The sequence below is a fragment of the Aegilops tauschii genome, chromosome 6 (assembly GCF_002575655.3).
Source record: "Aegilops tauschii subsp. strangulata cultivar AL8/78 chromosome 6, Aet v6.0, whole genome shotgun sequence".
Taxonomy (NCBI): Eukaryota; Viridiplantae; Streptophyta; class Magnoliopsida; order Poales; family Poaceae; genus Aegilops; species Aegilops tauschii.
This window is the reverse complement of record NC_053040.3, coordinates 465,680,574-465,752,662: the sequence shown is the minus strand read 5'-3', so window position 1 is coordinate 465,752,662 and position 72,089 is coordinate 465,680,574. Positions and strand designations below refer to the sequence as shown.

General features: G+C 45.0%; 3 protein-coding genes across 4 annotated transcripts; 1 reads left to right on the top strand and 2 right to left on the bottom strand.

Moving 5' to 3' along the window:
- Nucleotides 1-28,209: 28,209 nt before the first annotated feature.
- Nucleotides 28,210-30,975, bottom strand: LOC109755970 (pentatricopeptide repeat-containing protein At5g27460). 2 transcript variants are annotated; one of them, XR_002231143.4, is made up of 3 exons: nucleotides 30,620-30,973; nucleotides 28,616-30,131; nucleotides 28,210-28,506 (listed from the first exon to the last, which is right to left on the bottom strand). XR_002231143.4 is itself a non-coding variant. In XM_020314846.4 (2 exons), the coding sequence occupies exons 1-2, from the start codon at nucleotides 30,926-30,928 to the stop codon at nucleotides 28,878-28,880; spliced, it is 1,563 nt and encodes a 520-aa protein (XP_020170435.1). In that variant the 5' UTR covers nucleotides 30,929-30,975; the 3' UTR covers nucleotides 28,210-28,877. The 2 variants fall into 2 exon arrangements, 1 of the variants encoding a protein (XP_020170435.1); XM_020314846.4 differs by having other exon boundaries at nucleotides 28,210-30,131; nucleotides 30,620-30,975.
- Nucleotides 30,976-40,332: 9,357 nt separating this feature from the next.
- Nucleotides 40,333-44,359, top strand: LOC109755969 (DEAD-box ATP-dependent RNA helicase 1). The gene is made up of 9 exons (XM_020314845.4): nucleotides 40,333-40,619; nucleotides 40,983-41,217; nucleotides 41,418-41,672; nucleotides 42,190-42,341; nucleotides 42,442-42,619; nucleotides 42,722-42,909; nucleotides 43,178-43,382; nucleotides 43,741-43,846; nucleotides 43,970-44,359. The coding sequence occupies exons 1-9, from the start codon at nucleotides 40,480-40,482 to the stop codon at nucleotides 44,089-44,091; spliced, it is 1,581 nt and encodes a 526-aa protein (XP_020170434.1). The 5' UTR covers nucleotides 40,333-40,479; the 3' UTR covers nucleotides 44,092-44,359.
- Nucleotides 44,360-44,781: 422 nt separating this feature from the next.
- Nucleotides 44,782-48,661, bottom strand: LOC109755972 (bHLH transcription factor RHL1). The gene is made up of 6 exons (XM_020314847.4): nucleotides 48,128-48,661; nucleotides 47,919-48,029; nucleotides 47,559-47,624; nucleotides 46,512-46,577; nucleotides 46,314-46,382; nucleotides 44,782-45,468 (listed from the first exon to the last, which is right to left on the bottom strand). Exons 1-6 carry the CDS (start codon nucleotides 48,542-48,544, stop codon nucleotides 45,121-45,123), a joined length of 1,077 nt encoding a protein of 358 aa, XP_020170436.1. The 5' UTR covers nucleotides 48,545-48,661; the 3' UTR covers nucleotides 44,782-45,120.
- Nucleotides 48,662-72,089: the final 23,428 nt, after the last annotated feature.

Genomic DNA, 72,089 nt, shown 5'->3' with positions numbered 1-72,089 from the left:
GGGGACTCCGGGCTGGCATGGCGGAACCGAGACGTGCAGTAGCAAAGTCGCCCCTGACGACCCGAGCGGCCGACGCGCGCGAGTCCCGGCTCAGCCTGGGCCACTTCAGGCGGGGGTGTGCTACGGGCTACGGCGACATCGGCAGCGTGTACCTCGTCGAGCTACGGGGTGGAGTCTGACCTCGCAGAGACGCGGACCCGTCCGGGATGGTGCTAGTAACCGACTGGACATGAACGCGCCTCAAAGCTGGCCAGGCGACGCCAATAGGAAAACCATGCGGGTTCATTAGTATCTAGACACCTTGGTGCTTCAAACTTCAAAGTTTCAAACTATATATTCAAACTCAAGAGATGTGCATTGGATTCTTTTTTTTTTTGGGTCAACAACTGAATAAGCAGGAGAGTTTGCATGTTACTTCCTAGCTTTGACACATTCTTCTGTTTTGAAACTTTTTTTTTTGCAAATTTTCTGCTTTGAAACCTACTAGTATAATACTATCTCTGTCCCGATTTAATTGACGTCATTTGTATACAAATTTGTACTAGCTCACCTCTCCCTCCGCGTCACTTAATTCGAGACGGAGGGAGCAGTAGACTGTTGATTGCTTTGGTGCTAACACGCTCTTCTCCTTCTGGGTTATCTCAGTTGTGTAGTTAAGGGGTGCAATTTGCCAGTGTTGCTGTTTGCATCCATTTCAAAGTAAAAAATGGAGACGGTATCTTGTGAGTTCTACACTTAGCAATTGAATCTCTAGTGTTGGCTTCAATGGTTGCTTCACGCCCTAACATGCAAGTTCCTTGTGATCAATCAACTTGCTTAGGTAGCCAGCTTCGTACGTGCTATAAGGAACAAGCTGAACTGACAAGTAGCCTCCCGCTCGGGCACCGTTGGGCTTCGCGCCCTCCAAGGCTCCAACATACCGGCACAATAGAGTCAAGATTGGAGGTGTTTTACGGCTAAACGCTAAAGATGTTGATTTGGATTTGAATGACACGCTTACTGCACTTGGATCTAGATGCCGATTTTTAAAAAACTAAGGGCTTACCTGACACCTCCAAAATAGTTTGGGGACATTTCGTGCATTTAACTCCTGCTAGCAATAAGGCCAACCATATGCAGCAACGAGCTAGGTTTTCAAACATCTAAAGCTTGTGAAGTTATAATATGTATGGTGTGAATGCTAAGGGCGACATTTATGTAGCGGAATTGTTGTGCATACAATGGTTGACGCCCGAAAATACGGTTGTGGACCACTGAACGAATGGGATGCATGCCTGTGTCGTATGGAAATCGACTGGAAAATATCGTACATGTAGCAGTGCTCCAAAATGCTGATTCGGCTAATGAAGGCCAACAAACAGTACAGTCACTGTTACGCTCATGATCTTATCATCTACCACCATAAATCATGGGTCGATGCAACGTTCCAAGCCACCGCGAAGTGCTATCTTGCAAGTTGGGCTAAAGGCAAGTACGCCTCTCTTGACATGTGAGTCAAGCCATCTCTCATCTTTGAGTACTTTCGAAGCTCGCGCTCATTGTTGTACTGTTGCTCTTCCAGGTCCATCGACAGACTCTGACGCCTACTTTCTCTAGCCATCCATCCCAGCCAAGCTTGGAGAATTTTTGCTTCCTCAAAATGGCAGGAGATGGTGGCTAATTGGATAGCTCGGACAGACGGGTGCGTCGGTAGGAAATGAAAGTTCTGATCCAGTAATGCATCGGTAGTTCCCGGTGCCTCCTATGCCCATACCTATCAATTTCATATCCATGTGTGTGTATAGACACAAATTACTAATGCACAACGGTAGAATTGTTTAATTCCAAGGCAAAGATGTAAAATTCTAAATAAGATATTCATCTTTCACTTACAGAAGCATTGCTCCTTATAAAAGAACTTGGATGGTGATGGTAGGGAGTGACATGAAGCGATTGGTCCTTCGGTCGGTCAATAATAGTTGGCCTAGTACTTCCCATCTTAAACTTCTACTCCTGTAGGTGGATAGCTGAAAAGAATTGGGGCTAAGAAACCCATGAGCTTGGTCCTTGGTAGGTTAGCAGGTGTGAGAGCTTTAACAATTCTATAAACAAACAATGAATTTCCTTACTAGGAAGAATGATACTCCCTCTGTAAACTAATACAAGAGCATTTAGATCACTACTTTAGTGATCTAAATGCTCTTATGTTAGTTTACGGAGGGAGTAGTATATATTCCATTCGGAACTCTGTACCAAGATCAAGATTTAAAGGTGACACCTAGCCAATGCAGTTCATTATTACAAACAAAAAAGGCAAGCCAAGTACAACCAATGTTGCCTAGTTTCACTAAACTCCAGGGATGATATTGAAGATCAATAACTACAGTACTCGGAGACAACAAGTCTTCAAAATAAAAGGAAAATATATCGCACAGAATTACAACACTACTCATCCGTATAAAGCTATAAGAAAAACCCTATCATGTTCTTAAAGAAGTATGAAGCACCCCAAACTTCTCAGGATTGTCTACATATATACAACAATGATCCTCCACAATAAAAGCATATAATCATCCTTCTTTACTCGTTCAATCTCGATACCTAGTTCAATCTCGTTACCGGCAAGTCTCTTTACTCGTTCCGTAATACATCATCCCGCAACTAACTCATTAGTCACAATGCTTGCAAGGCTTATAGTGATGTGCATTACCGAGTGGGCCCAGAGATACCTCTCCGACAATCGGAGTGACAAATCCTAATCTCAAAATACGCCAACCCAACAAGTACCTTTGGAGACACCTGTAGAGCACCTTTATAATCACCCAGTTACGTTGTGACGTTTGGTAGCACACAAAGTGTTCCTCTGGTAAACGGGAGTTGCATAATCTCATAGTCATAGGAACATGTATAAGTCATGAAGAAAGCAATAGCAATATACTAAACGATCGAGTGCTAAGCTAACGGAATGGGTCAAGTCAATCACATCATTCTCCTAATGAGGTGATCCCGTTAACCAAATGACAACTCATGTCTATGGCTAGGAAACATAACCATCTTTGATTAACGAGCTAGTCAAGTAGAGGCATACTAGTGACACTCTGTTTGTCTATATATTCACACATGTATTATGTTTCCGGTTAATACAATTCTAGCATGAATAATAAACATTTATCATGATATAAGGAAATAAATAATACTTTATTATTGCCTCTAGGGCATATTTCCTTCAGTCTCCCACTTGCACTAGAGTCAATAATCTAGTTCACATCGCCATGTGATTTAACATCAATAGTTCACATCACCATGTGATTAACACCCATAGTTCACATCGTCATGTGACCAACACCCAAAGGGTTTACTAGATTCAGTAATCTAGTTCACATCGCTATGTGATTAACACCCAAAAAGTACTACGGTGCGATCATGTTTTACTTGTGAGATAATTTTAGTCAACGGGTCTGTCACATTCAGATCCGTTAGTATTTTGCAAATTTCTATGTCTACAATGCTCTGCACGGAGCTACTCTAGCTAATTGCTCCCACTTTCAATATGTATCTAGACCGAGACTTAGAGTCATCTAGATTAGTGTCAAAACTTGCATCGACGTAACCCTTTACGACGAACCTTTTGTCACTTCCATAATCGAGAAACATATCCTTATTCCAGTAAGGATAATTTTGACCGATGTCTAGTGATCTACTCCTAGATCACTATTGTACTCCCTTGCCAAAATCAGTGTAGGGTATACAATAGATCTGGTACACAGCATGGCATACTTTATAGAACCTATGGCCGAGGCATAGGGAATGACTTTCATTCTTTTTCTATCTTCTGCCGTGGTGGGGCTTTGAGTCTTACTCAATTTCACACCTTGTAACACAGGCAAGAAACTCTTTCTTTGACTGTTCCATTTTGAACTACTTCAAAATCTTGTCAAGGTATGTACTTATTGAAAAAACTTATCAAGCGTTTTGATCTATCTCTATAGATCTTGATGCTCAATATGTAAGTAGCTTCACCGAGGTCTTTCTTTGAAAAACTCCTTTCAAACACTCCTTTATGCTTTGCAGAATAATTCTATATTATTTCCGATCAACAATATGTCATTCACATATACTTATCAGAAATGTTGTAGTGCTCCCACTCACTTTCTTGTAAATACAGGCTTCACCGCAAGTCTGTATAAAACTATATCCTTTGATCAACTTATCAAAGCGTATATTCCAACTCCGAGATACTTGCACCAGTCCATAGATGGATCGCTGGAGCTTGCATATTTTGTTAGCACCTTTAGGATTGACAAAACCTTCTGGTTGCATCATATACAACTCTTCTTTAATAAATCCATTAAGGAATGCAGTTTTGTTTGTCCATTTGCCAGATTTCATAAAATGCGGCAATTGCTAACATGATTCGGACAGACTTAAGCATAGATACGAGTGAGAAACTCTCATCGTAGTCAACACCTTAAACTTGTCGAAAACCTTTTGCGACAATTCTAGCTTTGTAGATAGTAACACTACTATCAGCGTCCGTATTCCTCTTGAAGATCCATTTAATCTCAATGGCTCGCCGATCATTGGGCAAGTCAATCAAAGTCCATACTTTGTTCTCATACATGGATCTCATCTCAGATTTCATGGCCTCAAGCCATTTTGCGGAATCTGGGCTCACCATCGCTTCTTCATAGTTCGTAGGTTCGTCATGGTCTAGTAACATAACCTCCAGAACAGGATTACCGTACCACTCTAGTGCGGATCTTACTCTGGTTGACCTACGAGGTTCAGTAATAACTTGATCTGAAGTTCCATGATCATCATCATTAACTTCCTCACTAATTGGTATAGGCGTCACAGAAACTGGTTTCTGCGATGAACTACTTTCCAATAAGGGAGCAGGTACAATTACCTCATCAAGTTCTACTTTCCTCCCACTCACTTCTTTCGAGAGAAACTCCTTCTCTAGAAAGGATCCATACTTAGCGACGAATGTCTTGCCTTCGGATCTGTGATAGAAGGTGTACCCAACTGTCTCCTTTGGGTATCCTATGAAGACACATTTCTCCGATTTGGGTTTGAGCTTATCAGGATGAAACTTTTTCACATAAGCATCGCAACCCCAAACTTTTAAGAAACGACAACTTTGGTTTCTTGCCAAACCACAGTTCATAAGATGTCGTCTCAACGGATTTAGATGGTACCCTATTTAACGTGAATGCAGCTGTCTCTAATGCATAACCCCAAAACGATAGTGGTAGATCGGTAAGAGACACCATATATTGTACCATATCTAATAAAGTACGATTACGATGTTCGGACACACCATTATACTGTGGTGTTCCAGGTGGCGTGAGTAGTGAAACTATTTCACATTGTTTTTACTGAAGGCCAAACTCGTAACTCAAATACTCTTCTCCACGATCAGATCGTAGAAACTTTATTTTCTTGTTACGATGATTTTCCACTTCTCTCTGAAATTATATGAACTTTTCAAATGTTTCAGACCTCTGTTTCATTAAGTAGATATACCCATATCTGCTCAAATCATCTGTGAAGGTCGGAAATTAATGATACCTGCTACGAGCCTCAACACTCATCGGATCGCATACATCAGTATGTATGATTTCCAACAAATCTGTTGCTCTCTCCATAGTTCCGGAGAACGGCGTTTTAGTCATCTTGCCCATGAGGCACGGTTCGCAAGCATCAAGTGATTCATAATCAAGTGATTCCAAAATCCCATCAGTATGGAGTTTCTTCATGCGCTTTACACCAATATGACCTAAACGGCAGTGCCACAAATAAGTTGCACTATCATTATTAACTTTGCATCTTTTGGCTTCATTATTATGTATATGTGTATCACTACGATCGAGATCCAACAAACCATTTTATTGGGTGTATGACCATAGAAGGTTTTATTCATGTAAACAGAACAACAATTATTCTCTAATTTAAATGAATAACCGTATTGCAACAAACATGATCATATCATATTCATGCTCAACGCAAACACCAAATAACACTTATTTAGTTTCAACACTAATCCCGAAAGTATAGGGAGTGTGCGATGATGATTATATCAATCTTGGAACCACTTCCAACACACATCGTCACTTCACCCTTAACTAGTCTCTGTTCATTCTGCAACTCCTGATTCGAGTTACTAATCTTAGCAACTGAACTAGTATCAAATACTGAGGGGTTGCTATAAACACTAGTAAAGTACACATAAATAACATGTATATCAAATATACCTGTGTTTACTTTGCCATCCTTCTTATCCGCCAAATACTTGGGGTAGTTCCGCTTCCAGCGACCAGTCCCTTTGCAGTAGAATCACTTAGTCTCAGGCTTAGGTACAGACTTGGGCTTCTTCACTTGATAGCAACTTGCTTGCCGTTCTTTTTGAAGTTCCCCTTCTATCCCTTTGCCCTTTTCTTGAAACTAGTGGTCTTGTTAACCATCAACACTTGATGCTCTTTCTTGATTTCTACCTTCGTCGATTTCAGCATCGCGAAGAGCTCGGGAATTACTTTCGTCATCCCTTACATACTATAGTTCATCACGAAGTTCTACTAACTTGGTGATGGTGACTAGAGAATTGTGTCAATCACTATTTTATCTGGAAGATTAACTCCCACTTGATTCAAGCGATTGTAGTACCCAGACAATCTGAGCACATGCTCACTGCTTGAGCTATTCTCCTCCATCTTTTAGCTATAGAACTTGTTGGAGCCTTCATATCTCTCAACTCGGGTATTTGCTTGAAATATTAACTTCAACTCCTGGAACATCTCATATGGTCCATGACGTTCAAAACGTCTTTGAAGTCCCGATTCTAAGCCGTTAAGCATGGTGCACTAAACTATCAAGTAGTCATCATATTGAGCTAGCCAAACGTTCATAACGTCTGCATCTGCTCCTGCAATAGGTCTGTCACCTAGCGGTGCATCAAGGACATAATTTTTTTGTGCAGCAATGAGGATAATCCTCAGATTACGGATCCAATCCGCATCTTTGCTACTAACATCTTTCAACATAATTTTTCTCTAGGAACATATCAAAAATAAACACGGGGAAGCAACAACGCGAGCTATTGTTCTACAACATAATATGCAAAATACTATCAGGACTAAGTTCATGATAAATTTAAGTTCAATTAATCATATTACTTAAGAACTCCCACTTAGATAGACATCCCTCTAATCCTCTAAGTGATCACGTGATCCATATCAACTAAACCATGTCCGATCATCACGTGAGATGGAGTAGTTTCAGTGGTGAACATCACTATGTTGATCATATCTACTATATGATTCACGCTCGACCTTTCGGTCTCCGTGTTCCGAGGCCATATCTGCATATGCTAGGCTCGTCAAGTTTAACCTGAGTATTCCGCGTGTGCAACTGTTTTGCACCCGTTGTATTTGAACGTAGAGCCTATCACACCCGATCATCACGTGGTGTCTCAGCACGAAGAACTTTCGCAACGGTGCATACTCAGGGAGAGCACTTTTATCTTGAAATTTTAGTGAGAGATCATCTTATAATGCTACCGTCAATCAAAGCAAGATAAGATGCATAAAAGATTAACATCACATGCAATCAATATAAGTGATATGATATGGCCATCATCATCTTGTGCTTGTGATCTCCATCTCCGAAGCACCATCATGATCACCATCGTCACCGGCGCGACACCTTGATCTCCATCGTAGTATCGTTGTCGTCTCGCCAACTTATTGCTTTTACGACTATCGCTGCCGCTTAGTGATAAAGTAAAACAATTACATGGCGATTGCATTGCATACAATAAAGCGACAACCATATGGCTCCTGCCAGTTGCCGATAACTCGGTTACAAAACATGATCATCTCATACAATAAAATATAGCATCATGTCTTGACCATATCACATCACAACATGCCCTGCAAAAACAAGTTAGACATCCTCTACTTTGTTGTTGCAAGTTTTACGTGGCTGCTACGGGCTTAGCAAGAACCGTTCTTACCTACGCATCAAAACCACAACGATAGTTTGTCAAGTTGGTGCTGTTTTAACCTTCGCAAGGACCGGGCGTAGCCACACTCGGTTCAACTAAAGTGAGAGAGATAGACACCCGTCAGTCACCTTTAAGCAACGAGTGCTCGCAACGGTGAAACCAGTCTCGCGTAAGCGTACGCGTAATGTCGGTCCGGGCCGCTTCATCTCACAATACCGCTGAACCAAAGTATAACATGCTGGTAAGCAGTATGACTTATATCGCCCACAACTCACTTGTGTTCTACTCGTGCATAGCATCAACGCATAAAACCAGGCTCTGATACCACTTTTGGGGAACGTAGTAATTTCAAAAAAAAATCTACGCACACGCAAGATCATGGTGATGCATAGCAACGAGAGGGGAGAGTGTTGTCCACGTACCCTCGTAGACCGAAAGCGGAAGCGTTATCACAACGCGGTTGATGTAGTCGTACGTCTTCACGATCCGACCGATCAAGTGCCGAACGCACGGCACCTCCGAGTTCAGCACACGTTCAGCTCGATGACGTCCCTCGAACTCCGATCCAGTCGAGTGTTGAGGGAAAGTTTCATCAGCACGATGGCGTGGTGACGATGATGATGTTCTACCGATGCAGGGCTTCGCCTAAGCTCCGCAACGATATTATCGAGGTGTAATCTGGTGGAGGGGGCACCGCACACGGCTAAAAGATCGTAGATCAATTGTGTGTCCAGAGGTGCCCCCTGCCCCCGTATATAAAGGAGCAAGGGGGAGGCCGGCTGGCCCTTGGGGCGCGCCAAAGAGGGGGGAGTCCTCCTCCTAGTAGGAGTAGGACTCCCCTTTCCTAGTCCAACTAGGAAGAGAGAAGGGGGAAGGAAAGAGAGGGAGAAGGAGAGGGAAAGAGGGGCTGCGCCCCCCTCCCCTAGTCCAATTCGGACTCCTCATGGGAGGGGGCGCGCCACCTCCTGGGCTGCTGCCCTCTCTCTCCCCTCAAGCCCACTAAGGCCCAATACTTCCCCGGGGGGTTCCGGTAACCCCTCCGGCACTCCGGTTTTATCCGAAACTTCTCCGGAACACTTCCGGTGTCCGAATATAGTCGTCCAATATATCAATCTTTATGTCTCGACCATTTCGAGACTCCTCGTCATGTCCGTGATCACATCCGGGAATCCGAACAACCTTCGATACATCAAAACATATAAACTCATAATATAACTGTCATCGTAACTTTAAGCGTGCGGACCCTACGGGTTCGAGAACTATGTAGACATGACCGAGACACCTCTCCGGTCAATAACCAATAGCGGAACCTGGATGCTCATATTGGTTCCTACATATTCTACGAAGATCTTTATCGGTCAGACCGCATAACAACATACGTTGTTCCCTTTGTCATCGGTATGTTACTTGCCCGAGATTCCATCGTCGGTATCTCGATACCTAGTTCAATCTCGTTACCGGCAAGTCTCTTTACTCGTTCTGTAATACATCATCCCGCAACTAACTCATTAGTCACAATGCTTGCAAGGCTTATAGTGATGTGCATTACCGAGTGGGCCCAGAGATACCTCTCCGACAATCGGAGTGACAAATCCTAATCTCGAAATACGCCAACCCAACAAGTACCTTTGGAGACACCTGTAGAGCACCTTTATAATCACCCAGTTACGTTGTGACGTTTGGTAGCACACAAAGTGTTCCTCCGGTAAACGGGAGTTGCATAATCTCATAGTCATAGGAACATGTATAAGTCATGAAGAAAGCAATAGCAATATACTAAACGATCGAGTGCTAAGCTAACGGAATGGGTCAAGTCAATCACGTCATTCTCCTAATGAGGTGATCCCGTTAACCAAATGACAACTCATGTCTATGGCTAGGAAACATAACCATCTTTGATTAACGAGCTAGTCAAGTAGAGGCATACTAGTGACACTCTGTTTGTCTATATATTCACACATGTATTATGTTTCCGGTTAATACAATTCTAGCATGAATAATAAACATTTATCATGATATAAGGAAATAAATAATACTTTATTATTGCCTCTAGGGCATATTTCCTTCACAGCCCGGGGACGTCTCCGCCTTCTTGATCCAGCAAGGGGAGAGGAGAAATTGAGGGAGAACTCCAGCAGCACGACGGCGTGGTGGCAATGGAGCTCGTGGTTCTCCGGCAGACCTTCGCTAAGCACTACGGAGGAGGAGGAGGAGGAGGAGGTGTATGAGGAGGGAGGGCTGCGCCAGGGAAGAGGTGCGGCTGCCCTCCCACCCCTCCACTATATATAGGGGCAAGGGGAGAGGGGGAGGCGCCCTAGGGTTTCCCCTAGGGGGCGGCGGCCAAGCAGATTGGATCTCCCTAGGGAAAATCCTAGGGAGACTTGCCCCCCAAGCCAAGCAGGTGGAGGCTTGCCTCCCAAGCCTGGTGGAGGCGCCCCACCTCCCCAAGTAACGTGGGAAAGGGTGTGGGGGGCGCACGACCCCTTAGTGGGCTGGTTTTCCCCTTCCCCTTTGGCCCATGAGGCCCTCCAACACTTGCCGGGGCTACCGAAACATCTTTCAGTCATGCTGGCCATAGCCTGGTACCCCCGGAACACTTCCGGACTCCAATACCCTTCGTCCAATATATCGATCTTTACCGCGGACCATTCCGGAACTCCTCGTGATGTCCGGGATCTCATCCGGGACTCCGAACAACCTTCGATAACCACATACTATTTCCCATAACAACTCTAGCGTAACCGAACCTTAAGTGTGTAGACCCTACGGGTTCGGGAACCATGCAGACATGACCGAGACACCTCTCCGGCCAATAACAAATAGCGGGATCTGGATACCCATATTGGCTCCCACATGTTCCACGATGATCTCATCGGATGAACCACGATGTCGGGGATTCAATCAATCCCGTATACAATTCCCTTTGTCAATCGGTATGTTACTTGCCTGAGATTCGATCGTCGGTATCCCAATACCTCGTTCAATCTCGTTACCGGCAAGTCACTTTACTCGTTCCGTAATGCATGATCCCGTGACTAACTACTTAGTCACATTGAGCTCATTATGATGATGCATTACCGAGTGGGCCCAGAGATACCTCTCCGTCATACGGAGTGACAAATCCCAGTCTCGATTCGTACCAACCCAACAGACACTTTCGGAGATACCTGTAGTGTACCTTTATAGCCACCCAGTTACGTTGTGACGTTTGGTACACCCAAAGCATTCCTACGGTATCCGGGAGTTGCACAATCTCATGGTCTAAGGAAATGATACTTGACATTAGAAAAGCTCTTAGCAAACGAACTACACGATCTTGTGCTATGCTTAGGATTGGGTCTTATCCATCACATCATTCTCCTAATGATGTGATCCCGTTATCAATGACATCCAATGTCCATGGTCAGGAAACCATAACCATCTATTGATCAACGAGCTAGTCAACTAGAGGCTTACTACGGACATGTTGTGGTCTATGTATTCACACATGTATTACGGTTTCCAGTTAATACAATTATAGCATGAACAATAGACAATTATCATGAACAAGGAAATACAATAATAACCATTTTATCATTGCCTCTAGGGCATATTTCCAACAGTCTCCCACTTGCACTAGAGTCAATAATCTAGTTCTCATCACTATGTGATTGTAATGAATCCAACACCCATGGGGTTTGTTCATATCTTGCTTGTGAGAGAGGTTATTAGTCAACGGGTCTGAACCTTTCAGATCCGTGTGTGCTTTACAAATCTCTATGTCATCTTGTAGATGCAGCTACCACGCGCTACTTGGAGCTATTCCAAATAACTTCTCTACTATACGAATCCGGTTTACTACTCAGAGTCATCCGGATTAGTGTCAAAGTTTGTATCGACGTAACCCTTTACGACGAACTCTTTTACCACCTCCATAATCGAGAAAATTCCTTAGTCCACTAGTTACTAAGGATAAGTTCGACCGCTGTCATGTGATCCATTCCTGGATCACTATTGTACCCCTTGACTAACTCATGGCAAGGCACACTTCAGGTGCGGTACACAGCATAGCATACTGTAGAGCCTACGTCTAAAGCATAGGGGACGACCTTCATCCTTTCTCTCTCTTCTGTTGTGGTCAGGTCTTGAGTCTTACTCAATACTCACACCTTGTAATACAGCCAAGAACTCCTTCTTTGCTGATCTATTTTGAACTCCTTCAAAATCTTGTCACGGTATGTATTCATTTGAAAGTACTATTAAGCGTTTTTGATCTATCCTTATAGATCTTGATGCTCAATGTTCAAGTAGCTTAATCCAGGTTTTCCATTGAAAAACACTTTTCAAATAACCCTGTATGCTTTCCAGAAATTCTACATCATTTCTAATCAACAATATGTCAACAACATATACTCATCAGAAATTCTATAGTGCTCCCACTCACTTCTTTGGAAATACAAGTTTCTCATAAACTTTGTAAAAACCCAAAATCTTCGATCATCTCATCAAAGCGTACATTCCAACTCCGAGATGCTTACTCCAATCCTTAGAAGGATTGCTAGAGCTTTGCATACTTGTTAGCATCTTTCAGGATTGACAAAACCTTCTGGTTGTATCACATACAACCTTTCCTCAAGAAAATCGTCGAGGAAACAATGTTTTGACATCCTATCTGCAAGATTTCATAAATAATGCAGTAACTGCTAATATAATTCCAACAGACTCTTAGCATCTCTACGAGTGAGAAAGTCTCATCGCAGTCAACTCCTTGAACTTGCCCAAAAACATCTTAACGACAAGTCGAGCTTTCTTAATGGTGACATTTACCATCATTGTCTGTCTTCCTTTTAAAATCCATCTGCACCCAATAGCCTTCGACCATCAGTAGTTCTTCCAAAGTCTATACTTTGTTTTTATACATGGATCCTCTCTCGGATTTTATGGCCTCGAGCCATTCGTTGGAATCCGGGCCCACCATCGCTTCTCCATAGCTCGTAGGTTCATTGTTGTCTAGCAACATGACTTCCAAGACATGATTATGTACCACTCTGAAGTAGTACGCATCCTTGCCGACCTACGAGGTTTGGTAGTGACTTGGTCCGAAGTTTCATGATCACTATCATAAGCTTCCACTTCAATTGGTGTAGGTGCCACAGGAACAACTTCCTGTGCCCTGCTACACACTAGTTGAAGTCATGGTTCAATAACCTCATCAAGTCTCCACCATCCTCCCACTCAATTCTTTCGAGAGAAACTTTTCCTCGAGAAAGGACCTGTTTCTAGAAACAATCACTTTGCTTCCGGATCTGAAATAGGAGGTATACCCAATTGTTTTGGGTATTCTATGAAGATGCATTTATCCGCTTTGGGTTCAAGCTTATTAGCCTGAAACTTTTCCACATAAGCGTCGCAGCCCCAAACTTTTAAGAAACGACAGCTTAGGTTTCTCTAACCCATTGTTCACACGGTGTCGTCTCAATGGAATTGCGTGGTGCCCTATTTAAAGTGAATGCGGTTGTCTCTAATGCCTAACCCATAAATGATAGTGTAATTCGATAAGAGACATCATGGTATGCACCATATCCAATAGGGTGCAGTTATGATGTTCGGACACATCATCACACTATGGTGTTCCAGGCGGTATTAGTCGTGAAACAATTTCCACAATTTCTTAATTGTGTGCCAAACTCGTAACTCAGATATTCATCTCTATGATCATATCACAGACATTTTATCCTCTTGTCACGACAATCTTCAACTTCACTCTGAAATTACTTGAACCTTTCAATAATTCAGACTTGTGTTTCATCAAGTAAATATTCTTAGCATCTACTCAAATCATCTGTGAAGTAAGTGTTGGAAATATGCCCTAGAGGCAATAATAAATGGTTATTATTATATTTCTTTGTTCATGGTAATTGTCTATTATTCATGCTATAATTGTATTGTCCGGAAATCGTAATACATGTGTGAATACATAGACCACAACCTGTCCCTAGTAAGCCTCTAGTTGACTAGCTCGTTGATCAACAGATAGTCATGGTTTCCTGACTATGGACATTGGATGTCATTGATAACGGGATCACATCATTAGGAGAATGATGTGATGGACAAGACCCAACTTAAGCATAGCATAAAAGATCGTGTAGTTTCGTTTGCTAAAGCTTTTCCAATGTCAAGTATCTTTTCCTTAGACCATGAGATCGTGCAACTCCCGGATACCGTAGGAGTGCTTTGGGTGTGCCAAACGTCACAACGTAACTGGGTGACTATAAAGGTGCATTACGGGTATCTCCGAAAGTGTCTGTTGGGTTGGCACGGATCGAGACTGAGATTTGTCACTCCGTGTGACGGAGAGGTATCTCTGGGCCCACTCGGTAATGCATCATCATAATGAGCTCAATGTGACTAAGGCTTTAGTCACGGGATCATGCATTGCGGTACGAGTAAAGAGACTTGCCGGTAACGAGATTGAACAAGGTATTGGGATACCGACGATCGAATCTCGGGCAAGTAACATACCGATTGACAAAGGGAATTGCATACGGATTGATTGAATCCTCGACACCGTGGTTCATCCGATGATATCATCGTGGAACATGTGGGAGCCAACATGGGTATCCAGATCCCGCTGTTGGTTATTGACCGGAGAGGCGTCTCGGTCATGTCTGCATGTCTCCCGAACCCGTAGGGTCTACACACTTAAGGTCCGGTGACGCTAGGGTTGTAGAGATATATGTATGCGGAAACCCGAAAGTTGTTCGGAGTCCCGGATGAGATCCCGGACGTCACGAGAGGTTCCGGAATGGTCCGCAGGTAAAGATTTATATATGGGAAGTCTTATTTTGGTCGCCGGAAAAGTTTCGTGCTTTATCGGTATTGTACCGGGAGTGCCGAAAGGGGTCGGGGGGTCCACCAGCCCCGGGGGGCCACATGGGCTGTAAGGGGTGCGCCTTGGCCTATATGGGCCAAGGGCACCAGCCCCAAGAGGCCCATGCGCAAGAGATAAGAAAGAAGGGAGAGTCCTAAAGGGGGAAGGCACCTCCGAGGTGCCTTGGGGGGGAAGGACTCCCCCCCTGGCCGCACCCTTCCTTGGAGGAAGGGGCAAGGCTGCGCCCCCCCCTCTCCCTTGGCCCTATATATAGTGGGGGGAGGGAGGGCAGCAAACAACAGCCTTGGGCGCCTCCCTCTCCCCCTGCAACACCTCTCTCTCTCTCGTAGAAGCTCGGCGAAGCCCTGCACGAGACCCGCTACATCCACCACCACGCCGTCGTGCTGCTGGATCTCCATCAACCTCTCCTTCCCCCTTGCTGGATCAAGAAGGAGGAGACGTCGCTGCACCGTACGTGTGTTGAACGCGGAGGTGCCGTCCATTCGGCACTCGGTCATCGGTGATTTGGATCACGGCGAGTACGACTCCGTCATCCACGTTCATTGGAACGCTTCCGCTCGCGATCTACAAGGGTATGTAGATGCACTCCCTTCCCCTCGTTGCTAGTACACTCCATAGATGCATCTTGGTGAACGTAGGAAATTTTTTTAAAATTATGCTACGATTCCCAACAGTGGCATCATGAGCCAGGCCTATGCGTAGTTACTATGCACGAGTAGAACACAAAGCAGTTGTGGGCGTTGAGTTTGCCAATTCTTCTTGCCGCTACTAGTCGTTTCTTATTTCGGTGGCATTGTAGGATGAAGCGGCCCGGACCGACCTTACACGTACGCTTACGTGAGACAGGTTCCACCGACTGACATGCACTAGTTGCATAAGGTGGCTAGCGGGTGTCTGTCTCTCCTACTTTAGTCGGAACGGATTCGATGAAAAGGGTCCTTATGAAGGGTAAATAGAAATTGGCAAATCACGTTGTGGTCATACGTAGGTAAGAAAATGTTCTTGCTAGAAACCTACAAACCACGTAAAAACTTGCAACAACAATTAGAGGTCGTCTAACTTGTTTTTGCAGCAAGTGCTATGTGATGTGATATGGCCAGAAGATGTGATGAATGATATATGTGATGTATGAGATTGATCATATTCTTGTAATAGGAATCACGACTTGCATGTCGATGAGCATGACAACCGGCAGGAGCCATAGGAGTTGTCTTTATTATTTTGTATGACCTGCGTGTCATTGAATAACGCCATGTAATTTACTTTACTTTGTTGCTAAAAGCGTTAGCCATAGAAGTAGAAGTAATCGTTGGCGTGACGACTTCATGAAGACACAATGATGGAGATCATGATGATGGAGATCATGGTGTCATGCCGGTGAAGAAGATGATCATGGTGCCCCGAAGATGGAGATCAAAGGAGCATAATGATATTGGCCATATCATCTCACTATTTGATTGCATGTGATGTTTATCATGTTTTGCATCTTATTTGCTTAGAATGACGGTAGCAAGTAGGATGATCCCTTATAATAATTTCAAGAAAGTGTTCACCCTAACTGTGCACCATTGCGAAGGTTCGTTGTTTCGAAGCACCACGTGATGATCGGGTGTGATAGATTCTAACGTTCGAATACAACAGGTGTTGACGAGCCTAGCATGTACAGACATGGCCTCGGAACACACGCAATACACTTAGGTTCACTTGACGAGCCTAGCATGTACAGACATGGCCTCGGAACACGGAGGACCGAAAGGTCGAGCATGAGTCGTATAGAAGATACGATCAACATGGAGATGTTCACCGATCTCGACTAGTCCGTCTCACGTGATGATCGGACACGGCCTAGTTGAACTCGGATCATGTTTCACTTAGATGACTAGAGGGATGTCTATCTGAGTGGGAGTTCATTAAATAATTTGATTATATGAACTTAATTATCATGAACTTAGTCTAAATCTTTACACTATGTATTGTAGATCAAATGGCCAACGTTGTCCTCAATTTCAACGCGTTCCTAGAGAAAACCAAGCTGAAAGATGATGGCAGCAACTATACGGACTGGGTCCGGAACCTGAGGATCATCCTCATAGTAGCCAGGAAAGATTATGTCTTAGAAGCACCGCTAGGTGAAGCACCAATCCCTGAGAACCAAGACGTTATGAACGCTTGGCAGCAGCGTGCTGATGATTACTCCCTCGTTCAGTGCGGCATGCTTTACAGCTTAGAACCGGGTCTCCAAAAGCGTTTTGAGAAACATGGAGCATATGAGATGTTCGAGGAGCTGAAACTGGTTTTTCAAGCTCATGCCCGGGTCGAGAGATATGATGTCTCCGACAAGTTCTTCAGCTGTAAAATGGAGGAGAATAGTTCTGTTAGTGAGCACATACTCAGAATGTCTGGGTTGCACAACCGCTTGCTCAGCTGGGAGTTAATCTCCCGGATGACGCGGTCGTTGACAGAATCCTCCAGTCGCTTCCACCAGGCTACAAGAGCTTTGTGATGAACTTCAATATGCAGGGGATGGAAAAGACCATTCCCGAGGTATATTCAATGCTGAAATCAGCTGAGGTAGAGATCAGAAAAGAACATCAAGTGTTGATGGTGAATAAAACCACTAAGTTCAAGAAGGGCAAGGGTAAGAAGAACTTCAAGAAGGACGGCAAGGGAGTTGCCGCGCCCGGTAAGCCAGTTGCCGGGAAGAAGTCAAAGAATGGACCCAAGCCCGAGACTGAGTGCTTTTATTGCAAGGGAAGTGGTCACTGGAAGCGGAACTGCCCCAAATACTTAGCGGACAAGAAGAAGGCCGGCAACACCAAAGGTATATGTGATATACAAGTAATTGATGTGTACCTTACCAGTACTCGTAGTAGCTCCTGGGTATTTGATACCGGTGCGGTTGCTCATATTTGTAACTCAAAACAGGAACTACGGAATAAACGGAGACTGGCGAAGGACGAGGTGACGATGCGCGTCGGGAATGGTTCCAAGGTCGATGTGATCGCCGTCGGCACGCTACCTCTGCATCTCCCTTCGGGATTAGTTTTAAACCTCAATAATTGTTATTTAGTGCCAGCTTTGAGCATGAACATTGTATCTGGATCTCGTATAATTCGAGATGGCTACTCATTTAAATCCGAGAATAATGGTTGTTCTATTTATTTGAGAGAAATGTTTTATGGTCATGCCCCGCTGGTCAATGGTTTATTTTTGATGAATCTCGAACGTGATGTTACACATGTTCATAGTGTGAATACCAAAAGAAGTAAAGTTGATAACGATAGTCCCACATACTTGTGGCACTGCCGCCTTGGTCACATTGGTGTCAAGCGCATGAAGAAGCTCCATGCAGATGGACTTTTGGAGTCTCTTGATTACGAATCATTTGACACGTGCGAACCATGCCTCATGGGTAAGATGACCAAGACTCCGTTCTCCGGAACAATGGAGCGAGCAACCAACTTATTGGAAATCATACATACCGATGTGTGTGGTCCAATGAGTGTTGAGGCTCGCGGAGGATATCGTTATGTTCTCACTCTCACTGATGATTTAAGTAGATATGGGTATGTCTACCTAATGAAACACAAGTCTGAAACCTTTGAAAAGTTCAAGGAATTTCAGAGTGAAGTTGAGAATCAACGTGACAGGAAAATAAAATTCTTACGATCAGATCGTGGTGGAGAATATTTAAGTCACGAATTTGGTACACACTTAAGGAAATGTGGAATAGTTTCACAACTCACGCCGCCTGGAACACCTCAGAGAAATGGTGTGTCCGAACGTCGTAATCGCACTCTATTGGATATGGTGCGATCTATGATGTCTCTTACCGATTTACCGCTCTCATTTTGGGGTTATGCTTTAGAGACTGCCGCATTCACTTTAAATAGGGCTCCGTCGAAATCCGTTGAGACGACACCGTATGAATTATGGTTTGGGAAGAAACCTAAGCTGTCGTTTCTAAAAGTTTGGGGATGCGATGCTTATGTCAAGAAACTTCAACCTGAAAAGCTCGAACCCAAATCGGAAAAATGCGTCTTCATAGGATACCCTAAGGAAACTATTGGGTATACCTTCTACCTCAGATCCGAAGGCAAGATCTTCGTTGCCAAGAACGGGTCCTTTCTAGAGAAGGAGTTTCTCTCGAAAGAATTGACTGGGAGGAAAGTGGAACTTCATGAGGTGATAGTCACCCCTTCCGAACCAGAAAGTAGCGCAGCGCGGGAAAATGTTCCTGTGGTGCCTATACCGACTGGGGAGGAAGTTAATGATGATGATCATGAAGCTTCAGATCAAGTTGCTGAACTTCGTAGGTCCACAAGGACACGTTCCGCACCAGAGTGGTACGGCAACCCTGTCCTGGAAATCATGTTGTTAGACAACGGTGAACCTTCGAACTATGAAGAAGCGATGGCGGGCCCGGATTCCGACAAATGGCTAGAAGCCATGAAATCCGAGATAGAATCCATGTATGAAAACAAAGTATGGACTTTGACTGACTTGCCCGATGAGCGGCGAGCCATAGAAAACAAATGGATCTTTAAGAAGAAGACGGACGCAAATGGTAATGTGACCATCTACAAAGCTCGACTTGTCGCTAAGGGTTATCGACAAGTTCAAGGGGTTGACTACGATGAGACTTTCTCACCCATAGCGAAGCTGAAGTCCGTCCGAATCATGTTAGCAATTGCCGCATACTATGATTATGAGATATGGCAGATGGACGTCAAAACGGCATTCCTTAACGGCTTCCTTAAGGAAGAGTTGTATATGATGCAGCCGGAAGGTTTTGTCGATCCTAAGAATGCTAACAAAGTATGCAAGCTCCAACGCTCAATTTATGGGCTGGTGCAAGCATCTCGGAGTTGGAACATTCGCTTTGATGAGATGATCAAAGCGTTTGGGTTTACACAGACTTATGGAGAAGCCTGTGTTTACAAGAAAGTGAGTGGGAGCTCTGTAGCATTTCTCATATTATATGTGGATGACATATTATTGATGGGAAATGATATAGAATTCTTGGAAAGTATAAAGGCCTATTTGAATAAGTGTTTTTCAATGAAGGACCTTGGAGAAGCTGCTTATATATTAGGCATCAAGATCTATAGAGATAGATCAAGACGCCTCATTGGTCTTTCACAGAGTACATACCTTGACAAGATATTGAAGAAGTTCAATATGGATCAGTCCAAGAAGGGGTTCTTGCCTGTATTGCAAGGTGTGCAATTGAGCACGGCTCAATGCCCGACCACGGCAGAAGATATAGAAGAGATGAGTGTCATCCCCTATGCCTCGGCCATAGGGTCTATTATGTATGCCATGCTGTGTACCAGACCCGATGTAAACCTTGCCGTAAGTTTGGTAGGAAGGTACCAAAGTAATCCCGGCAAGGAACACTGGACAGCGGTTAAGAATATCCTGAAGTACCTGAAGAGGACTAAGGATATGTTTCTCGTTTATGGAGGTGACGAAGAGCTCGTCGTAAAGGGTTACGTCGACGCTAGCTTCGACACAGATCTGGATGACTCGAAGTCACAAACCGGATACGTGTATATTTTGAATGGAGGAGCAGTAAGCTGGTGCAGTTGCAAGCAAAGCGTCGTGGCGGGATCTACATGTGAAGCGGAGTACATGGCAGCCTCGGAGGCAGCACAGGAAGCAGTCTGGATAAAGGAGTTCATTACCGACCTAGGGGTGATACCCAATGCGTCGGGCCCGATGACTCTCTTCTGTGACAACACTGGAGCTATTGCCCTTGCGAAGGAGCCCAGGTTTCACAGGAAGACCAGGCATATCAAGCGTCACTTCAACTCCATTCGTGAAAGTGTTCAAAATGGAGACATAGATATTTGTAAAGTTCATACGGACCTGAATGTAGCAGATCCGTTGACTAAACCTCTCCCTAGAGGAAAACATGATCAACACCAGGACGCAATGGGTGTTCGATTCATCACAATGTAACTAGATTATTGACTCTAGTGCAAGTGGGAGACTGTTGGAAATATGCCCTAGAGGCAATAATAAATGGTTATTATTATATTTCTTTGTTCATGGTAATTGTCTATTATTCATGCTATAATTGTATTGTCCGGAAATCGTAATACATGTGTGAATACATAGACCACAACCTGTCCCTAGTAAGCCTCTAGTTGACTAGCTCGTTGATCAACAGATAGTCATGGTTTCCTGACTATGGACATTGGATGTCATTGATAACGGGATCACATCATTAGGAGAATGATGTGATGGACAAGACCCAACTTAAGCATAGCATAAAAGATCGTGTAGTTTCGTTTGCTAGAGCTTTTCCAATGTCAAGTATCTTTTCCTTAGACCATGAGATCGTGCAACTCCCGGATACCGTAGGAGTGCTTTGGGTGTGCCAAACGTCACAACGTAATTGGGTGACTATAAAGGTGCATTACGGGTATCTCCGAAAGTGTCTGTTGGGTTGGCACGGATCGAGACTGGGATTTGTCACTCCGTGTGACGGAGAGGTATCTCTGGGCCCACTCGGTAATGCATCATCATAATGAGCTCAATGTGACTAAGGCGTTAGTCACGGGATCATGCATTGCGGTACGAGTAAAGAGACTTGCCGGTAACGAGATTGAACAAGGTATTGGGATACCGACGATCGAATCTCGGGCAAGTAACATACCGATTAACAAAGGGAATTGCATACGGATTGATTGAATCCTCGACACCGTGGTTCATCCGATGATATCATCGTGGAACATGTGGGAGCCAACATGGGTATCCAGATCCCGCTGTTGGTTATTGACCGGAGAGGCGTCTCGGTCATGTCTGCATGTCTCCCGAACCCGTAGGGTCTACACACTTAAGGTCCGGTGACGCTAGGGTTGTAGAGATATATGTATGCGGAAACCCGAAAGTTGTTCGGAGTCCCGGATGAGATCCCGGACGTCACGAGAGGTTCCGGAATGGTCCAGAGGTAAAGATTTATATATGGGAAGTCTTATTTTGGTCGCCGGAAAAGTTTCGTGCTTTATCGGTATTGTACCGGGAGTGCCGAAAGGGGTCCGGGGGTCCACCAAGGGGGTCCACCAGCCCCGGGGGGCCACATGGGCTGTAAGGGGTGCGCCTTGGCCTATATGGGCCAAGGGCACCAGCCCCAAGAGGCCCATGCGCAAGAGATAAGAAAGAAGGGAGAGTCCTAAAGGGGGAAGGCACCTCCGAGGTGCCTTGGGGGGGAAGGACTCCCCCCCTGGCCGCACCCTTCCTTGGAGGAAGGGGCACGGCTGCGCCCCCCCCCCCCTCTCCCTTGGCCCTATATATAGTGGGGGGAGGGAGGGCAGCAAACAACAGCCTTGGGTGCCTCCCTCTCCCCCTGCAACACCTCTCTCTCTCTCGTAGAAGCTCGGCGAAGCCCTGCACGAGACCCGCTACATCCACCACCACGCCGTCGTGCTGCTGGATCTCCATCAACCTCTCCTTCCCCCTTGCTGGATCAAGAAGGAGGAGACGTCGCTGCACCGTACGTGTGTTGAACGCGGAGGTGCCGTCCGTTCGGCACTCGGTCATCGGTGATTTGGATCACGGCGAGTACGACTCCGTCATCCACGTTCATTGGAACGCTTCCGCTCGCGATCTACAAGGGTATGTAGATGCACTCCCTTCCCCTCGTTGCTAGTACACTCCATAGATGCATCTTGGTGAACGTAGGAAATTTTTTTAAAATTATGCTACGATTCCCAACAGTAAGAACATAACGATATCCACTGCGTGCCTCAGCACTCATTGGACTGCACACATCAAATGTATTACTTCCAACAAGTTGCTCTCTTGTTCCATCTTACTGAAAACGAGGCCTTTCAGTCATCTTGCCCATGTGGTATGATTTGCATGTCTCAAGTGATTCAAAATCAAGTGAGTCCAAACGATCCATCTGTATGGACTTTCTTCATGCATATATACTAATAGACATGGTTCGCATGTCTCAATCTTTTCAAAAACGAGTGAGTCCAAAGATCCATCAACATGGAGCTTCTTCATGCGTTTTATACCAATATGACTCAAGTGGCAGTGCCACAAGTATGTGGTACTATCATTACTATCTTATATCTTTTGGCATGAACATGTGTATCACTACGATCGAGATTCAATAAACCATTCATTTTAGGTGCAAGACCATTGAAGGTATTATTCAAATAGGCAGAGTAACCATTATTCTCCTTAAATGAATAACCGTATTGCGATAAACATAATCCAATCATGTCTATGCTCAACGCAAACACCAAATAACAATTATTTAGGTTTAACACCAATCTCGATGGTAGAGGGAGCATGCGATGCTTGATCACATCAACCTTGGAAACACTTCCAACACATATCGTCATCTCACCTTTAGCTAGTCTCCGTTTATTCGGTAGCCTTTTATTTCGAGTTACCAACACTTAGCAACCGAACCGGTATCTAATACCCTGGTGCTACTAGGAGTACTAGTAAAGTACACATTAATATAATGTATATCCAATATACTTCTGTCGACCTTGCCTACCTTCTCATCTACCAAGTATCTAGGGTAGTTCTGCTTCAGTGACCGTTCCCCTCATTACAGAAGCACTTAGTCTCGGGTTTGGGTTCAACCTTGGGTTTCTTCGCTGGAGCAGCAACTGATTTGCCGTTTCATGAAGTATCCCTTATTGCCCTTGCCCTTCTTGAAACTAGTGGTTTTACTAACCATCAACAATTGATGCTCCTACTTGATTTCTACTTTCGCAGTGTCAAACATCGCGAGTTGCTCAAGGATCATCATGTCTATCCCTGATATGTTATAGTTTATCACGAAGCTCTAATAGCTTGGTGTCAGTGACTATGGAGAACCATCACTATCTCATCTGGAAGATTAACTCCCACTCGATTCAAGCGATTGTAGTACTCAGACAATCTGAGCACATGCTCAACGATTGAGCTTTTCTCCCTTAGTTTGCAGGCTTAAGAAACTTGTCAGAGGTCTCATACCTCTTGACGTGGGCACTAGTCTGAAATCCCAATTTCAGTCTTTGGAACATCTCACATGTTCTGCGATGTTTCAAAACCGTCTTGGTGCCACAATTTTAAACCGTTAGCATCACACACTGAACTATCACATAGTCATCAAAACGTGTATGTCAGATGTTTCGCAACATCTACAGACGACGCTCGAGGTTCAGCACACTGAGCGGTGCATTAAGGACATAAGCCTTCTATGCAGCAATGAGGACAATCCTCAGTTTACGGACCCAGTCCGCATAATTGCTACTATCAACTTTCAACTAAATTTTCTCTAGGAACATATCTTAGTAGAACTAAAGCGTAAGCTACGACATAATTTGCAAAGACCTTTTGACTATGTTCATGATAATTAAGTTCATCTAATCAAATTTTTAATGAACTCCCACTCAGATAGACATCCTTCTAGTCATCTAAGTGATACATGATCCGAGTCAACTAGGCCGTGTCCGATCATCACGTGAGACGGACTAGTCATCATCGGTGAACATCTTCATGTTGATCGTATCTACTATACGACTCATGTTCGACCTTTCGGTCTCTTGTGTTCCGAGGCCATGTCTGTACATGCTAGGCTCGTCAAGTCAACCTAAGTGTTTCGCATGTGTAAATCTGGCTTACACCCGTTGTATGCGAACGTTAGAATCTATCACACCCGATCATCACGTGGTGCTTCGAAACAACGAACCTTCGCAACGGTGCACAGTTAGGGGGAACACATCTCTTGAAATTTTAGTGAGGGATCATCTTATTTATGCTACCGTCGTTCTAAGCAAATAAGATGTAAACATGACAAACATCACATGCAAATCATAAAGTGACATGATATGGCCAATATCATCTTGCGCCTTTGATCTCCATCTTCGAGGCGCGGCATGATCACCTTCGTCACCGGCATGACACCATGATCTCCATCATCGTGTCTTCATGAAGTTGTCTCGCCAACTATTACTTCTACTACTATGGCTAACGGTTAGCAATAAAGTAAAGTAATTACATGGCGTTTTCATTGACACGCAGGTCATACAATAAATTAAGACAACTCCTATGGCTCCTGCCGGTTGTCATACTCATCGACATACAAGTCGTGATTCCTATTACAAGAACATGATCAATCTCATACATCACATATATAATTCATCACATCCTTTTGGCCATATCACATCACATAGCATACCCTGCAAAAACAAGTTAGACGTCCTCTAATTGTTGTTGCATGTTTTACGTGGCTGCTATGGGTTTCTAGCAAGAACGTTTCTTACCTACGCAAAAGCCACAACGGTGATATGCCAATTGCTATTACCCTTCATAAGGACCCTCTTCATCGAATCCGATCCGACTAAAGTGGGAGAGACAGACACCCCCTAGCCACCTTATGCATCAAGTGCATGTCAGTCGGTGGAACCTGTCTCACGTAAGTGTACGTGTAAGGTCGGTCCGGGCCGCTTCATCCCACAATGCCGCTGAATCAAGATAAGACTAGTAACGGTAAGCAAATTGAACAAATCATCGCCCACAACTACTTTGTGTTCTACTCGTGCATAGAATCTACGCATAGACCTAGCTCATGATGCCACTGTTGGGGAACGTAGCAATAATTCAAAATTTTCTTACGTGTCACCAAGATCAATCTAGGAGATGCTAGCAACGAGAGAGAGGGAGTGCATCTTCATACCCTTGAAGATCGCTAAGCGGAAGCGTTACAAGAACGCGGTTGATGGAGTCGTACTCGCAGCGATTCAAATCGCGGAAGATCCGATCTAGCGCCGAACGGACGGCGCCTCCGCGTTCAACACACGTACAGCCCGGGGACGTCTCCTCCTTCTTGATCCAGCAAGGGGAGAGAAGAAGTTGAGGGAGAACTCCAGCAGCACGACGGCGTGGTGGCAATGGAGCTCGTGGTTCTCCGGCAGAGCTTCGCTAAGCACTACGGAGGAGGAGGAGGAGGTGTATGAGGAGGGAGGGCTGCGCCAGGGAAGAGGTGCGGCTGCCCTCCCACCCCTCCACTATATATAGGGGCAAGGGGAGAGGGGGAGGCGCCCTAGGGTTTCCCCTAGGGGGCGGCGGCCAAGCAGAATGGATCTCCCTAGGGAAAATCCTAGGGAGACTTGCCCCCCAAGCCAAGCAGGTGGAGGCTTGCCTCCCAAGCCAGGTGGAGGTGCCCCACCTCCCCAAGTAACGTGGGAAAGGGTGTGGGGGGCGCACGACCCCTTAGTGGGCTGGTTTGCCCCTTCCCCTTTGGCCCATGAGGCCCTCCAACACTTGCCGGGGCTACCGAAACATCTTTCAGTCATGCTGGTCATAGCCTGGTACCCCCGGAACACTTCCGGACTCCAATACCCTTCGTCCAATATATCGATCTTCACCGCCGGACCATTCCGAAACTCCTCGTGATGTCCGGGATCTCATCCGGGACTCCTAACAACCTTCGGTAACCACATACTATTTCCCATAACAACTCTAGCGTAACCGAACCTTAAGTGTGTAGACCCTACGGGTTCGGGAACCATGCAGACATGACCGAGACACCTCTCCGGCCAATAACAAATAGCGGGATCTGGATACCCATATTGGCTCCCACATGTTCCACGATGATCTCATCGGATGAACCACGATGTCGGGGATTCAATCAATCCCGTATACAATTCCCTTTGTTAATCGGTATGTTACTTGCCTGAGATTCGATCGTCGGTATCCCAATACCTCGTTCAATCGCGTTACCAGCAAGTCACTTTACTCGTTCCGTAATGCATGATCCCGTGACTAACTACTTAGTCACATTGAGCTCATTATGATGATGCATTACCGAGTGGGCCCAGAGATACCTCTCCGTCATACGGAGTGACAAATCCCAGTCTCGATTCGTACCAACCCAACAGACACTTTCGGAGATACCTGTAGTGTACCTTTATAGCCACCCAGTTACGTTGTGACGTTTGGTACACCCAAAGCATTCCTATGGTATCCGGGAGTTGCACAATCTCATGGTCTAAGGAAATGATACTTGACATTAGAAAAGCTCTTAGCAAACGAACTACACGATCTTGTGCTATGCTTAGGATTGGGTCTTGTCCATCACATCATTCTCCTAATGATGTGATCCCGTTATCAATGACATCCAATGTCCATGGTCAGGAAACCATAACCATCTATTGATCAACGAGCTAGTCAACTAGAGGCTTACTAGGGACATGTTGTGGTCTATGTATTCACACATGTATTATGGTTTTCCAGTTAATACAATTATAGCATGAACAATAGACAATTATCATGAACAAGGAAATACAATAATAACCATTTTATCATTGCCTCTAGGGCATATTTCCAACAGGTAGATAGCTGAAAACAATTGGGGCTAAGAAACCCATGAGCTTGGTCCTTGGTAGGTTAGCGGGTGCCAGAGCTTTAACAATTCTTTAAACAAACAATGAATTTCCTTACTAGGACGAATGGTAGTATCTATTGACATTCGGAACTCTGTACCGAAATCAAGATTTAAAGGTGACACACACCCTAGCCAATGCAATTCATTATTACAAAGAAAAAAGGCAAGCCAAGTACAACCAATGTTGCCTAGTTTCACTAAACTCTGTGGATGATATTGAAGATGAATAACTACAGTACTCGGAGACAGCAAGTCCTGAAAAAAAAATGTATCGCATAGAATTACAACACTACTCATCCCTATAAAGCTATACGAGCCACCTTATCTCGTTCTTCCGGATCCATCTAGCGACTGTGACGCCTGCTTTCTCTAGCCATCCATCCCAGCCAAGCTTGGAGAACGGTTGCTTTCTCAAGATGGCAGGAGATGGCGGCATGTCGAATGATTCTGACAGACAGGCATGTCGGTAGGAAATGAATGTTGTGATCCAGTGATCCATCAGTAGTTCCTGGTGCCTCCTATGCCCATTGCTATTAATTTCCAATCCCTATGTGTGTAGAGACACGAATAACTTATGTGCAAAATTGGAATTGTGTAATTCCAAGGCAGAGAAGTAATATGGTTTTTTCAAAAAGGAGAAGTAATATGGTAAAAAGATATTCAGCTTTAGCTTAAAGAAGCATCGTTCCTTATAAGCTTAAAGAAGCATCGTTCCTTATAAAAGAACCTGGATGGTGATGGTAGGGAGTGACATGAAGCCATTGGTCCTCCGGTAGGTCAATAGCTGGACTGGTACTTCTCATCTTAAACTTCTACTCCAGTAAGAATTGTGGCTAAGAATGCCATGAGCTTGGTCCTTCGTAGGTTAGCAGGTGCGAGAGCTTTAACCATTCTTTATAAACAAATAATGAATTTTCTTAGTAGGAAGAATGGTATTGCCTTTCGGAACTCTGTACCAAGATCAAGAATTAAATGTGACACGCCTAGCCAATGCACTTCATTATTACAAAGAGAAAACACGAACCAAGTACAACCAATGTTGCCTAGTTTGACAAAACTCCAGGGATGATATTGAAGATGAATAACTACAGTATTCAGAGACAACAAATCTTTGAAAAAGGAAAATACACACACAAGTACATCACTAATCATCTCTATAAAGCTATAAGAACCACCTTATCCGGTTCTTACAGAAGTATGAAGGCCTCCAAATTTCTCAGGATCGTCTTTGTACAGGCAACAGAGATCCTACACAATAAAAGCATATAATCGTCATCTCTGTTAAGAAATAAGAATTCACTTTGCTCATGACTAATCATCCCAATAAAGCTATAAGAAACCATTATCCGGTTCTTACAAAAGTATGAAGCCCTCCAAATTTCTCAGGCTCGTCTCAAGTACATACAACGGAGATCCTCCACAATAAAAGCATATAATTGTCATCTCTGTGAGAAATCATCACTTCAGATGACAGACATGAATTCACTTTGCTTGCCTGCTAAGCAATGAAATGTCGTTTTGTCATGTGTTGTTCTCAGTCTAATCTGCAGTTCTATTTTGCGACGTCAGCAAAATGCTATATAGCATGTGACTGGATCACAGGTTGTTACATTTCATAGTTACACATCGCCTCTGATATCTATCTTGCTAGCACGTATGATCAAGTGGTCCATTTCTTCATCCATAACGATGTCATCTCTTGCTATCATCTCGGAAATGTTTGTTGGCACCACGGTATCAGCTTTAATATATGCTCGAAGCACAGACTTGTACAGGGGCAAGCTTGTCAGGTTAAACTTTTGAAGAAGCTTAATATATCTGCTTGCATCATCCGTGTTTCCTTGCTCCTCGAAGAATGCTGCGATGGCCTCAACCAGTTTTAGTGGAGGTCTCCAATGGCAGCTCTTCATTAGAGATAAAGCTTTCTTCATGGCATTGACAGCCTTGTCCATCTGCCTACTCTGAACAAATCCCTCCATCAATATCTCCCACGTCTTGTAGTTTGGCCGTGCACCTTTCTCGAGCATGTGCAGATGAAGCTTCTCAGCCTTTTCAATCCACCCGTTCCTCACATAAGCACCTAGAAGAACATTTGAAACCCGCACATCATGCCTCCTGCACTCCGCTTCCCAGCTTCCAAAAATCCACTCAGCCCGGTCAAAGTCGCCGACTTTTATCAAACACAAAATAGCAGTCATGTAGTTAGCAGCGGGGATTCTACCAGGGACACATTTACTAGCCTCCCACAATCTCATAACCCCATCGCTGTCACCCAGAGCCGCGTAACATGTCATTACAAAAGAATATCCTAAGCGCTGTGTTGTTGATAATTTTGTTTCGGCCGTCCTAAGGCAAGCCAGGGCTTTACTATTCAGTTCATGCTTCTTGAAGATGTTGGCCAATGTACAGTATGTGCTCCAACCAACCTCAATCGTAACATCATTAACCATCTCCTTGAAGACTGATTGTACAGACGAAACATCAGAGACAGAACATGCGTTCATCCAAAGGTTATATGAGAGAGCATTCCTGGGAATGTTGTTGCGTTTCATCAGATCGATGACACTGAACACCTTCTCATACTCACATGTGGCAACATAGAGTTTCATCATTTCATTGAAGGAGTGAGGATCGACAGGTAGCCCAATGCTCTGCAGACTAGCCATAAAGGACTCTGCTTTCTGGACATTTCTGTCAGCAACATAGCAATGGAGGAGAGGGAAGGAGGCAGCTTCCCTTGAAGCAGAGTTTAATTTGTTGTAATATTCCTCAGCTTGAGAAGTACCGTGCACTTTCGCAATCAAGTCCAGTCTAGCTGCATGATCCAATGGTAATAGTTTAAGTTCTTTGCGTGACTCCATCCATGATAAAATCTGCAGGACAACAGAAGTTTGTTTAGGCTGTGCCAGTTGTAATTTTCAACTCTAGCCTACATGGGATTAAAACAATCACGAATTGCCAATCGGCGGAAGTGCCAGATTCCCGTCTCGAGAGTTTCGATCAAACAATATGAAGAGTTTGAATTGACCAGTTCTTCCTGTGCAAGCAGAGATTTTAAAGGGTCTGAAATTTTTACAGAGTTGGTATTAATCAGTTCTTCCTTCGCAATTAACCTCTCAATACTTGTTGTCAGTCAATAAAAACAGGGGAACAAAGGTGAAGTTATTCCTAAGATGCAAAGCGATGACCCAAGAATGGCGTAATTGGGTTCCTCTCCATGTTATCAGATTTGTCAGTTCAAATGGCATATGAGTTAGTGTCACTGTACAACGCAAATAGCTGGATTTTCAGTCAATGAAGAGCCTGAAGTTTAAAACTAGAGTTCAGAGCATGGAGGGGACTACTGGTTGAAGCTGCTCACCTCGAGGGCGTGGCCGTAGCGGCGCGCGCGGCGGAGCTGGGAGACGGCACGCTGGAGGTCCGGCCGCGAGACGCGGCCGCGCTCCTGGGCCCACCCGTCGATGGCGGCGGCCGCCGCGCCCGGCGACCGGAGGCGGAGGAGGCGCCACGAGAGGGGGTCGCCCTCGCGCTCGCCGGCGGTGGCCGGAGTGTCGAAGGAGGGGGAAGGGGAGGAGCAGGAGGAGAGGGAGGCGGGTTTAGGGTTCGGGCGCGAGGAGAGCAGGCGGAGGAGGCGGCGCGAGCGGCGCGCGACAGCGGCGGCCATGGCCATGGGGCCGGCTCGGTACCTGTCGTGGACTGCCTTTGTGTGTGTCCGTAACCTGAATCCATTTGGACGGCGGTTTTACATGAAAAAGGTCAATTCCTCGAGCATGAAACACATTTTGGGTCACCTTATCATATTAAATTGCTAGTACCAATGTTCACTTTGTCACCAATGTTCACTTTGGTACCTAAACTTGAAAAATACATCGAACTAGTTCTAGAACTGGCACGAGTGTGCAAATATGGTGCTAATCCAATCCACAGATGTATAACGCGCTGATGTGGCATCGTATTTGATTAGCATTATGTGTGTCTCCATGAGCAATGGGCCTCATATGTCAGAATAAAAGTAAATAAATGATAAAAAATCCACGCCACCACTCAAGTTTCCTAGTTATAAATGAACACATTCGTGTGGTTTAAGAACATGCTTGTGTACTTTAAATGGCCCACGTTGCACTTGTCAGCTTTTTAAAAAAAATTGTATTTGTAAAATGTACGTATATTATAATGATAGTAATTAAAAAATGTTAAAATTACTAGCAAAAAAATGTTAAAACATTCATGTGTTATAAATATTATACATACAAAAAATAACATATTTAGCAAAACGTTCAAGTAATTTTAAAAAGTGTTGATGCTTATTTTTGAAAAAAAATCATATGAATGAAATAGTATTTCAGATTATAATTTTTTTGTATAACTTAGAATAATACAAATTACAATTAATAATTATTATTTTAACTATACAAACATTTGAATAATTATATATGCATATTTTTTATAATTCATACATTTGTAATTTAAGAATTTTTATGTAATTTTAAAATATTTATTATTATTTGATATTTTTTATGTTTTTATAAATATATATGTGTGACTCTATTTAAGTTATATAGAAATTAAGAATATATGCCACGTGTGAAAGTTATCACAAGTGAATATAAATAAAAATGTTTGTATCCATAATTTTGTACAATTTAAAGATAAGTCACGAGGTATATTTTTTGTACATTTACTATACAATTAATACTTTTGTATTTACAAAATGTTTTCAATATAATCCGCACGTAAGTAAGTGAATATTTTTAGAAACTACATTAATATTTTAAAAATAAGTTATCTTATTAGTACGTATAATAATATTTATAACACATAAATACTCGAAATTTATTTAGTGTGATATTAGTTTACCTACTTTTTACAAATTTCCAAAAATATATAATATGTGCGAAATGGGTTGCATTGATTTACAAGCCATGAACATGTTCCTACACAGGACATTAATCAAGTTATTGTTATTAGTCATTCAAAAGTATGTAGCATACTGGCTCGGGCATGCCTTTACTAACCCCCCATCGCAAGTTTGAGTCCCAGCGGTTGCAACTTTTGACCTTGATTTTCTCGTGCTGACATGTGGGGTCCACTAGTCATAGAGACATATATAGCAAGCCATTTGTCGAAAGGGAGTCCCATGCCACATGTGCATGCTAATTAATCAAAATACGGTGCAACGCCGGTCCATTATACGTCTGTGGATTGGATTAGCACCGTATTTGCGCTTGTGCCAAGTTCTAGAACCAGTTTAGCATAATACGGTGCCGCATCAGCCCATTATAGGTCCATGGATTGGATTAGCACAGTATTTGCATGCTCGTGCCAAGTTCTAGAACCAGTTTAGCGTATTTTTCAAGTTCAGACACTAAAGTGAACATTGGTGGCAAGTTTAAGCACCACTGGTGATCCTCTTTTCTTAACCCTAAGCTTTATGAGTTTTTGTGTGTGTCTAATTTTGACATGTGAAGGCGTCGTCCGAGATGACGACTCAAAAGGCCCTAATCCGGTTTTTTTCCGGCAGGCTTCGTCGTGCACGGTTCCCTTGCTGCCGCCACTTAGTGTCACTGGGCTTGCTCGCGCGGTTGACAGCAGCGGCGGGGCAACTGTAGCATTGAGTAATCTGGAGATCATGAGTCCATTTTGTGATTCCATCCAGATCTCAGTAACTGTTATATAAGATACTTTCGGATGCCTCTATTCAACTAACATGTTTTTTACCTATGATAGCAGCCTATTACTATCTTACTGGATTGAAAATTTTATTTATGGTTGAGGAATTTGTTTTTTTAAGTGTTCTATTATCTACCCAAAAGTAACACTGTGCATGGTGCTGACCAATCAATTTCATAAGCGAGTTCCTGTTAATTTTTCCTATAGTGAGTTTCAGTTATTCTTGATATCGCAAAAATATTTCAAATTCATAATGATATATGTCGAGTTGTATAAAGTACATATCATGAACCGAACGCAATTAGTTTTAATGTGTACATATTTTTTCCTTGATGCAGTCAGATATTGTTGATGATAATTAACTCATTCTCCTGCAAGACTTGAATTTGGTATCTACTTCTACAAACGATATTCAAGAGATTCACATTGAATCCATTTTTTTCTTTGATAAGAACTGAATAAGTTGGAGAGTTGTCATTGTAATTTACATGCTTTTGTGGAAATCTAAATAGTTTTATGACGAGGTTTTTGCTTATATATCATGCTAGTCATTTTGCTTTGCAACCTCGAATATTTGATTGTAGGTTGCTTAGGCTTTGGTGCGATTCTCCTATCATTGGGCTATAGATAGTTGCTAGAACCAAGATAGTTGCTTGAACGTATCTTTACGGATAAATGCCAGACCATTTACGACTTATGGCTTTTGCATAACTAACAAGGTTATTGAGGGGTGCAATTTGCCCATGTTGTTGCTTGCGTTTGGCCAAACAAATATTATCTTTTTTATTCTATCTTTATGCCTTTCCACCTGATTCATCTACACGTTCTAGCAAATGGTCCTGCCAAAGACTGGGCTTAGCTCAGATCATTTTGAATTCAAGATTTAGATACCGAGATTAGACCCTCTTTCCTGATTCACTTCAACTTATTATATTCATAGTTTGTTTAAGTTTTTTGGGTTTGCCCTTTGTTTGTTGTCTATCACGTCATTCTCAAAGCTAATGCAATCATGGTGTTCTACTCATGTGTGTCGACGTGTGCATGACTTGAAAAGTATGTAAACCAAGGTGAATCAACCATTCATGAACTCTGCAGTTTGACTAGTTCAACAGGACCAACAATGCACAAACTCTTTGACAGTTGCAAAGCCAATCGCAACAATGAGCTAGGTTTTCAACTGTGTAATGCTTGTGCAGTTGTAAGATGTGGAGCGTGGATGCTATGGATGACATTTATGTGACTAATATTTGTGGGGCATAAGTACTCACTATGTTTTATATAATATTTGATTATAAATTTTTATTCGACAAACTTCATCATACCATAATTGCCAGAACCATCTTCCCATCTACTACCATGAATTTGGTTGGATGCATAAAAGCCAGTGCTAAGTGTTGATTACTGGATTAATCAGTAATTTTGGTGATTAATCAATAATCCATGGTGTCTTCTATGCCTATGCCTGTCAAAATATTACCCCATGCAGAGACATAAGAAATAATGCAAAGAGTTGGATTAGACAATTCCAAGGCATATAAGTGCAATGGGAAATAAGTCGTTGATCCTTTGGGTGGAGAAGCCCAGCTCCTTATATGAGACTTTGGTGGTAGACACTAGCATGAAATCATTGGTTCTTTGGTAGGTGGATAGCTAATAACACGGTATCTATGAGGTTGGTCCTTGGGCAGGTCAACTGCTAAGAGAGATTTATCAATCCTTCAAATAAACCATGTATATCTTAGGCTTCTAAAAAGGAGTTGTATTGCCCCTCTGAACTTTGTACCGAGATCAACACGATGCACCTAGCCAACGTTGTTCATCATTACATAGTTTATGAAACAAAGTACAATAGTTGTCATTTCATCCTCGGATAGAATAAGCGTGCTATCTAGAGACAACGCCGCCAAGTTGTTGAACTCAAAGGTACCAAAGCATAATAACAAGCTAACGTTTTGACTTAAAAGAGAGAAAATATATTACACATAAATACATACACCGAGCACCCCTATGACGCTATAAGAACCATCCCATCTAGATCTTCCAAAAGTATGAAGCCCTCCAAACTTCTCAAACTCGTCTCCTTGCCAGCACAACAAACATCTGTACGAATATATGCACATAACCATCATCTTTGCTGAGAAAACAACCACTTCTCATAAAAACGCAATAATTCACTTCACTCAAAATCTTGTCTACTGAGTAATGAATCAAATGGGATAATCTCAGCCTAACATGCAATTTTATTTTAGCCATGTCAGCTGAAATGTTTTCTTATCATATGACTGGGCTACTAGTATTTATAGTTACACATTTTATGTGTCGGCTTTAACATATGCTGAAAGCACAAACTTGTACAAGGCACACCTACCAAAGTAAAAAAAATTGACAACTTTTTCTTCCACCTCTTCCTCGTATCGTAATCTAAGCAACCGACAATATAATCCCCAACATGTAGCCCCACGTGGAGCGGTGTCGATGTCCACCCCTCATACTATCGTCTTGCACGTGTTGGCTGCCTCCGCACGCTACCACGAGAACCATCCACTAGGGGACCCAAGCCGAGATGTCGCAAGCTATCACGAGACAAAGGCGGACACATGGGTTCTCCACTCTTCTAGGAGTTCGATGGAACGTGAGAGAGTTAAATACACCATGGGAGTCTCAACTTGTTCGGTGTGGTCACTTTGGTACCTAGACTTATAAAATACACGAAATCGAGCAATCGAATACGGTGCCTTCGTCCTTATGCACTGCCTATGTGGCGTGCCAACATATCATAGGCCCACATGTCAGCAGCTGTGAGTAGAGAGTGAGCCGTGCGTGATTTTTTTAAATCCTTATGATTTATTTAATCACACAGGAAAGCCCCTCTTTAGAAACATGGTCCCACATGTCAGTACGGCAAAGAGAAATAACCGTAAAATAAATTGCATGTGAAGGATTTCAAACCTTGGACCTCCTGGTTCACTACCACATGAGTTGGCCTTGGCTGAATTAAGCCTTGTGGCCAATTATTATCTATAAATCTATATGGGTCTACTCCATGTATCACTTTGCAACTCCCTACTACGTCTTTCACCTTTTTTCAGGTTCCTGTTTAATTTTCATGATACATAAAATTCCTGATATAAAAAATATAATAATTATCAAAATGCAATTATTGTATATTTTATATCTTTATTCTATTTTTATTATTGTGTACTTTGAAGAGGTAAACATGAAGTTTTTCTAACTTTATGTGAATTTAAACAGTTCAATGTATATTAAAAATTATTTTCTAAATTTATTTATCTTCATTCAGGACCAAAAGCACGCATAATTATTGTGTATCTTTATTGTATTTCCTAACTTCACATTACTGAAAAAATATATACCATTTTATTTTGAAAACTATTCAACTTGTATTTAATTACTGTAGTATTGTGTGACAATAATAAAATTAGAATTGTATTCCCGCAAGAAAATCTACAAATGTATTAAAACATTTTAAATGTGTTTGTATAAATGTAAGAATAATTTTACACAATAACTTTGTAATACACGTCGAACATTTTGACCATTATTTGAAATACATGTTGTCAATTTTTTTAGTGCATGACTAACATTTTCCAAAAACACATTTACAATTTTTTTAATACCCATGAAACCTTTTCCAAAATAAATGTTGACCTGTTTTTTGAATTGCACTAACACTTTATTTGAGTTTTATGGTAGTTGTATTTTTTCGTACATTTCATTTTCAAATGGTAAAAAATCAAAAACAAAAATAAACATGGACTGAACTTGGAAAAATTAAAAATAAAACTTGTGTGGTCCCATAGGAGCGCCATAAATAAAAATATCGCTTGAGCAGGTACATAGGACGTGATATATAAAGTTCTAGCCATTATTTACTACTAAGTACCGGAGCGATCAACACAAGCAATCCTTGCGTTAACTATGAACTATGTAAGGCCGTGAGGGCAACGAGAAAGGCACCAACCACGGCAAAACTGAACAAGTGGGTTGTCGCCCTAGCAGATCAGCAAGTGCTTAATGTAGATGCCTCTTTTTCGGATGGTGATAACTTGGGATCCTATGGCGTGATCATCCGAGATTATAGGGGAAGTTTTATAAGAGCATCCACAACAAGTACTGAACACGTTGCGAACGTAGTCTCGGCTGAGGCTGTTGCTCTTTATGAAGGGCTGAAACTTGCACTTGAGTATTGGTGTCATAACATCTTGGTGAGATTGGATAATAGCATGGTGGTTGACGCCCTGAAGCATAATGAAGGTCATTCCATGGTGGCAGCTCCTATTATTGATGCTTGTCGTTTTATTTTGGCTGAGTTCGGGAAGGTTACTATTGAGTATTGCAATAGGGAGTCTAATGTAGTTGCTCATGAGCTAGCAAATTGGGGGCGTGTTAATCCTCTTCTGTATGGGCAGATGAGCCCCCCAGCTTCATCGTTAAACTTTTAGCAGACAATGTATTTGTTATTTGAGTTTTAATAAAGCTAGCCTGAAGGCCTTCCCGTAAAAAAAGTAAGTTTGGCCCGGTGGACAGCTTGTGTTCTTTTTTTTGAGCCATGGACATCCTATTGAGACCCGTGTTTCTAAATAGAGGGGCTTTCCTACGTAATTAAATAATACATGGGGGTTTTCTACGTAACTAAAAGGCTTGGGGGTTTTCAACAAAAAGTCATCATGCGCGAGCCACCATAGTGTCTTTTTTTTGCAGGATTTAATTAAAGTTCAGGGAGTTTTCTAAAAAACATCGCGTATAGCAGACATCCGTTATTTGAGTTCTAATAAAGCTATAAGAGATGTGAACAGATTGTTTTCATAGCCTCTAAGAAATGTTCATAATAATAACAATTTCTCTTTCTATATAACTATTTATTTGTGAGAAAAATGTTCACATCTGGCCACAATATTGTTCGACTACTGAAAAAATGTCTCATTGCTCAAAATAAATGTTCACATTATTTATTTACATATTTCCATAATGAATATTAACCTTTTGTCGAGAAAAATTTCACTATACAAAATTAGAAAATCTTCACACAATTATTTTCTGTGGAAATAAATTGCCAATTGTTGTTTTTGTTAATTAAAAAAGGCACACATACATCTAAATTAACAAAGACAGACGAGTCATGATACACACGTTGAGTGATTAATTCCGTTATGCCACAACTCTTCTCTATGCCACTCTTCGCCTTTGCCTCACCCCCGCCATGGCCCTGCACTACCTCCCCTCCGGCCCTCACATGCTTGGCCTCCCTCCGGTATTTGAGCAACCTTCCATCTAGCTCGTCGCCTTCGGAAGTCCCTGCCATCCTCTCTTTTGTCGCATCAATTCTCTAATTCGTCCCGGGGGAGGTTTCCTACGTACCGCCCCCTCCCTATAGCCCAAAAGAAAATAACACGGTACAACCATCATTGCTGACTAGGCCGGTCACTACGGATGGGTCTCACTTCTGTCCCAGCAACGACGACTTCACCGTTTTGTAACCGTCACTATTGACAGGTGCCCTGCGGTGCGCTGATGGGTGGTGAACTACATCACTGACCGACAACCCTAGGTCTGTAAGTGATGACCTATAGTTTTTTGTACTAGTGTTGGTGGGCAACCGTCTCCGACAATGGTGACGCTTGCATGTGTCCTAATTCTCCTTGGAGATGTCGTTGATGTCTTCTTCCCACCTTGAACCAGGGCTAAAACCCATTGTCTGATTCATCGGTCTGGATGGTGGGACATCATACGTCATTTGTTTTACACAACCCTACTAGTGTTTTGTCACATGGCTAGCAGACTGGTAGCAGGTGTTGTTTCCGGGGATGACATTGAACGCAACTTGCCAGCTTGAAATTCTCCAACATAGGCTCATCTTGTGCAAAGCTTTGATAGTTGCAGCCTACGGATTTTGTTCATGATACATGTAACTTGTGGCTTTTCTTGGTGTATTTGGAGCAATTTTTATTTTATCTTTTTGGTTGGATGCATCCGCATAGGACCGGCATTATTTTATCTTTTTGGTTGGGTGCACCCGCAGGGGACCGGGGTGCGATAAAGCTTCCATTTTCTTAAAAGAAAATTATACTAATGTCAATCATGGGTGGATGCATACAAGCCATTGTTAAGTGCAGATATTTTCATCATGCAAGTTGGGGTAAAAGTAAGCATGCCATCTCTGGCCCGTACTCATCTAGCCAAGATAGCTCTTTCTTCAGATAGCAAGTGAGATATTGGCTCATAGACTCTCCTGAATTAGGCAACACACTAGTGAAGGTCCCTGAAATATTATGCCTTGCCATTTAGCATCTTTTTGTCTTGGAGCTCAGCGTCTGTGTTGCTCCTTGAGAACGACAGTGTGATCACCTGCCTGCTTTCTATCGCCTTTATTTGCGAACCATACTCGTGAGAATCAATCGCTTTGAATCCCCATTCCATCCTAGTCAAGGAAGTAACAAGCACACCATGCATCCTCAAGAGGGCACGTGGAGTGTGGTGCATGAGACTGCCGGAGCATGAAGGCACTATGCTCCATGAAGAGAGTATGCTGAGGGAAATTAGCTGATGCGGCGTAGGAGGTAGATGCATGGAGCTGATTTCAACTGTTCGTGCAAGTTGTAATTGTAGCGACCCATCCGTAATTCCTGATGTCTTCTATGCCTATGCAACTATGCCATCAAAATCATAACCCTAGTGTGCAGACTTCAGAGACATAACAAAACCGGATTGGACAATTTAAAGACATAGAAGTATAAATTATTGATCATTTGCTTAGATAAGTCTTGCTCCTTATATAAGACATGGGTGGTAGGCATTGCCGCATTGTCCTTTAGTAGGTGAATAGCTAAGAGCACCTTGGTTATGAGCTTGGTCCATGAAGTCATGAGAATCGATCCTGTTAAGGGAGCACCCAAGGAATTGGCTGAAAAGAAAAAATACCATTGACTTCTTCTAAACCATTGAATTGCCCCCGGCAAGATTTCTCGTAGTCCTCTTCTTGAACTCGGGCACTTTCCAATCTCAGACTCGCCTAGTGCTAATGTTTGTTTCTCTTTGCTCAAATAAATGTTTATGATTTTTTCATGGTGACTATTTTTGGTAAAAATTGCTGGCTGCTGGTTACAAAATTGTCCGACTACTACAAAAATGTTCCATTAATTTGTTTCAAACAAATTGTTTGCTCCTGTTTTTCTCAAAGGCGCACGCACACGTACAAAATCCGCATAAAAAAGAAGACCAACGTGCACGTTGAGCTGTTTGTATTTTTCACCTTCTCCCCTTGGCCTTTCCCCTTTTCACCGGCTCTTCAACCTCCACCTTTTTTAGGGATCTTCAACCTCCACCTGAAAGAAAAGGACAGAAGTTTCTGTACAGCTTTGGGCTGGACGGCCCATCTCCCGGCCCGTCAGAGGCAGAGCCCGCCATCATCAGCACTCTGTTCTGCACTTCTGCTCCGCGCCCTAACTCGCCGCCTCTCCCTTCCCTCCTCCCCTAGCTCCGCTCCTCCTCGCCGGCGGCGACTCCTCCCCCATCTCCCTGGTCCGGCGGCCGATGGTGAGCATGAAGACGAAGGGGCAGGAGGACGAGGCGCCCGAGGAGCGCGTGCCGCACCTGCCGTGGATGCGGCACCCCGTCGACATCGACTCCTTCTCCGGCTGCCCCGTCACGAGCCTCCCCCGCCTCGACCCCAGGTAGTACCATACAATACCCCATGCCTGTGCCGTGCAGTATTTTGTGCTCAGTTATGGCCTGCTGAATCTCTTATGCTGGGTTCTCCAATTTGATAGCATAGGTTGGCGCTGCTGCGCCTCACTGAATAGTTTCTTGTGCTCCGAGAGCTTAGGCAGGCTGCAACTGCACCCACCAGAAGTTCTCCCCTTAGCATTGACTGCATCAGTTTTGTTCGATGTCATTTGCACTAGTAGTTTCACTTGCTTTACATGTTCGAGTTGGTCTACTTTGTTTAACTGCTTATTAACTTTGTGCCCTTTTAACTCTGCAAACATCTTGGAAAATACTAGCATGAACTGAGGGCTATGTGCACTGTTACACAGATTGGCAGAAGTGTTGCAGCGGATGGGAATCGAATCTTTTTTCCCGGTTCAGGTTTCGACATGGCTGGAAACAATTGGTCCTGGTGCTTTTCAGAGGGATATCTGTATCAACTCCCCAACTGGGTCCGGCAAAACTCTTGCATATGCCTTGCCTATTGTGCAAATGCTCTCCACTCGGAAAGTAAGGTGCTTGCGTGCTTTGGTTGTGCTACCTACACGGGATTTAGCACTGCAGGTTTGTGATATTTATTTTACCTTCTAGAAACTTGTGTACACTAATCCATACTGTCAGTATCTTATTCCAGCAATTTATCCATAGAAAAACTGATGCATGCTATTCTACATCGTCAATAGCTATCCAGCTATTTATCCTTTAATATTATTCAGTTCATCATGACAAATGGAAGTGTCTTCTGTTTGTTTGTTCCACTTCAGGTTAAAGAGGTTTTTGATGCTATTGCTCCTGTGGTGGGCTTGACAGTAGCATCAGCAGTTGGTCAATCGTCCATCGCGGATGAAATCTCAGATCTGATCAAGAAGTCCAAACAAGAGCTTTACCCATCTCTTGATGATGAATATGTCGAAATGGAACCACAGACTAAAGTTGATATATTGGTGGCAACTCCTGGAAGATTGATGGATCATATCAACATGACAAAAGGTTTTAGTCTGGAGCATCTTCAATACCTGGTAGGCTTATTGGCAACCATTTCTGTCTCCTCACACCATCCTCTACAATGGACTGAGTTCATATATGATGTGTTGATATGTCCTGTTATACATAGTTGAGGTTACAATTGTTTGTGCGTGCATAGTATTGTTTGTGTGCCGCAGTACCGTGTAATGTCGAACAGTATGCTGGCAATGGGTTTGGACCAAAGTGCATATGATTTACTTTACCTGGCCTGTATCCAAATAGCAGCAATACATGATTATTTTGGCGCATTTTTGTATGACAAGCAATTTTCTAGATTCACCACACTTGCTATGGATGTCATTCAGAACCATGTGAGTGTTGCCTCTAGTTGCAACAAGTTTGGCATGCCCTGCTTGTGTTCTTTCCAAGGAATTATTCAGTCAACAGGGCCTGTTGTTTGTGCAATTTTTATAGCATATGATGATATAAAACTTAGTCATAGCACTATACTTTTGCATCTTATTAGTGTTGCGTACTTGCTGTTGATTTATTTTAAACTTGTGGTTTCAGGTTGTTGATGAGACAGACAGGATGTTAAGAGAGGCATATCAGTCCTGGTTGCCAACAGTTATCCAGTTTACTCGCCCAACAAATCAAAATCATTTCCGGCATGACACTCCTGGACGAACTCTACTGCATCCATTGACTACCATCAGAAGATCGTAAGTCTTGCTCTACGATATCAATATCTCATGTTATTCTTGTCCTCTTTTATCACTTTATGTTTCAATCGAGGAGTTAATTCTACGCTATGGCATCTAGGGGTGTCGAGCGTGGGTTTAAAGGTAAATGCTATCCAAGACTCGCAAAGATAGTCTGCTCTGCTACACTGACCCAAGATCCCAGCAAACTTTCTCAACTTGAGCTGCATCATCCTTTGCTGTTGAATAGTGGGAAGAAGCGTTACCGAATTCCTACAAAGCTGGAGTCCTACAAGCTGGTTTGTCAGCTTTACTGATTGTTACTTTTATCAATGCTTATGCCTGAAACACGAAGGGGTGAACTGTCCCATGCGTTCTTATTTTCCTTGCTGTTATTGCAGATCTGTACATCAAACATAAAACCACTGTGTCTCATTGTTCTTCTCCAAGAGCTGCGTGGGGAGAAGTGCTTGGTTTTTACCAAATCTGTAGATGATAGTCACAGACTAAGCACTTTACTGGGATTTTTCGAAGACTTACCCTTTAAGTTTAGTGAATTCTCAAGTTTGCAGCGTGAATCTACTCGAAGGTAATTACTCATGTTTGTTTACTATTGTAAATCAGAGTTCATTTTCTTGCGCTGGTTGCAGGCAGCCACAAAAATAAGTAACTACAAATAACCATCTCTGACTGAATATGCCTTATACAAGCTTCATGGATCATATTTGTTAGAGCGTGTGTGTGCAAACATAAGAAAGCGGCATTACTCGTTAAGTTTGGTTATGTTGATGGTGGAATTATATTCTGACATGTCGAACTTAATCTCACCTTGTGATGTTAATAAAACTCTGCTGCAGGAAGACGTTGGCAGCCTTCAAGGAAGGGAAAATAGATGTTCTCATTGGCTCAGATATAATGGCTCGAGGAATACATATCGATGGTTTGAGATATGTTATCAACTATGAGATGCCGCAGTATGTGAAAACATACATCCACCGAGCAGGCCGAACTGCCAGGGCAGGCGAATCTGGTTCTTGCTTCACGTTTTTAAGGAAAAATGAGGTAATGTGCTGTTTAACAATAATAGTAGTTAGTATGTGGTTGATTGATTAATACTCCATGATATTGTACTGACATGTCTATATGTGTAAATAATATGCTGATCTCATCCCTGTATTGCTGGCTAATTTGATTGCTGGGGAACAAACAAATTGAGTGTTTTGATGATATATAATTTGGTGTTAATAACTGTTACTATCGGAACTTCGTGATTTGGGTCAGGACTTACGAACGAACTAATGATGAATCACCTTGATATTTGTTTTGGAGTTAAAACAGACGTGTCTGCTACCAGATGTATAAATTAATCTCAGCATATTCTTCTCTAGTTACATGGGTTGCTGAGTCAAATGTCATGTAGGTTAAAAGATTTGACAAGATGCTGAAGAAGGCAGATGGTTCTAGCTGCATCCTTCGCTCGCTGCCCGAGGAATCAATAGATAGCCTTCGCCCAGTTTTTGAGACCGGTGAGATAACAGTCCTGTTTTAATCAGATTACTATGTTGATTTGCCATCACCCACGCCTTCGATGTTCTTCCTTGATTCTAATATTGTCTCTGTTTCCTTTTTCCTTGCTGGGCTGTTAAAAGCTCTGGAGAAACTGAAAGATAAATTGAAAGGGTCTGCAGAACCAGAAGCATCGAAGAAATCCAACAAGTCGGGAGATAAAGCGCCGGGAGCTTTGAAAAGAAAGAGGGGCAAGCAAACATGAAGTATCTCTGAATTGTTCAGTCGGTGTTCTGAATTGTTTTCTGTAAACGTCTTAAATCCCCGTCTGGTACATATATTTGGGGAACTCTACTATCCGAAGACGTCACGTGTTTTTTCCCCTGTTTGCTTTTCTATATGTAGCATCTCTGTTACCCCTACTGATCGACACAGCGCGATTTGACGATGGATCGTGTGGTTTAGTGGGTTTGGCAGATTTAGTCTGAACATTTGTGGGTAAACCTGAAAATTATAGGTGCATGTGACAGTAATTTTTTGTGCCTTTCCAACTGACCCCCAGTATTTGGTTCCCCTTGTTCAAATGCTACAAGTCAAAGCTGCTTCTCCTTGTTCATCAGAGTTGTCACTGGGATTAGTTTTTTGGTTAACAAGCACGGTCAAAGATGCCCTAATATATATCTTCAGCGGATCACGTAATTTACACGCTCAATATCTTGAGTTCTTGACGCTCTGAGGATCGTTTAATTAACCTTGTTACCACCTGCATCCTAGACGCACTATAACTAAGGTTATCTGACTGGCTGGTTATCCGGGAAGAAAAGCGCCTGAAACAACAGCATATGCTCTCCTGGCTACCACATGATAGGTAGATTATCTTCCAATTTGTTGACCAGCTTTGCATTTGTGCCTCCTATAAAATAAACTTTGCATTTGTACCTCCTATAAAATCAACTTATTTTGGGCTCAAAATAAATTTGATTCCTTTTTAGCTTTATCGAACAAGAGGAACGACAGCTCCGCAATAATTTTTTCATATAAACAAGACTAGAGACTAGAGCAGCTCGATCATATCCCAAAAGGGAGAAAGAGATATTAGAAGAAAAGCTATTGCACATATAAATAATAGGAACAGGAAAAAGGTAGGGCTAAAGGTTGCATGATTGCACATCATTTCTTCTTCTTATGAACCATAAAGGCCAAGAGAAAAGGGTGTAGAGCTGGCTGGCAATTCTACCCCCAGAACTCAAACCTTCTGAACAACTGTCCCTGGCTGAAAGAACAGCCGTCCACTTCACTGTCCACCGCCGTCCCCGATGGTCCGGGAGCCATCGGCGCCCACACCGCCGTTCACCAACCGAGGCGACGCAGGGCTACCGCCTTCGTGTAGTGGTCCTCCGGCATTACCAGCAGGGCGGGTGGCGGAGCGGAGCGACGAGGAGGTTGCGGAGGAGATGACGGAGGCAAGGGAGATCGGCATCAGGCAGAGCCCCTTGCCCTGCAGGTACTGCATGGCAGTGCCCATGTCCTCCTCCATCAGCCTCGCCACCTGTTGCTCCGTCGCCCGCAAGGTGCTGCCACCATTGTCGTCGTCGCCATTGCCGTCGCCGCTGCTGCTGGTCCCGTTTCCATTTCCGCTGCTCTGCAAGGTGGACTCAGATTTCAGTACAGTGGCAATTGAGCAGATGAATCTTATAGAAAAGCTGATGCTTTCTTCCAAAAACAAAGAGAGTTAATCGGGTATTTTGTCGAAATTCGAGATGGTGGTTGACCTTGTAGTAGCTGGGGTATGTTCAGGAGCTGCCAATTGTCCTTAGTGGGCAGTAGCTCCTACAGCCTAACTGCTTGATTGGTAGTTTGGTACATGGTGGTCACTTTTCAGGCGTGTTTTCCTTTTTCCCTCCAGTTCTTAAACCAGAAAGATTCTTCTGAACCTTTTCTTGTTGTGCTGGCATCCACTAATGCTTGATCTGTTCCTTAAGCAAGGATCCTTTCGATTTGAAAATGATGTGGTGCAATTTTTATAGGCGTACTATTAATTTAGTTGCAGTAGCTCTTTACAGTGCCTTTCAGTCCTCCGAATGCCGAATTTAGATTTTTTATAGGATTTTATTATATACCTAAATTCTACCGCGTGGACTTGAAGAGGGATCCACCCTAGACAAAAATAATCATCTTTTTCATATACAACCAAAAGTTAAGTGAGTCAGAATCAGCACACCAACTTGAAAATGACAGGATTATGAGTATCTATTCGTACCGGACCGATGGTCAAAAGGCTAACATTCCATATACGCTTTGTGATCTAACAAACGTAATTAGCGGATTTTAGGGATCAGAACAAGTTGGCCCATGCAAGCAAGCTAGTGTTTGGCTCTAGGCTAACACTTACTAACTATGTACAAGTCGTTGTCAGTGATGTAGGATCCCTCCAAAAAACAATCACATATAAGCTTGTCAAAATGGAAGATCATGTAACATAGGTACCTCTGATGACAAGCCAGCAACCAGAGGGCCAACTGCCGCAGCTCCGCCTAATCGGCTCATGCTGAGAACCTGCAAAAATGGGACATCTGATCAGGGACCATGAGTTCCATCAAGGAGCAAACTGACTAGCAACATTCAGAAACTTAGCGACTAGCTAGTAGTAACCCGGGATAGGTGCAGAAAAGCCGAATTATGTACCTTGACTTGAAGCTGGAGGAACTTGACATAATCAATGATCTCGTCAAGCATCGATGCCTTGTCGGTCTGCAACAAAATTCCATCTTGTTATTCCAGTTACAGTGACCTATGTCCGGTCTAGTTCGCATTGTGGCAGCTGCGTCATCTAAGATATGACAACTGATATAAGGTTTTATTCCAAAAAGCCAAGCGATCGACATTCGTTATCGCTCTAGATACCGTGAACAGTGAGTAAAAGTTGTGCAAAAAAAGATATCACATGTGCCATTGGAAGCTCCGGGAGTATCAACCGTGGCAAGAAGCTGGAGCACTAGACAACGCCCCTGTCTGTCTGGCTCTTGTGTTCTGTAACCATCACGGAGCCCACGAAAGCGGGATGTCTCAAAGTCTAAACATGTTCATGTTATATGGAACCCCCCATACATCTGTCATTCTCCTCATGATGCTCAATATTGTAGTTCCAGGAACCTAGTGTTTGGTGAAATGATCATGAAGCCCCTGATTTAACCTTCATCCCCCCTCAATTTGGTGTCGTCGTTTATCGACAATTGCACTAATTGGCACTAGCTGTGGCCTTGGCCCAGACTGCTGATGGCAACAACAACAATTCTCATCCCCCTTGGCACCATGTCTGACCTCTCTTTTCCCTGCTGCTGCCTGCTTAACTACTTACTACCACCAATCAGAAGTCACTAAATTACTAAGCCAGATCCTCCAACCGAGAACCGACATGTCAACCCTATCCCCTGGATTACTTAAGTCTAATTAACCATACAACTCCAACTACCATCCATGCTTTCCAATTCCATCACGCACTTGCTATTTTACAATCACTGATACTAGAAAGATAGCATGGCATCACACGTTATACTAGTATGATACACCAGCTTTACTCTGTCTGCAGCAACCAATAATGCAGGAAACACGGATGCATTTTTCACCAGAATTCAGGGAAGGAAAGCCTCCTTCCTGCTTTGCTTTGCTCAAAGCAGAGAGCGTGAGAAAAAGGCGAAAGCGGGAGGAGGAAAGGCGGGACGTTTCGCTCACCTTGTTGGCGCTCGGGACCAGCTCCTGCAACGCCTTCATCCTCTCCGCTATCCTCTCCCTTCTGAGCTGCACGCCAACACATGGAAATATGTGAGGAAAACCGCACGGTTTCATTTCAGGTCCCTCTTGCTGCTGGTGCCAACATTTTGAGCCAATAATTGCAGTGAAATTGTGAAGATTGTTACTGGAACAGTAAAATTGCAAAAATTTGTGCACTGGGATTGCGAGAATGTGACAGGTCGAAGTGAAGTAAATGGTCCGGTGAATGTGGAGCTCGAGGAGCAGGAGGTCAAGAACAGTAGAAGGTGTAAGACATAATGATTGGGGGAGAAGGGGAAGGTGGTGGCGAGGGTCGCGTACACGCTCGGCGATGCTGTGGGGGTCGGTGGCCTGCCCCCTCCTCGCCCGCTGCCGCTGCCGCGGCGGCGCCGCTGCTCCGCCCTGGGCCGCTGGCGGCGGCATTGATCCGGCCTAGGATGCACGGGGGAAAGAAGGCAGAGTTCTGTTAGTGCGACTGATGAAACACGGAACAAAGCCAAAGCTGGACGCGGCGGCGGTTCTTGGCTCACCTGCCCGAACGGTGGCTGAGCAGCGCCGGCGGCGTGCATTCCGGCGGCCCCGAACCCGTCGAACAGCGCCTGGTTGGCTCCCTGCAGGTCCTCCCGCGACCGGTCAGTGAACAGCGGCAGCGGCAGGAAGCCCCCGCCGTCGAGGCCGTGGCGGGGGAGCAAGGCCGGCGGCGGCTTGTCGTCCCCTCCGCCGCCGCTGATCTGGTTGTGGCGGAGGCGGGAGGCGAGGAGGGCGGACTCGTCGAACCCGGGGTCGCCGTCGTGCGGGGGCGCGCCGGCCGCCTGGAGCTCCCAGGGGGGCCTGACGGAGCCGAGCTCGGCCCAGGCCGTCGGCAGCGCGGACAGCATCTGCTCGAAGAAGTCGTCCTGCCCCTGCCCCTGCCCGCCGCCGTGCATTTCGCGGCCGGCGGGCTGCATGGGCTGGCTACTTGGTTCTCGGCCTGCGCGGAGGGAGGGGGGAGGGGAGGAGGAGGGCGCGACGGTAAAGCCGGCGAGGAAAGGTGGTGGTGGCCTCTGGCCTGGGCTGGGTTGACGATTGCAGAGAGCGAGGCGACAAAGTTTATAAGCTCTCAGAGAGAGGGACAGCTCCGACGACTGTCGTCACGGTTATGGCTACATGATATTTCTTTTTACTGTGAAACCACGTCATGCGTTTGTTGTAAATTCTGTAAGACTGTAACGCGAGTAATTCAGTCAGATTACAGTCGGTTTTGAAAGACGGTTTGTCTAATTCACATCTAGATGTTTTTTAAGAATGTCATATCTAAACTCCCACGAATATATAAATGCAGCAATAAGAAAAAAACTAGAAAAAAAATAGACCACAAACAGAGTGGACATCAGCTTAGATGTGACATAACTATGTTACATCTAGATGTGTCACAAACCCTTTGTACAATGATGATCCTATCCTTTATGACCAGTACAAAACTTCTGGGCTTCATAGCGACCACTACAGAGACTATTAACTGCTGGGCCGGCTCAGTTTACTGCTCGCCGCTGTGAAAGGCCACGTGTCAATGTAGGCGACATATTTGGCAAACCCTATTCGGCGTTGTGGGCGCCGGTTAAGGGCAATTTTTCTAACCGGCGCCCGCAGCCGTGTAACTGGGCTGGCCCATTTATCTGTTTTTTCTTTCTCAGTGAAAGGTTAAAAGGACTGTACATGGTGATGGTGAATCGAACTCAGGATATGTTTTTTTAGGGAAACAATCTAATTTATTTAAGCATGGTCTCGGATCTCATCCGCTATTACACTTAAGATACAATCAGGCGGCACATGCCGCCATTCCAAGCACACTTCATCTCCTACAGCTAGCTTGGCAAGAGTGTGAGCAGCTTTGTTCGCAGACCTCGGTCTCCAAGTGACCTTGCATCCTTGCCAATTCAGCATGAGCCCTTTGATATCCTCTACTATCGGCCCGCCACAGATAGATTTCTGCTTGCTCCATTGATCATACACACCGCCTCCCTGCAATCCATCTCAACGTGAATCTCTGTAAACCTAGTTCACGCCCCCCACGTCGTCTCCTCTGAGGCAACTCGGGGGCCAACCCTAGACGCCGCCTCCAACCTCCCCTCTTCCTCCTCCGCTGCCGCCTGAGGTGGCTCCGGCGCGGCCGCGCGGCACCGATGAAGGTGGCGGCGGGGTTCTGGCGGCTCCACCTCGCGTGGAGGCCTCGGCTCCCGGGGCGGCGGCCCCGGTAGGTGGCGCGCGGCGTGGCCGGAGCGGCGGGTACTCATGGGCCGTCCCTCGGCCGTGCGGGCGGCGTGGGGCGGCGGTCGTCCGCTGCGTGGGCGGTGGTTCCTCGCTGGTCTCTAGCCAATCCTGGTGCCGCTCTGCCGCGACCCGTGTTGGGGAACGTAGTATTTCAAAAAATTTCCTACGATCACGCAAGATCTATCTAGGATAAACATAGCAACGAGCGGGGAGAGTGTGTCCACGTACCCTCGTAGACCGAAAGCGGAAGCGTTTAGTAACGCGGTTGATGTAGTCGAACGTCTTCGCGATCCAATCGATCAAGTACCGAACGCACGGTATCTCCGCGATCTGCACACGTACAGCTCGATGACGTCCTCGAACTCTTGATTCAGCTGAGGCCGAGGGAGAGTTTCGTCAGCATGACGGTGTGATGATGGTGATGATGAAGTTACCAGCGCAAGGCTTTGCCTAAGCACTACGACGATATGACCGAGGTGTGTTTCTGTGGAGGGGGCACCGCACATGGCTAAGAGAAACTTTGGTGTGCCTTTGGGGTGCCCCCCTCCCACGTATATAAAGGGGGGAGGGAGGAGGAGGCCGGCCAAGGGGAGGAGGCGCGCCATGGGGGCAGTCCTACTCCAAGTAGGATTCGGCCCCCCCTTTCCTATTCAGACAAGGAGAAGGGGGAAGGAGAGGGAGGAGAGAAGGAAAGGGGGGCCGCCCCCTAGTCCAATTCGGTTTGGGCTAGGGGGGCGCGCGCCACCCTATGGCCTGCCTCCTCTCTTCCACTACTAGGCCCATGAGGCCCAATAACCCCCTGGGGGTTCCGGTAACCCCCCGGTACTCTGAAAAATACCCGATACACCTCGGAACTATTCCGGTGTCCGAATATAGCCTTCCAATATATCGATCTTCTTGTCTCGACCATTTTGAGACTGCTCGTCATGTCCGTGATCTCATCCGGGTCTCCGAACTACCTTCGGTACATCAAAACACATAAACTCATAATACCGGTCGTCATCGAACGTTAAGCGTGCGGACCCTATGGGTTCGAGAACTATGTAGACATGACCGAGACTCATCTCTGGTCAATAACCAATAGCGGAACCTGGATGCTCATATTGGCTCCCACATATTCTACGAAGATCTTTATCGGTCAAACCGCATAACGACATACGTTATTCCCTTTGTCATCGGTATGTTACTTGCCCGAGATTCGGTCGTCGGTATCACTATACCTAGTTCAATCTCGTTACCGGCAAGTCTCTTTATTCGTTCCGTAATGCATTATCCCGCAGCTAACTCATTAGTCACATTGCTTGCAAGGCTTATAGTGATGTGCATTACCGAGAGGGCCCAGAGATACCTCTCTGACAATCAGAGTGACAAGTCCTAATCTCGATCTATGCCAACTCAAAAAACACCATCGGAGACACCTGTAGAGCATCTTTATAATCACCCACTTACGTTGTGACGTTTGATAGCACACTAAGTGTTCCTCCGGTATTCGGGAGTTGCATAATCTCATAGTCATAGGAACATGTATAAGTCATGAAGAAAGCAATAACAACAAACTAAACGATCATAGTGCTAAGCTAACGATGGGTCTTGTCAATCACATCATTCTCTAATGATGTGATCTTGTTCATTAAATGACAACTCATGTTTATGGCTAGGAAACTTAACCATCTTTGATTAACGAGCTAGTCGAGTAGAGGCATACTGGTGACACTCTGTTTGTCTATGTATTCACACACGTACTAAGTTTCCGGTTAATACAATTCTAGCATGAATAATAAACATTTATCATGATATAAGGAAATATAAATAACAACTTTATTATTGCCTCTAGGGCATATTTCCTTCAATCTCCCACTTGCACTAGAGTCAATAATCTAGTTCACATCGCCATGTGATTTAACACCAATAGTTCACATCGTCATGTGATTTAACACTCTATAGTTCACATCGCCATGTGACCAATACCCAAAAGGGTTTACTAGAGTCAATAATCTATTTCACATCGCCATGTGATTAATACCCAAAGAGTACTAAGGTGTGATCATGTTTTGCTTGTGAGAGAGGTTTAGTCAATGGGTCTGCCACATTCAGACCCGTATGTATTTTACAAATTTCTATGTCTACAATGCTCTGCACGGAGCTACTCTACACTACAAAAAAAAAGACACATCCGTGACATTTTGGGCCGAACGAAATTTTTTCCTGTCATACTTATGACACTTCTATGATGATAATTGTGATAAAACCCGGTATCATCATAGATGTGGTGGGGTCCTACTTCTATGACAAAAAATCATGACAGAAAATGGGCTTTTCGTCCTGGGCGGGCCGGAGACGCAGCTGCATGACATTCTTTGGGCCGTCCATGATGGAGAAAACCGTGGTAGAAGCGAGGGCGAGGAAAATATCAGGGGAGTTCCCGGTTACGGTGGGTGGTCGGGGGCCGAGCGATGCGCGTTTCTCTCGTACGTATGCGCGTGTGTGCAAGGCGTTGCGCTCTAACTGAACCCGAGCGAGGCGTTGGGCTCTAAAACTGAACCGGAGCGATTGCACTACAGGCTACGTGTTACTGAACCCGAGCGATCGATCGATGGCTGTTAACTGAACCCGATCGAGCGATTCCTTCGCTACTGCTGCTAACTGAAGCCGATCGATGGTGCCTCTAGATGAACAGTGAGCGTTGTTGGGGGTTTGGATGAGCAGTTCCCGGTGGGGGGTTGGATGAACAGGAACCCGTGGTAGTAGAGGCCGTTGCCGCTGGATGAACAGTACCCCGATCGATCGAGCCGGTGGATGAACAGGACCCTGTGGAGGGCTGGATGAACAGGACCCCATGGAGGGCTGGTTGAACAGTAGCCGGTGGAGGGCTGGATGAACAATAGCCCGTGGAGGGGTGGTTGAACAAGACCCCCGTGGAGAGGGCTGGTTGAACAGTAGCCGATGGAGGAGCGCGCGGTGGAGCCTGGATGAACAGGAGCCCGTGGATGAACAGTCGCAGGTGGAGGCTGGAGGAGGTCGACGGTGGATGAACAGGAGCCCGTGGAGGCTGGAGGAGGTCGACGGTGGAGATGAACAATATCCCGTGGAGTCCCGTTTTGCAGTACGCCACACCCCTCCCGATGAACAGGACCCCCGTTTCGACCGTAGCGCTCCAACACAAGTCTGTTTCCTCCGTTTTGCGGTACGCCACACCCCTCCGAATCAACAGGACCCCGTTTCGACCGTAGGAGGTCCGTTTCCTCCTTTTTGCGGTATGCCAGACCCCTCCCGATGAATAGAATCCCGCTTCCATCGTGGCCGGTCGAACACAAGGCCGTTTCCTCCGTTCTGCGGTACGCCAAGCCTCGTTTCCATCGCCTGTTCCGTCCAAGCCGATTGGCTCCCGATGAACAACACGCGTTCCGTTGCCTCCCGATGAACACGACGCATTCCGTTGCCTCCCCATGAACACGACGACGACGCAGTTTCTCCATTCCGACCCAGCCACAGCCATGTACACGAGTCCTGGCCGTACGTATGCGCGAGTAGGCGTTCGAGACCCCGCCCGTATGTACGTACGTGGCCGTATTTACTTTCTTGCACCCTGGCAGCTGTACGTACGTGTACATGCTACGTGCGCGCCTCTCTACTACCACACGTGCACGCCTCTACATCGACCAGTATGTACATACACGTTCGCGACCAGAATGACAACGCTACGTACGCTTCGACAGGGTGGGTCTCGACTGTCAGACACTTTCTTGCGTGCGAAGATGTAGCTAGTGGGTCCCAACAGTCAGGGGGGCGAATCATTTTTTTTGCCCGTAATATGGACACACTTCCTTGCGTGCGAAAATGTAGCAGGTGGGTCCCAGCAGTCAGGGGGGAAACGTTTTTTTTGCGAAATACGGTGGCCCATCCGGTGGATCCCTGCTGTTAGGCGGAGGAATCATTATTTTCCGCAAAATAAGGAGGCACTTCCTTGCTGCGGCCATGGACCCAGCTGTCAGCCTCTACACGGACAATAATCTTCTGATGGAAGTTGTTCCTTGACCACGTTGACCACGCCGCGGCGAGAGCACCAGGGCGGTGGACGACGGCGAGGCCTAGGAAGGGGACGACGCGGAGCCGGGGAAGACGCGGCAGTGGATGCCCACGCAGAGAGGAGTACGAGGGTTCACTGGTTCGGCTGCGGTGTGTGGCTGCTGTCGCCGCAGGGCCTGGCCAGCGGTGGGAGTAGTAGGGGGTGGTGAGGCTTCCGCGGCATCACAGCCGGCCACGGGAAGCAGGAGCACGTGGCACGACCGACGCTGGTTTGGGCGGCTGGAGCAACAAGACCAGAGGTTGAAGAAGCACTACCACCGTTGGATGGACCGTACGGTCACTAGAGTTAGAATCGTTCATATTGACTAAGTTGACAAAGCCCTCCATCCCCATCAACTTAGTAGGCCCACAAGTCAGCCTCCCACTATGGTGGGTCCCAGCTAGCAGGGGGTATTATTATTTTTGTGCGTAATAAGGAGGCACTTTCTTGTGTGCGAAGATATAGCTGGTGGCTCTGACCTGTCAGCGGGGGGAACATTTTTTTCGTGAAATACAGAGGCCCTTCCGGTGGGTCCCAGCTGTCAGGTTGATGAATCATTATTTTGCGCGTAATAACGAGGCATTTCCTTGTGTGGACCCCTACTGTCAGCCTCTTCCGATGGCTGTTGTTTGTTGACCATGTTGACCTCGCCGCGCCGAGAGCACAAACGCGGTGGACGAGGGCGAGGCCCAGGAAGGGAACGACCCGGAGCCGGCGAAGCCACCACAGCGGATGCCCACGCTGAGGGGTGTACGGGCGCTGACTGGTCGGCTGCGGGGTGAGGCTGACGTCGCCGGAAAATAACAGGATGTGCGGATGTGTAGAGGGATGGCCTGGCGGCAGCACAACCATCCACGGGAGGAGGGAGCAGGCAGTCCCGCCGGCGCTGGTTTGGGCGGATGGAGCAGGAAGACCAGAGATTGAAGAAGCATGGCGGCCGTTGGATGGACATCCAACAGTCACTGCTCTGTGTTGACTAAGTTGACAAAGCCTTGCGTACGCGTAAAAAAAAAATTAGGACAGCGTCATCGTCAACCTAGTAGGCCCAGAAGTCAGCCTTCAAATCTGTGGAAAACAACATACAGCCCATAAGCCATTATTTTCAATAATTTACAGCCCATTTGCTAATTCTTAAGGATATTTGAAGCCCATATTCTTTTTATTAGCATTACAGACCATATATTTTGGGCACTGCTAAAAAATTCAACAAATTTTTTCATATTTCGGTGGGGTCCGAACTCTTTTAATCACGAAATTTTGAGTCGCGTTAAAAATAATTTTTAAAAAATTATATCAAAATAAAATTCAAAAAACAATTCTTCGCAAAAAAGAATGAAATTTAAAATCTTAACTAGCAAGATGCCCGTGCGTTGCACAGAACATGAAGATGCATTTGTATGAGTAGTTTATCTTGTGGGAGAAAAGACGATCTTTTAATGTAATTGCCAATTGGCTTTGGTTTTTATAAGAGTAGAGAAATCCAGAAAAAATGATATTTTAATGTAATTGCCGGTTGGCTTTGGTTTAAAAATTTACATCCCATTTCTTACAACTTATAGCCCATTTTCTGGGGAAGCCCATTTCTTACTACTTTACATCCCACCCTCCTCGTCTTGAAAGATTTGCTGCCCAGCAGGGCTGAGAAAAGCAAGTATGCCTCCGTTTTGGTGTTCTAAAAAAAAGAACTGGGCTAGCCATTTTCAGAAAGAAAAAATATATCAACTGGGCTCGTCATGTGCTTAAAGAGCGCAAGCGTGGGCTAGACGGGCCACAGCCCCCGCACAGCGCGCAGTTGAGCTCCATCTCTGAAACTAAAAAAACAACTGGGCAAGCTGGTGGGTCCCTGGTGTTATCCGCTCGTTGTGTAATTTTAACAAATCCGCCGCCGCGCCGGCCTATGCATCGCCGGTGTGAGATGAGACGTCAATGACTTGTCCTGGCGACATGCCGCCGTTGGTGGACTCCACGTCCCCCTTGCTGAAGTCGACCGCGTCCTCGTCCTCATCCTCGTCGTCGGCGCCGCCCTCAATGTTGTAGTACTCGTAGTAGTGGCTGCGCCAGAGCTTGTGTTGGTACTCCACCGCCGATTCCTCGACGGACAGACTCTTCTCTACCTCGACCTCGGCCACGCGCAACTCCTCCTCCCGGCGCTCCTCAATCTCCGCCGCCTCCTGCATCTCCAGCTCCCGCTCGGCGACCTCATGAGGAAGCAGGTGCTCCATGGCCACCGCCGCCTTTTCAGACGTGGGTTGCATGCTGGAGTCCAAGGTGGCCTGGAATATCTTGGCGTGTGCATCCTCGATCTTGGCGTGGATGGCCTCGACCCGGGCCAGGGCGACATCGGCGGCACGGACGGCAGCTCGAGCGCTCTCGGTGTTTGCAGCCGCTGTCGCAGCAGCAGCTGCAGCCATCTCGGCTGCCGCGGCTACCCTGTCGGCTGCCGCAGACGCCTTCTCGGCGGAAGCGGCCGCGCTCAATGCGGATGCGGCGGCACTCTCGGCGTAGGCGGCCGCGCTCTTGGTGCAGGCGGCGGCGCTCGGGGGGATGCGGCCATCATACGGGCCTTCACGAAGCGTTTCCACGGTGTCATCTTTGCAAGAAGGGGGTGCGGGAATGGGGATTGGGATTCGTGGATTCGGGGGTTGCCGGCATTAGAGCAGATGAGCCGGCGAAGCTTAAGGATGGAGACTTAATAGACCCAGATATTTTGATCGCAAATGGTTCCTAGAAAACAACTGTGTGTGATGTTGTACATATTTTTTATTAGCTGTGAAAGACGAATTTGGAGTAAAGTGGCAACGGATGGTGTTTTAAATGAATGAGAAATTTTGTAGTACTAATACAACTGTCATGTCAAATTTTGGAAAATTTCAGGGGTCATTTGACCTTTTAAGACATTTAAGTGATTTTCTAGCATTGTGGAATTAGGAGGAATTTTTTTTGGCTTGTAATAACGAGGAACCTGCTTGCGTAATGCAATGACCCTGGTGGGTCCCTACTGTCAGCCTCTCCACGTACACTCATCTCCTGATTCCTCTTGGTTGTTGACCATGTTGACAACGCCAGATGGAGGCGCGCACAGCGAGCGAACCAAGGCGGAGAACGATGGCGAGGCCTTGGACGGGAAGGAACAGCAGCCGTGGAAGACGTGGCAGTGTAGTGGCAGGTGGAGGGGAGTACGAGGGCAACAACATGCAACTCAAGCTTACAAACGGTACAAAAATCCCAAGGATTAATTGTTCATCAAATTTTTAGACAAAACCCATATTGAACATGGCAGTAACATCTAACCCAACCACTCTTTTTCGCAGTCATAAACAAATGGGTCGGTCTGATCCATAAAATCAACATCCTGTGCATAAAAATTTATTGCACGATGACTACAACTTGTTGTAAATAGAAGCCGAGCACGTTTAGAAGCCCATTTGTCCACCTGAAACTTCCTTTTTTGCTCTTCAACGTGTCCGTCCGTGAGAAATCTCTTGCAGTAAAACTTAAGCCTCAGGGACAATAGTAACCTCGCATTCAACAGGAAGAATGTGACAAAGCTTCTGTTTGCCTGGTTGGATGCATATCCTTCCATCGTTATTGTCCTCAAACAAATGTCATGAGAACTGAGAAAATCCTGGTGCTTATTATGCCATCGATTGGTTATACGTTTTTGTCCATGTACTTCCAGTACCTAAGTAGACATGAAGATTTGAAAACAGTTAAGGTCTGAAAAAAGAGTATGTCGAAAGAGCAACAACTGAACGGTTAATTCTAGTACAATATATACAGTCTTTGAATGTGCATGAAATCATCACCTCCATATATAAATTCTCCAGAGACCGAAAGCATCGCAGCAAGCCAATAATTATGTTCAGATCATAACTATACATTCCGATATATAAGATCTTGACAGAATCCAGCAGCATTGATAGGCTATCCATGGACGAACTCTTCATTGAGCATATAACATAATATTAGTACCCAAAGTGTACTCCAAGATGATATAAAACTTATGCGCACAAATGAAAAATGCAGCTTATGATTACAAATGTGTAGATGATAGTATACGGTACCTGAAAAAGTGAGGAGCCAAACACCAACTTCTTATGATCATTAAACGGATCACGAATTACACCCAAGGTCTCCAGTTTGGGCGTAGAGACGACAGTTATTTGTGAAGGTTTATAACAATTATCAAGGAGCAACCTTTCAAGTGAAGGGGCATCTTCGATGATGTGCTGCTGTCCTTCAAAACAAATTACAATGCTTTTAAGGTGAGGCGACTTTATTTGGAGACAACTGATAGGGATTTCTATTCCCAAAACAATCAGCAAGTGCTCCAGGGCAGGGAAACTGGAGTGGATGATGCTGTGCAGTGAGGCCTCCGACAGATAAACCACCACAAGCGAAAGTCTTTTTAGTAGTGGGAGTCGAAGCATTTGTACCAGATCGTCTGGTAGATGGCACCGGGCGAAGGTGGCAGTGTGGAGAGAGGAGGAAAACCGCGAGATGGAAAACGGTGGTGTGGGCACGAATTCTTGGTATGTTCGTGGTATGAAACTTTCGTGGTAATGGTAGAACTCAAACTGCTGGAGTTTTCCAAATTCAGGGGATGTCAGCCAAGCGTCCACCATGCCGGGTATGGATAGCAGGTAGCGTGTCGGGATGCAGAGGCATTGAACGGGGCCTTGCTAGTGAGAGGAGACGATGGCTCTGAGGAGATCAAATTCAGGAAGGACAGATATCTGACGACAGTCGAGATTGAGGGGCGCGGTGCGCCATAGAGGGCGCCACCGAGTTGAGAGGACTTGTGTGCGGCAGCAATCCTTGGTGGGGAGAAGCAAGATGATCTCCTCAAGGATGACGTCCAGGAGATCGCTGATGCTGTCCACCGGAGATTCTATCGGTTCCTCAGATCCGGGTGGGGGGGGGGGGCTCGCCGCTTCTCCCCGCGATGCCGGATGCGGGATCTACAACCGGCGTCGCCGCTGGCGGGAGCCTCATCTTCTTAGCGCTGGGGCCAGCCGACTCCATTTTCCTTGTGGGCGTCGCGCCGAGCTCACGGGTTTGAGCAGAGTAGACAGAGACGAGCCTAGTGGCAGTGCGAGTGGGGAAGAAGGAGGGCTGGGGTTTTCTGTAGGAGTGGAAGAAGAGGAGCAGGCGTTTTCTGTACGAGTGAGGAAGAAGGTGAGCATGGGTTTTTTGGAAGAGTGAGGAAGATGGGGAGCGGGGGGAATTGGGGCGAGACGGAAGCGTAAGTGGAAGCGAGGAGGAAGGAGGGTTTTCCTAGGATCGCCCCCTCTTCAAGAAATATGGGCTTCTCCTCGCAAAAAAAATGGGCTTTAAGATGGATAGGCTTTTGTATTGGCCCTGTCGGCTGCCCGTGTTTCGTACTGGAGGGCCTTGTGCTAGAGGCAGCCCGAGACACTCTCCAGCTTATTGTCCATTCCAAAGAAAAAAGAGACGCCTCCAGCTTATGGCTACTCATCGGTAACCTTTTTCAACTTGGCATCCACCAAATTAGAGGATGCGGTACTGGATGCAGAAACTCACACTGGTCGCGTAGCGCGGCAAAGTGAGGTGTCAAATAACAGGCCTACAATATAATTACTAGATTGTGAAGGTTCACAGGCTAGTCAACATTTACATTAAACTAAGCTTCAGAAGATACGGTATGCATACTAACATTCAGAAGAACAAAAGTTCAGCATGTTTATGCATCTCAATGATTCACCATACTATAACCAATACAAAGCTGTGAGAAGGTGTGGAAATAAAGAAAACCGGTCGATGCTTCTCTGAGCAAAGGGCCTCCCTGCGCACGCATTAATTTCCTTAATTTCCTGGGCATGCTTGTTTCTTCTCAATGCTGCGAGCACTTTGAGCATGTTGGCAACTCCACAGCTAGCTAGCTGCCTCATCTTGCTATTGATGCTGACACATTTGCAGCAAACACGAAGGGGTACTGACCTGCCTGAGGAAGATTATATATAATTTCATAAGTCCTTGGTTGATTTCCACCTTCGGCTGCACTGCTTGTTCGCTACTCCACACATGACAGGATCGTTCCGCACTGCAATCAGCAAGTCAACGTACGAATAAGCTTATTTCATCTTGCGGTGGTGATTGTACCTAGTTACGAATGTAGGAATACCTGGAGCACCATGAGATTAGCTGATAGCAGGTAGATGCAGCCATATAAGTTTTGTGCGGTGCTACCAAAATTGAGGTTTGTATCCCTTCCCGTTATGAGAATTCTTCTTGAAGTTGGTAGAATGTGACGGCTTGTTCTTTGCATCAAACTTGCCTTTCCCCTGAGATTTGTTCTTGTTGTTTTGGGGCTGGTTGGGCTGGAAGTTCTTCTCGTGTACCATGTGAAGGAAATATGCCCTAGAGGCAATAATAAAGTTATTATTTATTTCCTTATTTCATGATAAATGTTTATTATTCATGCTAGAATTGTATTAACCGGAAACATAATACATGTGTGAGTACATAGACAAACAGAGTATCACTAGTATGCCTCTACTTGACTAGCTCGTTGATCAAAGATGGTTATGTTTCCTAGCCATAGACATGAGTTGTCATTTGATTAACGGGATCACATCATTAGGAGAATGATGTGATTGACTTGACCCATTCCGTTAGCTTAGCACTTGATCGTTTAGTATTCTGCTATTGCTTTCTTCATGACTTATACATGTTCCTATGACTACGAGATTATGCAACTCCTGTTTACCGGAGGAACACTTTGTGTGCTACCAAACATCACAGCGTAACTAGGTGATTATAAAGGTGCTCTACAGGTGTCTCCGAAGGTACTTGTTGGGTTGGCGTATTTCGAGATTAGGATTTGTCACTCCGATTGTCGAAGAGGTATCTCTAGGCCCACTCAGTAATGCACATCACTATAAGCCTTGCAAGCATTGTAACTAATGAGTTAGTTGCGGGATGATGTATTACGGAACGAGTAAAGAGACTTGCCGGTAACGAGATTGAACTAGGTATTGAGATACCGACGATCGAATCTCGGGCAAGTAACATACCGATGACAAAGGGAACAACGTATGTTGTTATGCGGTTTGACCGATAAAGATCTTCGTAGAATATGTGGGAGCCAATATGAGCATCCAGGTTCCGCTATTGGTTATTGACCGGAGACGTGTCTCGGTCATGTCTACATTGTTCTCGAACCCGTAGGGTCCGCACGCTTAAAGTTTCGATGACAGTTATATTATGAGTTTATATGTTTTGATGTACCGAAGGTTGTTCGGAGTACCGGATGTGATCACGGACATGACGAGGAGTCTCGAAATGGTCGAGACATAAAGATTGATATATTGGAAGCCTATATTTGGATATCGGAAGTGTTCCGGGTAAAATCGGGATTTTACCGGAGTACCGGGGGTTATCGGAACCCCCCCGGGGGCTTAATGGGCCTACATGGGCCTTAGTGGAAACAGAGGGCAGCAAGGGGAGTGTGGGGCGCGCCCCCCAAGGCCCAAACCGAATTGGTTTAGGGCAAGGGGGACCGGCCCCCTCTTTCCTTCTCCTCCTCTCCCTTTCCTTCCCCCTCTCCTACTCCTACTAGGAATAGGAGGAGTCCTACTCCTAGTGGGAGTAGGACTCCCCCTTGGCACGCCTCTCCCTGGCCGGTCGCCTCCTCCCCTTGCTCCTTTATATACGGGGGCAAGGGGGCACCCCATAGACACAACAATTGATCGGTTGATCTTTTAGCCGTGTGCAGTGCCCCCCTCCACCATAGTCCACCTCGATAATACTGTAGCGGTGCTTAGGCGAAGCCCTGCGTCGGTAGAACATCATCATCGTCACCACACCGTCGTGCTGACGAAACTCTCCCTCAACACTCCGCTGGATCGGAGTTCGAGGGACGTCATCGGGCTGAACGTGTGCTGAACTCGGAGGTGCCGTGCGTTCGGTACTTGATCGGTCGGATCGTGAAGATGTACGACTACATCAACCACGTTGTGCTAACGCTTCCGCTTTCGGTCTACGAGGGTACGTGGAGAACACTCTCCCCTCTCGTTGCTATGCATCACCATGATCTTGCGTGTGCGTAGGATTTTTTTAGAAATTACTACATTCCCCAACAGTGGCATCCGAGCCTGGTTTTATGCGTTGATGTTATTTGCACGAGTAGAACACAAGTGAGTTGTGGGCGATATAAGTCATATTGCTTACCAGCATGTCATACTTTGGTTCGGCGGTATTGTTGGATGAAGCGGCCCGGACCGACATTACGCGTACGCTTACGCGAGACTGGTTCTACCGACGTGCTTTGCACACAGCTGGCTGGCGGGTGTCAGTTTCTCCAACTTTAGTTGAACCGAGTGTGGCTACGCCCGGTCCTTGCGAAGGTTAAAACAACACCAACTTGACAAACTATCATTGTGGTTTTGATGCGTAGGTAAGAACGGTTCTTGCTAAGCCCGTAGCAGCCACGTAAAACTTGCAACAACAAAGTAGAGGACGCCTAACTTGTTTTTGCAGGGCATGTTGTGATGTGATATGGTCAAGACATGATGCTAAATTTTATTGTATGAGATGATCATGTTTTGTAACCGAGTTATCGGCAACTGGCAGGAGCCATATGGTTGTCGCTTTATTGTATGCAATGCAATCGCCCTGTAATGCTTTACTTTATCACTAAGCGGTAGTGATAGTCGTAGAAGCATAAGATTGGCGAGACGACAACGATGCTATGATGGAGATCAAGGTGTCGCGCCGGTGATGATGGTGATCATGACGGTGTTTCGGAGATGGAGATCACAAGCACAAGATGATGATGGCCATATCATATCACTTATATTGATTGCATGTGATGTTTATCTTTTATGCATCTTATCTTGCTTTGATTGACGGTAGCATTATAAGATGATCCCTCATTAAATTATCAAGGTATAAGTGTTCTCCCTAAGTATGCACCGTTGCGAAAGTTCTTCGTGCTGAGACACCACGTGATGATCGGGTGTGATAGGCTCTACGTTCAAATACAACGGGTGCAAAACAGTTGCACACGCGGAATACTCAGGTTAAACTTGACGAGCCTAGCATATAATAGATATGGCCTCAGAACACTGAGACCGAAAGGTCGAACGTGAATCATATAGTAGATATGATCAACATAGTGATGTTCACCATTGAAACTACTCCATCTCACGTGATGACCGGACATGGTTTAGTTGATATGGATGACGTGATCACTTAGAAGATTAGAGGGATGTCTATCTAAGTGGGAGTTCTTAAGTAATATGATTAATTGAACTTAAATTTATCATGAACTTAGTCCTGATAGTATTTTGCAAATTATGTTGTAGATCAATAGCTCGCGTTGTTGCTTCCCTATGTTTATTTTGATATGTTCCTAGAGAAAAATTATGTTGAAAGATGTTAGTAGCAATGATGCGGATTGGATCCGTGATCTGAGGATTATCCTCATTGCTGCACAGAAGAATTATGTCCTTGATGCACCGCTAGGTGACAGACCTATTGCAGGAGCAGATGCAGACGTTATGAACGTTTGGCTAGCTCAATATGATGACTACTTGATAGTTTAGTGCACCATACTTAACGGCTTAGAATCGGGACTTCAAAGACGTTTTGAACGTCATGGACCATATGAGATGTTCCAGGAGTTGAAGTTAATATTTCAAGCAAATAGCCGAGTTGAGAGATATGAAGTCTCCAACAAGTTCTATAGCTAAAAGATGGAGGAGAATAGCTCAAGCAGTGAGCATGTGCTCAGATTGTCTGGGTACTACAATTGCTTGAATCAAGTGGGAGTTAATCTTCCAGATAAAATAGTGATTGACAGAATTCTCTAGTCACCATCACCAAGTTAGTAGAACTTCGTGATGAACTATAGTATGCAAGGGATGACGAAAGTAATTCCCGAGCTCTTCGCGATGCTGAAATCGACGAAGGTAGAAATCAAGAAAGAGCATCAAGTGTTGATGGTTAACAAGACCACTAGTTACAAGAAAAGGGCAAAGGGATAGAAGGGGAACTTCAAGAAGAACGGCAAGCAAGTTGCTGCTCAAGTGAAGAAGCCCAAGTCTGGACCTAAGCCTGAGACTAAGTGCTTCTACTGCAAAGGAACTGGTCACTGGAAGCGGAACTGCCCCAACTATTTGGCGGATAAGAAGGATGGCAAAGTGAACAAAGGTATATTTGATATACATGTTATTGATGTGTACTTTACTAGTGTTTATAGCAACCCCTCAGGATTTGATACTAGTTCAGTTGCTAAAGAGTAGTAACTCGAAACAGGAGTTGAAGAATGAACAAAAACTAGTTAAGGGCGAGGTGACGATGTGTGTTGGAAGTGGTTCCAAGATTGATATGATCATCATCGCACACTCCCTATACTTTCGGGACTAGTGTTGAACCTAAATAAGTGTTATTTGGTGTTTGCGTTGAGCATGAATATGATTTGATCATGTTTATTGCAATACGGTTATTCATTTAAGTTAGAGAACAATTGTTGTTCTGTTTACATGAATAAAAAACTTCTATGGTCATACACACCAACGAAAATGGTTTGTTGGATCTCGATCGTAGTGATACACATTTTCATAATATTGAAGCCAAAAGATGCAAAGTTAATAATGATAGTGCAACTTATTTGTGGCACTGCCGTTTAGGTCATATTGGTGTAAAGCGCATGAAGAAACTCCATGCTGATGGGCTTTTGGAATCACTTGATTATGAATCAGTTGATGCTTGCGAACCATGCCTTATGGGCAAGATGACTAAGACTCTGTTCTCCGGAATAATGGAGCAAGTAACTGACTTATTGGAAATAATACATACTGATGTATGCAATCCGATGAGTGTTGAGGCTCGCGGCGGGTATTGTTATTTTCTGACATTCACAGATGATTTAAGCAGATATGGGTATATCTACTTGATGAAACATAAAGTCTGAAATCTTTGAAAAGTTCATATAATTTCAGAGTGAAGTGGAAAATCATCGTAACAAGAAAATAAAGTTTCTACGATCTGATCGTGGAGGAGAATATTTGAGTTATGAGTTTGGTCTTCAATTAAAACAATGTGGAATAGTTTCACAAACTCATGCCACCTAGAACACCACAGCGTAATGGTGTGTCCGAACGTCATAACCGTACTTTATTGGATATAGTGCAATCTATGATGTCTCTTACCGATTTACCACTATCGTTTTGGGGTTATGCATTAGAGACAGCTGCATTCACATTAAAAAGGGCACCATCTAAATCCATTGAGACGACACCGTATGAACTGTGGTTTAGCAAGAAACCTAAGCTGTCGTTTCTTAAAGGTTGGAGTTGCGATGCTTATGTGAAAAAGTTTCATCTTGATAAGCTCAAACCCAAGTCGGAGAAGTGTGTCTTCATAGGATACCCAAAGGAGACAGTTGGGTACACCTTCTATCACAGATCCGAAGGCAAAACATTCATTGCTAAGAATGGATCCTTTCTAGAGAAGGAGTTTCTCTCGAAAGAAGTGAGTGGGAGGAAAGTAGAACTTGATGAGGTAACTGTACCCGCTCCCTTATTGGAAAGTAGTTCATCACAGAAATCTGTTCCTGTGACTCCTACACCAATTAGTGAGGAAGCTAATGATGATGATCATGTAACTTCAGATCAAGTTACTACCGAACCTCGTAGGTAAACCAGAGTGAGATCCGCACCAGAGTGGTACGGTAATCCTGTTCTGGAGGTCATGTTACTTGACCATGACGAACCTACGAACTATGAGGAAGCGATGATGAGCGCAGATTCCGTGAAATGGTTTGAGGCCATGAAATCTGAGATAGGATCCATGTATGAGAACAAAGTGTGGACTTTGGTTGACTTGCCCGATGATCGGCAAGCCATAGAAAATAAATGGATCTTCAAGAGGAAAACGGACGCCGATAGTAGTGTTACTATCTACAAAGCTAGAATTGTCGCAAAAGGTTTTCGACAAGTTCAAGGTGTTGACTACGATGAGAGTTTCTCACTCGTATCTATGCTTAAGTCTGTCCGAATCATGTTAGCAATTGCCACATTTTATGAAATCTGGCAACTGGATAAACAAAACTGCATTCCTTAATGGATTTATTAAAGAAGAGTTGTATATGATGCAACCAGAAGGTTTTGTCGATCCTAAAGGTGTTGACAAAACGTGCAAGCTCCAGCGATCCATCTATGGACTGGTGCAAGCATCTCGGAGTTGGAATATACGCTTTGATGAGTTGATCAAAGCATATAGTTTTATACAGACTTACGGTGAAGCCTGTATTTACAAGGAAGTGAGTGGGAGCACTACAACATTTCTGATAAGTATATGTGAATGACATATTGTTGATCGGAAATAATGTAGAATTATTCTGCAAAGCATAAAGGAGTATTTGAAAGGAGTTTTTCAAAGAAAGACCTCGGTGAAGCTTCTTACATATTGAGAATCAAGATCTATAGAGATAGATCAAGACGCTTGATAAGTTTTTTCAATGAGTACATACCTTAACAAGATTTTGAAGTAGTTCAAAATGGAACAGTCAAAGAAAGAGTTCTTGCCTGTGTTACAAGGTGTGAAATTGAGTAAGACTCAAAGCCCGACCACGGCAGAAGATAGAAAGAGAATGAAAGTCATTCCCTATGCCATAGGTTCTACAAAGTATGCCATGCTGTGTACCAGATCTATTGTATACCCTACCACTGAGTTTGGCAAGGGAGTACAATAGTGATCTAGGAGTAGATCACTGGACAGCGGTCAAAAATATCCTTAGTGGAATAAGGATATGTTTCTCGATTATGGAGGTGAAAAAAGGTTCGTCGTAAAGGGTTACGTCGATGCAAGTTTTTGACACTGATCCAGATGACTCTAAGTCTCAATCTGGATACATATTGAAAGTGGGAGCTATTAGCTAGAGTAGCTCCGTGCAGAGCATTGTAGACATAGAATTTGCAAAATACTTACGGATCTGAATGTGACAGACCCGTTGACTAAAATTATCTCACAAGCAAAACATGATCACAGCTTAGTACTCTTTGGGTGTTAATCACATAGCGATGTGAACTAGATTACTGACTCTAGTAAACCCTTTGGGTGTTGGTCACATATCGATGTGAACTATGGGTGTTAACCACATAAAGATGTGAACTATTGATGTTAAATCACATGGCGATGTGAACTGGATTATTGACTCTAGTGCAAGTGGGAGACTGAAGGAAATATGCCCTAGAGGCAATAATAAAGTTATTATTTATTTCCTTATTTCATGATAAATGTTTATTATTCATGCTAGAATTGTATTAACCGGAAACATAATACATGTGTGAGTACATAGACAAACAGAGTGTCACTAGTATGCCTCTACTTGACTAGCTCGTTGATCAAAGATGGTTATGTTTCCTAGCCATAGACATGAGTTGTCATTTGATTAACGGGATCACATCATTAGGAGAAGGATGTGATTGACTTGACCCATTCCGTTAGCTTAGCACTTGATCATTTAGTATTCTGCTATTGCTTTCTTCATGACTTATACATGTTCCTATGACTATGAGATTATGCAACTCCCGTTTACCGGAGGAACACTTCGTGTGCTACCAAACGTCACAACGTAACTGGGTGATTATAAAGGTGCTCTACAGGTGTCTCCGAAGGTACTTGTTGGGTTGGCGTATTCCGAGATTAGGATTTGTCACTCCGATTGTCGGAGAGGTATCTCTAGGCCCACTCAGTAATGCACATCACTATAAGCCTTGCAAGCATTGTAACTAATGAGTTAGTTGCGGGATGATGTATTACGGAACGAGTAAAGAGACTTGCCGGTAACGAGATTGAACTAGGTATTGAGATACCGACGATCGAATCTCGGGCAAGTAACATACCGATGACAAAGGGAACAACGTATGTTGTTATGCGGTTTGACCGATAAATATCTTCGTAGAATATGTGGGAGCCAATATGAGCATCCAGGTTCCGCTATTGGTTATTGACCGGAGACGTGTCTCGGTCATGTCTACATTGTTCTCGAACCCGTAGGGTCCGCACGCTTAAAGTTTCGATGACAGTTATATTATGAGTTTATATGTTTTGATGTACCGAAGGTTGTTCGGAGTCCCGGATGTGATCACGGACATGACGAGGAGTCTCGAAATGGTCGAGACATAAAGATTGATATATTGGAAGCCTATATTTGGATATCGGAAGTGTTCCGGGTAAAATCGGGATTTTATCGGAGTACCGGGGGTTACCGGACCCCCCCGGGGGGGGCCTACATGGGCCTTAGTGGAAATAGAGGGCAGCAAGGGGAGTGTGGGGCGCCCCCCAAGGCCCAAACCGAATTGGTTTAGGGAAAGGGGGGCCGGCCCCCTCTTTCCTTCTCCTCCTCTCCCTTTCCTTCCCCCTCTCCTACTCCTACTAGGAATAGGAGGAGTCCTACTCCTAGTGGGAGTAGGACTCCCCCTTGGCGCGCCTCTCCCTGGCCGGCCGCCTCCTCCCCTTGCTCCTTTATATACGAGGGCAAGGGGGCACCCCATAGACACAACAATTGATCGCTTGATCTTTTAGCCGTGTGCGGTGCCCCCCTCGACCATAGTCCACCTTGATAATACTGTAGCGGTGCTTAGGCGAAGCCCTGCGTCGGTAGAACATCATCATCGTCACCACGCCGCCGTGCTGACAAAACTCTCCCTCAACACTCGGCTAGATCGGAGTTCGAGGGATGTCATCGGGCTAAACGTGTGCTGAACTCGGAGGTGCCGTGCGTTCGGTACTTGACTGGTCGGATCGTGAAGACGTACGACTACATCAACCGCGTTGTGCTAACGCTTCCGCTTTCGGTCTACGAGGGTACGTGGATAACACTCTCCCCTCTCGTTGCTATGCATCACCATGATCTTGCGTGTGCGTAGGAATTTTTTTGAAATTACTATGTTCCCCAACACCATGTGGGCACTAGAAGCTCCCTCAGCGACCCAAGCACGTTTGTCTTTTGCTCTCGCCTTCTCTTCAAAATGAAGAGTGCTAATGAGATCCGAAACGGAAAACTCATGTCTCTTGTTTTTCAGAGAAGTAGCAAAATCGCACGAAGGTGGAAGCTTGGCAATGATGGTCCTAGCAACAAATTTGTCCGGCAACACACACTTGAAGTACTCAAGTTCCTTAGCGAGTGACTGTATCTCATGAGTCTGCTGAACAACAGAGCGCTCATCATTCATCTTGTAGTCACAGAATTGCTCCATGACGTACAACTCGTTGCCAGCGCCCGAGGCCCCAAATATGGCCTCGAGCGCAACCCACATGTCTTTGCCACTGTCAAACAACATATATGAATCCACACTGGAATCGTCAAGAACACTCAGCAGGGCGGCTTTGAAGAGGGTATCCATGTTCTCAAAAGCTTCCTGCTGTGTAGGATTAAGATCGCCCTCAGGCTTACCCTTAGTGGTGTCATAGCAGTACATGATCTGAAACCAATACTGCTCTTGTGCGCCACCTTTTATATTGCACCCCCTTAAAAGTAGGCGGCTTCAAAAGCGCAGCAATACCACTTGGAGTAAATTGCCTATAATCAGGTTTTTGGATTGGATTGTTGAATAGATGAGCAATTTACTATGAGATGTAATCCGAATCAACAGTAAATAGATCATGAAGACAATTGCAAAGATCAAAGTAATGATGCGAACTAAACCGGGAGGACAGAATCACATACTGTACAGCGGGAGCAGAACCGCCATGGTTGATGTTGTCACTCATGTCGTTGATGAAGAGGTTACCGAGGTCGGGGAAGAAGGCTGCCGTTGAGGAAGTCGTCGCTGGCAGCAGTCACATGAGTGTGCTCCTCAAAAACCTGATCGCCCCTCTCCCATACAGGATCACGAAAGGCGGGGTTCGGAGGACTGCTGTCCCTTCTCGCGGTGCACGCCGGAAGGAGGGATGGAGAAGAATTGCGTGGCGGCGCTAAGATCTGGAACGGTGCGAAACCATATGATACAACGGCGGCTAGGGTAGAGCCTGTCAGGTCGGTCGTGCGAGTAAGACCAAGTACTGGTAGGCCTTTGGCCCAAACCCCACGGCCAAGTCAATAATAGCCCCACTATCCAAAAGAATCAGAAACGGCTGAGTAATTAATGCGTCCGTTAATTATTAATTAATGACTTAATAAATTTTCTGACTCACACCACACTTAGAGCATGGTTAATAGTATAGCCAACATATGGCTATATGAAGTTGACACATCATCTAGAACCAACCTAATACATAGCCTGCTTACAATAGTTAGTCCCTTTAGTATAATACTATATCATTAATAATGGTCCCACCTTTTGTCTCACAAAGTATGTGTAGTCTGAAATGCCGGGCGTGCAGCGGGCGGTGCCCTCGATCGGCGCGCCGCTTCAATGGCGGAAGCAGTGAGAGGTCGCGTCGCCCTAACTTGCCATCAATGTGGAGCGGTGGGCTCAGCTGGCACCGGGCGGGAAGGTTTCGATTTTTGATTCAGTTGCTGTGGTGCTACCGTCCAATATTCGCGTGTGGTTGTTTCTAGAATAAAAAAGGAGGTACTCCTACTTATGTTACTCCCTCTATGGCTAGCCTTGCGCTTGACTCTTCGCCTCTTCCGGGAGTCGAACAATAATGGTGGTACTATAGTAGTACAGTACTTCTGGCAATCTTACACCAAATGAACTGCTGCACGTCCACCGCTTGTAAGCAAAAGTTTCTCCTCGTGCTGAGAGCCACCGTGCACGCGTTGGCGAGGGAGAAGGCATAGTAAGCAAGCTTCTCGTCATTCTGCGAGTTGATGGGACACATCAAAGTTATTTAGTAGTACGTACTCTCTCCAAAAAAGGGCTGACCATGTCATGGCTACCATCCCGTGCTCCGTCGTTGAGTAGGTGCCATCGAAGTGCATGACTCACTTATGCACTGCTTATCTGATTATCTCCATTTTCTTGCATGACACGTGCACCTTGATGCTAGATGTCTCGCGTGTTGGCAAAAGGATGAACAAAGCTCACGTAAAAAAAAGAGTGGAAGAACATAGATTCCTGACGACCGAGAAGGAGCAAGGAACCTCGCGGTGGAGCGCCTGCAAGGAACCTTGCGCGTTTCCCCTGTTTTTTGCCACCTGCCCGCCTATAAACAAATAAAAGAACATGAACTCTTCGCTAACCACTAGAGACGATACATCAGGATGCTAAGTTGGAGATATTTTATTAGTTTATATTGATAACCACGCAAGAAGCCATGCATGTACAGGACGCATGCAGCCACGCATGTACACACGCCAACGCACTAACTCATCCCGATCCAACTCATGCACAAACGCGCACAGCATGGAGCACACAACGCACGTACACAACAGATGCATGCACACACACTCGGCCGCAGAATGCACATGAATAACACATGCATGCGCACACACTCGGCTGCATGGAGGCGTGCACCATCTGCGGTGACGTCCGGTTCGTCGTGCTACAGCGAAGCTCGCACACAACGGCGCCTACGCATCTCTTGCAGCACCTCTTTGCCGTCGTTGCTCAACGACTAGCCGGAGACGAAGACGACCGCAGCCTCGTCCTTAGAGCTAGCACCGATGGAAAAGCACGCCCGCTACACGCACACGAGCACGTACGGAGTGCCCACGACGTGGTGCGTCCCCAGTCGCCTCTAGTCCTTCTGCGCACGTTGTCTATGAAGGCGGCTGCATGCCTAATGATGACGTGGGTGAGATCTTCTAGGAGTCAGATGATGACGAGGAGGGTGTCTCCAATAGCGTTCCTCGGCTCGCACCTATTGCATTGGAGCTAGTTATGCGGGTTTAACAGAGGGGTTTGATGGAGGTGAGGAGGCGTGTTCAGCCGAGCGTGCAGCGGACGGCGCAGTACTATTCAATTTGACAGCTACTACTAGTATATTATAAAAAACAAAGAAGAGTAGTACTGTAGTAGAGATAGAGATAAGAGTAGAGACTAGGGAGGAGCACCATCTACTGCTTCGTGGGCTACTCCTGCGCTCCATTCGGTGGCCGCAACGTCCCCTACAACCACTCCCTCCTGCGCTCCATTCGGCGGGCGCTATTGAAATTTGGGGAGTGCACTCTCACGACTGCTGGCAGCGATGACTTCTTCCCCGACCTCGGCAACCTCTTCCTCAACGACATGGGCGACAACCTCATCGCCAACAGT

Bases quoted from the DNA above. Each gene is read 5' to 3' on its own strand.
- LOC109755969 (XM_020314845.4), top strand. From the start codon at position 40,480: ATGGTGAGCATGAAGACGAAGGGGCAGGAGGACGAGGCGCCCGAGGAG. The intron at 40,620-40,982 runs GTAGTACCATAC...ACTGTTACACAG, and splicing joins CTCCCCCGCCTCGACCCCAG to ATTGGCAGAAGTGTTGCAGC. The intron at 43,847-43,969 runs GTGAGATAACAG...GGCTGTTAAAAG, and splicing joins TCGCCCAGTTTTTGAGACCG to CTCTGGAGAAACTGAAAGAT.
- LOC109755972 (XM_020314847.4), bottom strand. From the start codon at position 48,544: ATGCAGCCCGCCGGCCGCGAAATGCACGGCGGCGGGCAGGGGCAGGGG. The intron at 48,030-48,127 runs GTGAGCCAAGAA...CGTGCATCCTAG, and splicing joins CTCAGCCACCGTTCGGGCAG to GCCGGATCAATGCCGCCGCC. The intron at 45,469-46,313 runs GTACCTATGTTA...TCCACCTTGCAG, and splicing joins TTGCTGGCTTGTCATCAGAG to AGCAGCGGAAATGGAAACGG.
- LOC109755970 (XM_020314846.4), bottom strand. From the start codon at position 30,928: ATGGCCATGGCCGCCGCTGTCGCGCGCCGCTCGCGCCGCCTCCTCCGC. The intron at 30,132-30,619 runs GTGAGCAGCTTC...GTTGTCCTGCAG, and splicing joins GCTACGGCCACGCCCTCGAG to ATTTTATCATGGATGGAGTC.